Below are 70,880 nucleotides of genomic sequence, written 5' to 3'. Positions count from 1 at the left end.
CAGCTAAAGGCCTTTAGTGACTCTGACTGGGCGACATGTCCCAACACCAGAAGATCCACAATAGGGTTCTGTATCTTCCTTGGATCTTCGCTCATCTCTTGGAAATCTAAGAAGCAGAGGACTGTCTCCAGATCCTCTACTGAAGCTGAGTATAGAGCTCTTGCAGCCACTGTATGTGAGATACAGTGGCTCAGTTATCTACTTCAAGACCTTCAAATAGAAGAGTCAGGAACGCCTCCCTTGTATTGCGACAATAAGTCTACAAGGCATATAGCTCACAACCAAAACTTTCATGAACGGACCAAGCATATCGAACTCGACTGCCATGTCGTCCGTGAGAAAGTTCAGGAACGCCTACTCAATCTTCTTCCCGTACGCTCCGACCAGCAGTTGGCTGATGATGTGTGAGTAAATGTAATTGCATTCATGTCTTAGTTTAGGTCATTTGCATGCATAATTGCATTCATTGAAGGATTTAGTCATGGATTATCTTTGTTTCGGATCATACATTGGCATTTTGTGTTTTTATTGTAGATTGATGATTCTAAGTGCCAAAATCACAATTTGGGAAGAATTGATGTACAAGATACCAAGATGAAACCAGAGAGTTCAACAACCAAGCTGTGAAATGTCTCACAACCTGTGGAGTTACATGTGGACGTTGCTTCTAAATGGAGTTGCAAAACAGAAAGTTCAACAACTGTGTTGTGAAAGTTCCCACAACCTGCGGAGTAATCTGTGGATTCACGTAAGAAAACAGAATTAAAGCAGAGAAGAACACAGGCAGAGTGGGGAGTTTTCCATGGGCTGTGAAAGTTTCCAGGAGCAGTTATTGAGCAGTTAGTGATCTCTTTTATGACTGATTTAAAGAGATTAAATTAAAGGAAAATTGGAGGAAGTTAGGGAAAAGGAAAACCACTCTCCTAAAAAGGAGGAAATTGTGGAAATGATGGGAGAGGAATGAAAACACGTGGAAGGGGGAGACAAAAAGGGTATTCACGCACAACAAAGGGACTTCTTCTTCGTCTTCTTCTGGGAGCTTTTGGCTGCAACTTTTTGCGGAACTTTTGCTTTTTGATTTTCCTTTTTCCATTATGCAGAACTAAATTTTCTTTTGTTAGTGGATTGATGTAGTACTTTGGATTATATTTTCTGAATCTTTTTCAATTGATGTTAAGTTCATTTTAATTATCCCAGTGTTCTATTTATGTTTTAATGTCTATTCTATGAGCAGTTTCACAGTTGGGAGATTGGGAATTGCTTGCGTTTATAAATAGAACATATTAGATGCTGTCACAATTGGGAAATTGGGCAGGACTAGTTAGTTTGAATTGAGATATGACTGTTCTTCATGATCTTGTTGAATTTGTAATTGGCCTAAGGGATTGGGGATTCAAATTCAAGGGATATGTTTGCCTACTAAGGGATTAGGGGTAAACAAGCTCTAAATAAACTCAAGTGGATAATTATAATTTACACATCGATTGAAAAGGGGAGGAAATTATATGAAAAGGTATGAAATCAATTCTCTAACATTGTTTATACTATTTGAATTTCCATCACTGGTTTATGTTCATCATTCTACTTGACAATCTTTGTTGCTCAAAATTAAGTAAATTAGTAAAACTAGTACTCAACTCATTCAATCCTTGAGGACGATATTTTGTTACTACAATTACGATTGGTACACTTGCCAAACGTACATCAGCTGACATCTTCACAAAGTTCCCTCATCGTGTCAGATTTAGGTCAATTGTTCCCAAGCTTGGACTGACGACCATCCATCGTCCAGCTTGAGGGGAGGCTATTAGGAATCAAGATTGATTCCTTACTGTCAAAGAAGACAGTAATTTAATGTTTTCTGTTATGATTTACGATTATTAGTTTTTAGGCTTTTAATAGTTTGTTAACAGAGCTCTATAAATAGAGCTCTCCTTCTTTGTTCAAAGCAAGAATGAAAATACATTTTTCCAGTATCAATATTCTACAAGATTATGAAATAAGAAAAGAGAATGTTTTTCTTACCTCTCAAGTTGTGCTCTTCATTTTTCTCTCCTTCGTCATCGTCGACCACCGTCATCATCGACCACCGTCTCCTCCACTGCTGATCTGCCAACTTAATTAATATCTTTTTTTATACGCCTTTATAACTTTTAATATAATTAAGATTGATAGATTTGATTTTAGTACATGTGAATTTGAATTTTTATTGATTAAACATTATCCTCTCTTTATATTTAGTCAGTGAGTGATATATTTTTACTTTATGCTTTGTTGGGAAAGTCACGTAGTCCCACCTTGTACAACTTATATAATAAGAATCCAAAATTGAATTCTTTGGGACCTTTTGCCAAAGCTGCCAAAGCTTCCAAGGAGATATTATGTCTTTTTATAATTTTTTAAAGGGTTAAATACGTTTTTCATCCCTTAAGTATCACACGAATTTGGTTTTAGTCCATATTCAAAATTTTGATAGTTTTTAGTCATTATAGTTTTGAAACTTTTTGTCCATAGATTGCTGGTATGTGGCCCTCGTGTTCTTCAAACCAAATGGCATCACATCGTAACAATAATTAGACCGTTCAGTTATAAATGTTGTCTTCTCACGATCCGGATGATACATGGGAATTTGGTTATATCCCGAATACGCATCCAAAAATCTAAGCACTTAATACCCCGAGGCTCCATCAACCAGACCATCAATGTTGGGGAGCGGGTATGCATCCTTTGGGCCCGCTTTATTCAAATCTGTGAAATCGGTGCACATTTTCCATTTTTCGTTGGATTTCTTCACCATCACCACATTGGCCAGCCAAGTTGTGTACTTTACCTCATGAATAAAGCCTGACTCCATTAGCTTCCGGGCCTCCTCGTCCACCGCTCTTCTTTTTTCTAATCCCAACCTCTTCCTCTTCTGGGCGACCGGCCGTGCATTTGTAAACAAAGATAGCTTGTGAGAAATTATACTAGGATGAATCCCTGGCATGTCAGTTGTCGTCCATGCGAATAGATCCTTATTCGCCCTCAAAACTCGACCAACCTCTCGACTCTGTTCCTCAGTAAGACTTCTACCAATGGTAGTAGTCTGGTCCCTCGCTGTCCCCAGAATGAAAGGTTGCACCTCCCCCAACGGTTCCATCCGATCTTCTATATTCACCCTCGAGTCTAGCTCCGCCATAGCCACTTCCGACCTTTCTACCTTCTTAGTTGAAATCTAGGGTTTAACTTTTAACCCCACCACATAGCATTCTCGAGCCACCCTTTGATCCGCCCTAACAACCCAAACTTTCCCATCGTCAGATGGATACTTCAACGTCAAATTTGGAGTAGACACAATGGCCCTGAAGGCATTCAAACACGGTCGGCCCAGCAAAACATTATATGATGTGTTAGCTTCCACCATCAAGAATCGAACTCTCAACTCCTTGGCGTTATTCTCCGTCCCCAAACACATTATCAGATCAACATAACCTCTCGTATCTACTCTTTCCCTTACAAATCCTTATATTTGTTCATGGAATGGCATGATCATGTCCTCCGAAATGTCCATCTGTTGAAAAGTTTTCCAGTACAATATATTGGCCGAACTTCCTTGGTCAACCAAAACTTTACCCACACTATACCGAGCAATCACCGCCGTTATAACCATCGGGTCATCCTGATTAGGGTCAGGAGCATGAAAATCCTCGTCCGAAAAGGTTATCCTTGGCATTGACCTTTTTGTCACCTCCAAGAAGTGAACACTATGCAGGCTTCTCAAGTGTCGTTTCCGCGTCGATGCCGAAGGTCCCCCACTAGCGAATCCTCCCAAAATAGTGTTGATTACGTCCCGTAAGGGTCGTTCTCTCCTCCTACTTCGGCTTCTCCGATTCTTCTTTGACCGATCATCCTTCCTAGGATGATTACTCCTCTTAGATGGACGTTCAGCTCCTCCCGAGGATCTTTGTCCCTTATCTTGTACATATTTTCGTACTAAACTTTCCAATTTATCTTTCAGTGTGATACAGTCTTCCATGGTGTGTCCCAAGTTCTGATGATATTGACAATGCTTCCGCCCATCAGCCTCCTAGGAGTGAGGGATTGCGCCAAGGCTAGCAAATCAGCCCTTAACGCTTCTTCCATTACCCTCGCCCTTGGTGCATTCAAAGGCGTATAATGAACATACTGAGGCACCCTAGGAAGGTCTCTGTGCCTTTGCTCACTTGCTCCCTCTTTTCTCCCCAACATTCGTCCTCCATCCTTCCTCCCACGGTTTGATCTGGCCTGCAGAAGCACCTCTTCTCTTTGTGCTTGTTGGAAAGCACGCCCCTCCTCAATTCAAATAAACATTGTTGCCTTATTCTGCAGCTCGGCCAATGTCTGGGGTTCCTCTGCATAAAGAAAGTCCACGAAAGGTCTCGGTCTTAGCGTCGTTGTCGGGGCACCTATGATTAACTTCTAATCCACATTTCTTATTTGACGCACTATTTGATTAAAGCGGTCCATAAACGCCTTAAGCGTTTCTTCTTTCCCTTGCCTCATCCGGACTAAAGCAAGGTACGTTAATCCCTGTGTTCTGTTGGATGCATATTGTTGATTGAATAAATATCTTAGCGTTGCGAACCTGTCGACCGTCTCAGGTTGCAATGAATGAAACCAATCCAACGCATCATCCTTCAAAGACAACAAGAATACTCTGCACCAAACCGAATCATCTAAAGAATAAATCGCGATAGCATCAACAAAAGACCTATGATGCTTTTCAGGATCAGTTATCGCTTCATACTTTTCAATTATTGGGAGCAATTTATTTTCAGGCACGGGCGCCCTCATCACTGCTGCGGTAAAAGGATGAAGCCCCTCGGCTTGATCAAGACGTTCTACAAGCGCTAAATAGTCTTCACGGATCGCGTTATTCATGGGTATTGGATTCTCCACATTGTATCCCGGCCGGTTTCCCACATTTCGCCCCTGGTGATTCTCCACATTGTGCGCTGCCTGATTCCCCGTGTTCTGCCCCGCTTGATTCTCCATGTTTCGTCCTCCACCCTGCGTATTACGTCTTGAGCATTAGTTACCTCCCGCGTCCCATTTTCACGTGTGGGACGATTACTCTCCCCTCCATTCTCTGGATTAGCGACCTCATTATTCACCGACTGCACTGACTGTCTCGTCGCCCCGTTACCCCGATCCGCCCTTATTGTTGCCATCTTCGCCCTCAACTCCTGCATCTGCTTTTGCATTTCTTGTAGCACCTATAACTGAAGCTCATTTGCCATTGCGGTCTCACTTGGGTTTCTGTAAGTAGGTCCGAGGCTACGCTTCCTTCTTCCCGCTGCGATGCCACCACGATCCCCTTTAAGATATCAACTCCACTATATCGATCGGTCGTCTCCTGCAGGAAAACACTCCGACGCTCAAGTTAGTTTTTTAGTTTGAAAAGTCTCAACGCTGTAATTATTTAGATCAAAAAGTACCTTTACCTAAGCACCCATCAGATATTTATAAAGTTGATTCCTAACGACAACCGGTAGCTGCTAATTAATGCCATATTCATTTTGTATATTTTATTTCCTATTGTTCGTTCTCTGACCATTAACACCCCATGTTTCGTTTTTCACTGCATTGATTGACCTTTAATGTTCTTTATTCGTCTATTATTTGCCTCCACCCACTCTCAGCTTTAACCAATTAACCACCCTCCTTATCTAACCAATCGGCCAACCTTCCTTACCGGACTAGGCCTCTTTCGGTGCCCACGGGTACACTACATACACCATTGATTACATTAGTGGAGACAACATATGTACTCTGTGTGCATGTATCAAATATTTTATACAAGGATTATAATACCTTGACACTCAGTAAATTTTTACAATCACTTCATATTTATTATTTTATTTTTCAATTTTTTTTATAAATTAAAAAATTTCCTTTTTTTTATAAGTATATATTACCTTATTGTGGTGATGGTACTGTCAAAGAATCACTTTCTTTTATATAAATGAGATGTTATCTTGACAAGACAAAGTTGATATCATTCAGCATATGCCTTACACTTTGCTGCAAGTGTCGTATTTTCTTACATTTCTACGAGCAAATGTATGTTCAATTAATTATAGATCAAATATCATCAATTCGTCCTCTACATTATCACAATCTGACAGTGATTATTACATATCATCATTGGCTCCAGCCGTCAATCTATGTAACTTTGGGTAACAAACATGAAAATGAATTCCGACATGCCTATCTTATAATGTGACTAAGCGTGCATTGATTTTACACACGTGATTGAACACATGCATCACTCACAATTTGAAAAATTATTTATTGGATACTTATTTATGATTTCGGCCTATACTTTTAAGTTGTGCAAGTAAAGATTTCCTCAGCCTTTACTTTTTCATTTCTAAAGCTAAGGCTGCTCACAGACAATCTTGTACCATCACGTAGTTAATTTGTCACCGATTATTACTTATCAGGAATATTCGAGCATTCAAGGTTATTTATTTGTCTTGTATATAAAAGAGATGGATTACTAATAGCCATAACCTGCTTTTGCTGGTGCTTTTTCTCAGTTAAAGTGGTTGTCACTGGGGAATAAGGGAGTAGAGATGATTTTACGTGGAGAATTTAAGAGAAACTTCTTAGCCAACTTAAAAGTTCTTACTATCTTGTTTTCGGATGCATTTGGGTATGAAATTCTAGAAGAGGTTCCCAATATAGAGAAGCTTGCGGTATGTGGTGGTTCCTTGAAGAAGATGTTCTGCTGTCAAAGTCCTAATAATGTAGATTATAGTGGACTTCTATTACAGCTGAAAATATTACACTTGGAGTCCCTTGAAAAGTTGGTTTCCATTGGGTTAGAGAACTCTTTAACTCAGCCCTTTGTCAGAAATCTAGAAAACTTGGTAACATGCAGAGTGTCTTTCTCGAATCTGATATATTTAAAAGTTGAAAATTGCGATAGCTTGTCATATTTGTTCACATCTTCAACAGCCAAAAGTTTGGCTAAACTCCAAAGAATGGCGATAGAAGAGTGTGAATCAATTGAAGAAATAGTGTCTAAAGAAGGGGAGGAATCAGATGATGAGGATGAAATAATATTTCCGAAGCTCAATTGTTTAAATCTTAAATATCTGAACAATCTCCTATGGCTTTACAAAGGGAGTTTAAGTTTTCCATTGTTGGAGGACTTGTCAATAACACAGTGCGACGAGATGGCAACTTTATGTCCAGGAACTCTGAAGACAATTAAGTTGGCTGAAGTTATTCCATTGGAAATTCATCTTAGCTCTACTCTGTTTAAGGAATTTATGAGCAAGGTACGTGTTTATTTATTCAACATTCTGGTACAAAAAAGGGAACATTTTCTATGATAACAAACAAAAAAAATATAGAATAATCATGCATAAAATTTATAATAAAGGTTTAACCAAGTGTATCTACTTTTTTTCAAACCTTTTATTTGAAAAAGAAATGCAAAATGAGTCTTGCAAAACATTCAACTCACAAATCAAAATTATCTAATGTTGTGGTTGCAAAATATATACGTATAAAATATATTTTCTTATCTAAGAATTCTCTCTCACCAGTTATAATTTTATGTTGTTGGAATGATTAGTAGTAATTACATCGTGTTAATGTCTATACCTAAATATAAATTATTTAAACCTCGCGTTTTCTTTAGATATTTAACATTCCTATTATTTATTGTATGTAATCTTTCATATATATAAAAGAATATTCCTTATCAAAACTCCTTTGGATGACCAAGTCCGATGGTTACTTATGATGGAAATTATGTATAGTACTCGCTAACAGTCATCAGCAAAAGAAAAAAAAAACTTTTTAATTAGGATAGGTCAATATTGATATTATAAATTTATGACTTTACCTATAGTGCCTTGTCGTCAAACTTGTCACAAAGAGATAAAAATAATATATGTTTCATGTTAAAAATTTTGCAAAGTGTATGCAGACAAATTCTAATAACTCAAATTGAGACTAATTCTATGTTTAATAATTTTTGTTTTCTTAAATAAGGGAAAAAATCACTAATAAGGTTTTGACTATTGTGATGTTATTAAAATGTTTTAGAGAAATTATACTTATACCACTCTTAAAGTTATACAAATGTTTTAAAGGAATTAGTCTAGTAACTAGTTTAAAGATCAATTTAGTAGAAAGTCAAAATTTTAGTAACTAATGATAATGATCAATTTACCAATTTCGAAACTATTTTAATTATCAATAATTATTTTGTTTATTAACTATTTTAGTTATTATAATAACTAATTATTTGTAGTCATTAAGATGGGTTATTATTTAGAGATTTTTTTGTAGTATATTATATAAAAGATAAAAAATATAAAAGTTATATAATAAAGCTGCATTTATTTTGTCTTAAAATCTTGTTAAATAAACGTTTGTTTTATTTAATTTTAAATTGTGTTATATTTTTATTCTAAAGAGGAAATGAGAAGTTTTTCGATATAATATAGCTATTTCATTTCTAAAATACAAAGGTTTAACAACAATTACTTGTTATTATGGCCACTATATCTTATTTAGGTAAATATTTAAAACGATTATTCTGTCAATTACATACATTGGAAGTTCGAAACTGTTATTCTGTCAAAACCATATTTGATGTTCAATGTGCACAAGAAACAATCACTTTTCCTCTCAATAAATTAGTTTTACTGAAGCTGCCAAATCTTGACACTGTTTGGAATGAAGATCCTGCTGAAATTGTTACAGAGCCTAATCCAACTGATCCAGAACAAACAAATCCTAAGGTTACATTTCTCAGTGTAACGTCATTGATACCGTCATTTGCCGAAGTTGAATCATAGTAGTATACATAGATTCTTCTACATCCATTGAAATTATCATGCATCAAATATTGCTTAAATCTTGATAACAATCTCCTATCAACCATCGAAAGTTTTTTACATTATTTTCTTCACGGAGGAACCACCTTTCTCTCATTTATAAAATTTTTCATCTAAAATTTTAAACTCGAAATTGTTGTAAGTGCATACGGTATACCTGGCCTGGTTAATTCATCTTTTTTACATTTTTGTAAATAAACGTTTTTTCTTTCAAATTGACTTGTTCACACCTATTTTTATTTTATATTGATTTGTTTAATTTTTCACTAATTATCAGACTTATTTTAGCATGAAAGTTCACGAGTTCAATTTTATATAAAGAGACCAATATATATGACTCTGCTAACTGCTTCCACTTCGTTATTTGTTTCTCTTTGTAGCTAATTACACCGAACTTAGTGTTGGGAACAAGGGCAATAAAGGAGAGAAGAGAGATTTAAACAACACTAAGAAGTATTTGTTTTGGTGCATTTGTAAACCTTACATAAGCTTTCTTATATAACAAAGTGAAGAACACCATCTCACAATACTAAGCAATGTGGGACTAAAACACATTACAAAAACTTAATCAAACTATACAAAAGACTAACAATTATCTCACTTGGAGTTTGATTAACACATAGTGTAATTGCCTTCATCATCAGTTATTCTTGAAGGCCAATTGAGGTACTGCAAAGCCTCAATTTTTCTGTTGTGACAACCTTTGTCAACATATTCGCTGGGTTCTTACTTCCCAATATCTTCCTCAACATTAGTACTTCATCCTCAAGCAGAGACCTGATGAAGTGATAACGGAGATCAATATGCTTCGTTCTGGAGTGAAAAGTTGAATTTTTAGCCAGATGTATTGCACTTTGACTATCACTGTGTAAAACAGTCCTTTCCTGGATGAATCCCAACTCTGTCAACAATCCTTGAAGCCATATTAATTCTTTGCTAGCTTCTGTTACTGCTACATATTCAGCCTCTGTAGTGGATAAAACAACGATCTTTTGTATTTGTGACATCCAACTAACAGCTGTAGTTCCAACAGTAAATATGTAGCCAGTGGTATTTCTTCGATAATCAATTTCTCCAGCAAAGTCTGCATCTACGTAACCTTGTACTTTTAGTTCACCTTTACTAAAGCACAAACACTTCTCCTTAGTTTTTCGTAGATATCACAAAATCCATTTCACAGCTTCCCAGTGAGCTTTAACTGGATTTGACATAAACCTGCTTACAACTCCTACTGCATAGCCAATGTCTGGCCTTGTGCATACCATCGCGTACATCAGACTTCCAATGGCTGAAGCATACGGAATCTTAGCCATAATCTCTTCTTCTTCTTTTGTCTGAGGAGACTAATCCTTGGATAGACGAAAATGACTGGCCAAAGGAGTACTGACTGGTTTGGCCTTGTCCATGTTAAATCTCTACAAAACACGGTTGATGTACTCTACCTGAGATAATTGTAAAACTCCTTTTTGCTTATCTCTCGTGATTTGCATTCCAAGAATCTTCTTTGCTGGGCCTAGTCCTTCATGTCAAATTCTTTTGACAATTGCATCTTCAAATTTCTGATGTTTGTTATATCTGATCCTGCTACTAACATGTCATCAACATAAAGTAGCAAAATGACATAGCTGGACTTGTACCTCTTGAAGAAACAACAATGATCAGCATTGCACTTCTGGAAACCTTCCTTGTGCATGAAGCTTTCAAACTTTCTATACCACTGTCTTGGAGCTTGTTTCAGGCCATACAGGCTCTTCTTCAATTTGCACACCATGTTTTTCTTCTTTCCTTCTGAAAATCCTTCAGGCTGGTGCATGTAAATCTCCTCATCTAGATCTCCATGAAGAAATGCAATCTTCACATCTAATTGCTCTAGGTAGAGCTCCTCACTAGCCACAATACTTAGCACAGTCTATGTATCTCCTGTTAGGCACATGGGGCCGAGAGGATCTTCTCAATACAGGAGTTGGAGTAGGAGGTTCTGATTGCTCATTATTTTCTTCATTTGATTCCTCTGGCTGAGGACTCCTCAATATAGGACTTTCTGGGATATCTTCCACCTCTGCATAAACTGGTCTACTCGTTTCTGAGTTTCTGGTGTCACTATTATGCATGTCCTTGTACATCACTTTTTCATTGAAGATTACATCTCTGCTGCGGATCATCTTTTTGTTTTCATCATCCCATATGCGGTAGCCAAACTCATCTTCACCATAACCAAGAAAAGTACACTTCTTTGATTTTGGATCAAGTTTGTTTCTAACTTGATCGCTGATATGCACATATGCTACACAGCCGAAAACTCTAAGATGTGAGAGTTTTACCTCTTTTCCGCTCCATACCTCTTCCGGTATCTTGTGCTCCAATGGTACCGATGGACTTCGGTTGATCAAGTAAGCTGTTGTGTTGACTGCTTCTGCCCAAAACTGTTTTGGTAGGCCTGACTATACACGCATGCTTCTGGCTCTTTCAGTCAACGTTCGATTCATTACGCTCTGCTACACCATTATGTTGAGGCGTACCTGACACGGTTCTCTCCATTCTGATTCTGTGATCACAGCAAAACTTCTTGAATCTGGTGTCTACATACTCACCACCATTGTCGGATCTGAGCTTCTTAATCTTCAATCCTGTCTCATTCTCCACCATAGCTTTCCAAATCTTGAAAGCTTCAAATACTTCAAACTTGTGTTTTAGAAAGTAAAGCCATACCTTTCTGGAGTGATCATCGATAAAAGTCACGAAGTATTGCTTCCCACCAACGGATGGGACAATCGTTGGTCCCCAAACATCGGAGTGGATGAGCTCAAGCCTTTCTTTCTTTGGGGTTCTTCTACTTGTCTGAAAGCTCACTCTCTTCTGCTTTCCAAGTATACAGTCTTCACACATGTCAATTTTTACTGACTGAAGACTTGGTAGTTTTCCTTTTGAGTGCATGACCTTCATCCCCTTCTCACTCATATGCCCAAGTCTTTGGTGCCATAGATTGGGACTTTCATTTGTTGCAACTGCAATCAAATGACATGCTCCTGCTGTCTTGTAAAGAGTACCACTCTTTTTGCCTCGAGCAATTGTCATCGCACCTTTTGAAATCTTCCAATCATCACCGTGGAAGATTGTCGTGTAGCCTTCACTGGCTAGCTGGCCCACTGAGATTAAGTTCTTCGTCAGGTCGGGAATATGTCTGACATTTTTTAATTCCCATACAGACCCATTTAACTTAATCTTTACTACACCTTTACCTACAATCTCACATGACTGCTCATTACCAAGGTAAACCTTACCAAGATTTCCAGGAACATAGTTCTCGAATAGTTCTTTCTGTGAGGTTGCATGGAAGGATGCTCCAGAGTCTAACACCCAAGACTCTTCCTTGTTTTCCAACGAACATATCAGCGCATCACCTCCTCCTGAGGTCGTAGCAAGGTTTGCTTCATCTTTCACCTCTTGTTTCTTTGAGGCACTTCTGCATTGATTTTTGTAGTGACCAGTCTTCCCACAATTCCAACATTCGATAGTTTTCGATTTGTTTGAGCTTTGATGATTTCTGGATTTGGACTGCCTCTCCTTTGATTTGCCGCGTCCAGTTCCTCTGGTTGAACTTCTACCTCTTGACTCTGTATGCAATACTGAAGAGGTTGTTGATTCACCTGTCTCTATCCGGCGGACTTCTTCACTGAGGACTAAGTCACGAACATCATCAAACTTTAACTTATTACTTCCTGAGGAGCTACTCACAGCTGTGACAGTAGCATTCCAACTTTCTGGTAGGGAAGAAAGAAGTATTAGAGCTCGTACTTCTTCATCGAAATTGATTCCAACTGAATTCAACTGGATTGTAATTGTGTTGAGTTCGTTTATATGTTGCGCTGTTGATGCGCCTTCTGTCATCCGTAGGTTGAACAACCGCCTCATCAAGTGAACTTTGTTTGCGGCCGACGGCTTTTCGTACATGTTGGAAAGGGCCGCCATAAGACCAACTGTAGTCTTTTCTTTTGCAATGTTGAAAGCAACATTACGAGATAACGTCAAACGGATGGCTCCGAGAGCTTTTCTGTCTAGAAAGCTCCACTCATCTTCGTTCATAGCTTCTGGTTTCCTGCCTGTGAGAGGTTCTTGCATGCCTTTCTGATATAGGTAGTCCTCTATTTGCATCTTCCAAAAGCCGAAGTCTGCACCATTGAACTTTTCAATCTTCATCTTGCCTTCGTCCATTGCCATTGCTCCTACTGCTTTTGAAAAAAAGCCCCCATTAGTTCTCTAAACTGAGATCCCAAGAACAAGAGAAAAAATCTTTTCTGATGTGGAAGATCAGACATAGCTGCAGCCACAGAGCATACTAAGAAAATTTACTCTGACCAAATCTTTTCTGGTGTGGAAGATCAAACGCTGTTGCAACCACAGAGCATACTAAGAAATGGGCTCTTGATACCAATTGTTGGGAACAAGGGCAATAAAGGAGAGAAGAGAGATTTAAACAACACTAAGAAGTATTTGTTTTGGTGCATTTGTAAACCTTACATAAACTTTCTTATATAACAAAGTGAAGAACACCATCTCACACTAGTAAGCAACGTGGGACTAAAACACATTACAAAAACTTAATCAAACTACACAAAAGACTAAGACTTAGAACATCTGAAAGTGGGTGAAAATGAATTGAAGATGATTGTGGATGGGAAATTTCAGAGAAACCTTTTACACAAGTTAAAAGTTCTTACTTTGTGCTTTGATATTAAGTGTGATGTATTTCCGGAGTATGGATTTCTACAACAATTGCCAAATGTAGGGAAGCTTGAGGTGTGTGACAGTTCCTTCAAGGTGATTTTCTTCCTTCAAAGACCTAATAATAGTGAAATTCTTCTGCAGTTGAAAGAATTACGCTTGGAGTCCCTTAAAGAGCTAGTTTCCATTGGGTTAGAAAACTTATGGACTAGGCTCTTTGTCAGAAATCTAGAAACCTTTGAAGTGATTAGCTGTTCCAGTTTAAAAACCTTGGTAACATGCAGAGTGTCTTTCTCGAATCTGATATCACTAGTGCAGCGAGGGGCTTTTACCGCGGTTCATTTTCACTATACGTCGCGGTTTCAGAACCGCGGCATATGCAGCCGCGGTAGTAAGTCAGAGACTTTATGCCGCGGTTATGCCCGCGGTATATAGGTTGCGGAATATGCTGCGGTTGTCGAGGGAACCGCTGCCTAAATCCATTTTTTTAAAAAAAATAAATAAAATTTCCACTATATGCCGCGGTTCAACCGCGGCATAAGACTCCAATATATGTCGCGGTTCTAGCACTAACCGCGGCCATATGTCTCGTTTTAAAAAAAAACGAAGCACTATATGCCGCGGTTGTGGTTAGAACCGCGGCATATTCCCCTGCAGTTTTTTAAAATTGCAGGTCTGTTTTTGTGATATCCACTACCACAAAAACAGACATGCATATAAAAACATGTACACAAATTCAATTTGAACATAACAAACACATGTTCAAATGTAGTTCAACATCAAATAAAGTACAAAGTCTAAGAAAATTCTATCTAATCAAATGCATTGTTTAAATCTAAGAGCTATTGTATAATCTAACTATATACTTCGCAGCAGCGTTCCTAATGAATAATAGTGACTTCTCAGGAACTGGTGTAGTAGTCTTGAATCTCTGCAAAATACAATTCATTTTATTTAGTGTATATGAATTCAACATTTGTTAAAAAATCTAAATTTGTTAAAGTTAAATATTACCGTTTCCCAGCGACTTGTGATGTGAGAACGAACAATATGGGTCATCCAATACATTACATAGTATCCACACTCATATGACCCATTTTGTCTGTTACACTACAATATATCATCACAGTTGATAATAGTTAGTTAATAACATTTGTTATAAAACAATTATAACAAAGTATGACTTTAGCATATGTCAAACCTTGAGAGAAATCCAAGCAATCTTTCTACTGTTAACAATTGATCTCCCACCCATCATCATCTGCATGCCATCTAAGATTTTTAGCATCTTTGGGATTCGCAAACAAACGCTTAAGTCTGGGCACTATTGGAAGGTACCAAACTACTTTCAAAGCAGATCCATTTTTTTCTATCTGACCATTATCTTCACTATTGTTTTTTGACTTGTATCGTGATAAGCCACATTTTGGACACTTTGTCAAAAATTCAAACTCTTTCCTATACAAAATGCAGTCATTGGGACAAGCATGTATCCTTTTATACTCCATACCCATTGGACAAAGAATTTTCTTCGCATCATAATTACGAGTGGGCAGTGTATTTCCATCTGGCAACATTTCATTCAACAACGTCAACAGTTCTGTAAAACTCTTATCAGTCCATCCATTGCTCGCCTTCAAATTCATGAGCCTTAACACCGCTGATAAACGTGTGAACTTAGTTGAACCGACATACAAAGGTGTTTCCGCATCAGTCGACATCGTCTCATACACATGAGCTTTGGCAAAATTTTCTGCTCCAACATCACGGATCATGTCCTCCAATTTGTCTTCATCCGGTCGATCTTCTTCCATGGTGGAATCAGTAACATTTACACTTTGAGAGTCAGTGGGAAAATCCATTTCTTCGCCGTGCCAGATCCATGTTGTATAGCATCTTAGAAAACCATCACATATAAGATGTTCTCTAATTTGAGTTGCGTTCAACTTTCTCCCATTCAAACAGTTCACACAAGGACATCTAAACTTCACTTCATCATCAGTTCTCCCCTCATTACGTTGCGCAAATTGTATAAATTCCTCTACACCTCTCTCGTACTCAGCACTAATACGTGGTAAATTAATCCAATTTCGATCCATATTCCTAAATATTACATAAATAATATTTTAAGGTTTATAAATAATACAAGAACAACAACACACATTACCAAAACTATAGCGAAAACCATACCATACATTACCAAAACTATAACAATTTCATGCATTATCAAAATTAAAGCAAAAATTATACCATACATTACCAAAACTATAGAAACTTCATACATTACCAAAACTATAGCATTATGCAAAAACTAATGAAGAAATCACGTTAAGAATGCAAAAGGACATAAATACCTGGAAGAGGAACCGCGGCGGAGAGGGTGAAAAACGCAACACAACGGCGGCGGAGAGGGTGAAAAACGCAACGAAATCACGATTTTGATCGGCTAAAACTCGTTTTTATCGTCAAAAATGAATAATGACCGAACAATTTTGAGTTTAAACGGTGAAAAACGCAAAATCTGAGATGATGGGTGGTTCGGAGGAAGAAGAAACGCGAAAACAGTGAGAACGCGCGAGGAAGAAGACACTGTTCAAAGTTTTATTTTTTAACTCTGAACGGGGGAATCTACTGCGGTTCACTACTTAACCGCGGTATAATAAAGGTATATGCCGCGGTTTCACGCCCAACCGCGGCATATACTAATTAAATAAATAATACTAAATGGCATTTTTGAAATTATATTCAAACTATATGCCGCGGTTCAGCGGGCAACCGCGGTATATACCTCGAAATATTTCAAATTCATATTAAATTAATTTCAGATAGGAGAATATGCCGCGGTTGTCCAGAGAACCGCGGCATATACCCCTGTAACGTGCTCAACACAACTGTCTCCCCAACTGCCTTTTGGGGAATTTGAAAAGTTACAGGGGTATATGTCGCGGTTCTCTGGACAACCGCGGCATATACCCCCTGTAACTTCTGAAATTCTCTGACTGGCAGAGAAGTTAAGACGTTACAGGGGGTATATGCCGCGGTTCTCTGGACAACCGCGGCATATACCCCTGTAACTTTTCAAATTCTCTGACCCAGTCAGCACCTGCAATAAATTGGCAGGGGTATATGCCGCGGTTGTCCAGAGAACCGCGGCATATACGCTGTTATTTAATTTTTTATTCATACGTGGCGTCAAAGGCAATGGTTGACTGGAGTATATGCCGCGGTTTGGAGCAGAACCGCGGCATATATGTTCGATTTATTTACAAAACTGCCACCGCGCACCATTATGCTGCGGTTTTCGTTGAACCGTGGCATAATGTGCGCTGTAAAAACCCAATTTTTTACTAGTGTATATTTAAAAGTTGAAAATTGCGATAGCTTGTCATATTTGTTCACTTCTTCAACAGCCAAAAGTTTGGCTAAACTCCAAAGAATGGAGATAAAAATGTGTGAATCAATTGAAGAAATAGTGTCTAAAAAATGGGAGGAATCAGACGAGGATGAAATAACATTTCCAAAGCTCAATTGTTTGAAATTTAAATATCTGAATAATCTCCTAAGGTTTTACAAAGGGAGTTTAAGTTTTCCATTGTTGGAGGAATTGTCAATAAAAGAGTGGGACGAGATGGTAAGTTTATGTGGAGGTACTCTGGAGGCAAGTAAGTTGTCTGAAGTTAAACATGAAGGATCAAACACTACATTGGAAATAGGTCTCAACTCTATTATCAACAAGGAATTTATGAGAAAGGTACGTCGTTAATATATTTTTTATTGAACATTGTTACGTTCTGGTCTATATAAAAAATACACCCTCTGAGAGCCCGTTGGTTATATATATATATATATATATATATATATATATATATATATATATATATATATATATATATATATATATATATATATATATATATATATATATATATATATATATATATATATATATATATATATATATATATAGCTCATGTTAAATATGAAAGACGGCTTAGGACAACATGCTTGAAAATTACTATAATTTGTTAAACAATTCTTCAAAGTAATAGTCATAAATGATACTTAAACTATTCACAATAGCTGCAAATCTAGCCGACATAAAATATATATAAATGTAACCTTAGGTACCACTTGGTTAACCATTCTTCAAAATAATATTCATAATATGATTATACTCTTCATATGTTTTTAGCTACTAAGAGTTGCCTACTGCAAGACTAGGTGGAAAAAAAAAAAGATAGATTGATCTAATTTTGATTATTGCAATTTTTTTCTATAACTTCTAATTCACACTATGTCTATAATTTAAACTCAAAATTATAATATTTATTTAAAAATTTAATTAATAACTCTGATGAAATTTTCGGGAAAAAAATTTAAAAGTACTATGCTAAAATATTTCAAAATAAAAAAAAATATAAATAACAAAGAGTTCGTGATATATATATATATATATATATATATATATATATATATATATATTATTTGTCACTAAAAATAATAAATATGAAGAAGAAGGAAAAAGAACATTGTTTAAAATAATTATAAATTTTATCATTCATAATAACCATTTTTATTTATTTATTTATTTACTCGTCACAAACACACTGTAACTGTTCAACAAATTTTTAATATGATAACTAAATAAAATTATAAATCTCAATTCTTAACTTGGTTTTGCAAGTGTTGAAGTCAGATAATGTGAATTAGGTATGTAAAGTGTGTTTTTTTTCGCAAAAAAAAAAAATAACCACTAATAAAAGTAATGAGTATTTCATATTTGTAGAGTACTAATTTTAAATATATGATTGACTCTTGTAAACAATTAGTTTCATATTTTTATTTATTGTTTGCACGTGCAGATTTGAAAGCTTGAAGAACTTGATCTAGAAAGTATACGTCATCAAGTGCAGCTCTATGAAAACTTTCAGTGCAGTCAACAAAATAAATTTAATCATCCCACAAAATGGTATTGTTCAGAATATGAGAGACCCCAAGAAAGAAAGTGATCTCAATTCTGCTGTGCGCAAAACTTCTGCAAAAGAGGTACCTACACTTACGTGTCTTAATCTTTCTTCATAGAAAATGATAGATGATATTGTCCAGGAATTCTAGGTTCCTGTATAACAATATTTTCAGACATTTTTTTAGTGTAATGTATTTTTGAGTTGCATCGTTCTTAAAATTAACTTGTACATATTCTTTTGTTTTAAATAGGCTCCAGATGCTTCTGGTGCCATCATTTCAGTTCTCCAAAGCTCAGATAGTGAATATGGTACATCAAATATTATCTAATGCTACTGAAATTGTTACTTTTTTTTTATGGTGAGTTATACTATCATTTGCTCTATACATATGCAGGTGATGATTAATAAGAGCAGCTTTTCACAGCATAACATGATGATTATGACTGATTATGTAAGCAATTTATTTTAGTTAGTTTAATTTAATGTCTTATTGATTTCTCTTTAAATGGATATTTCTGTGATGTTTTAGTTATGAGACTTAAGTATAGAATGATATTCTCTATAAATAATTCTACTTTTACTTCCTTTATAATTAAATTCATATTCTTTTCTTAGTAAACTTTATGAAAGTATAGTAATTATTCTTATAATTTGTATAGGTTGAATCTGAGTTGCCGACTACAATATTGCAGTAATTAAGAGGAGATTGAAGACATAATTAAAGAGTGGATGAAGATGAATTTGTCCCTATTTTACTATATCTGTGTGATTGTGTTTTTTTAAAACAAAAAATTGTGTTGTTCTACCTCGTTGAAGATTTATAATTATATTATTTATATTGTGTAATGTGTGAGATTAAAAGTGATGAAAGGTCATGAATATTGAGTAAAGGTGAAGTCATGAATTAAAGTGAAGTAGCAGAGTTGCAATAATTTTATTTCGTCATTGCTTTATATTTCTTGGTAATTACACCGAATTTAGAACATCTGACAGTGGGTAAAAATGAATTGAAGATGATTGTGAACGGAGAATATTAAGGAAACCACTTTCACAAGTTAAAAGTAGTTACTCTGTGCTTTCATATTGAGTCCGATGTATTTCTGGAATTTATGCAACTCATGCCAAATGTGGAGAAGCTTGTGGTGTGTTATGGTTTCTTGAAGGGGTCCTCCGCTGTAAAAATTACACTTGAAGTCCTTTCGAAAAGGGGCTTTAGAGAACTCTTGGATTATGTTCTTTGTTAAATTTACATAAAAAATGTAATAATGTTAAGTTTAAAAATAATATGTGAAAGTTAAATTTACATAATTTTTTTTATATAAAAAAATGTAAAGTAATGAAATGTACCAAATAAAAGAAAGAAATTAACACCAAACTTTTTTTTTTAATGTGGAAAACTTTAATATGAAGGAAAAATTGTAGGGAAGTCCAGTCAAAACTATTCCAGAAATAATAGTTAATAAGTATATCATAAATTTTTTTAGAGCTTCAAGAATCAATAGAAAATATTATCTTCACCAGTAAGACACAAGAATGTCTCAATGGGTATCTAGCTAAACAACATGATGCAAATGGTTGCATTCTTTTAAGCTAGGGTCCAATAAATTGGTCCCATCAAACAAAATCTTCATCTCATCAATTAATTGGAATCATGGTTAACAAAACTAGTTTTTTCCTTTAATGTAGCAAGTTCTTGCAAGTAAAATCTTTGTCATCATGTATGAATCATTCTAATCTGATAATTGCTTCCTTTGTAATGTACATAGTATCCAATGACATATGACCTTCATATGCTTTAACATCGAATGCAAGGTCGAGTTTTTATTGAGACGGATTGCACTTTGCCAATCAAAATAAAAAAAAACATATTTTTCTCTAGATAATTTCGACTCTTTGAGCTTATTAACAGTGTTACAAAATTGACAAGTGTATTAAATCGTACAAGTAATAAAGTGGATAAGTCCAAATATTGTTTCTCATAGAGACTTGCGTTATTATGCATAACAATTATGTTTATTCACTAATCAAGGTTAAGAAACTTTGAAATACTAAAAAGTATTGATTTTTAATTATAAAATAATTCTAAAATTGTAAAAAAAATGTTGATAGGGGAGCAATATAAGTGCTAAACCCAATCCCTGATGTGTTTGGTTTTTTATGATGATAACACATTGATTGTAACAACACATATATGTTTTCATAACAACAAAAATGTGTATTTGTGATTCATACATATGTTGGTATGTAAATATTTCTTTATGATTGACACATATGATGATATGTTGTTTGGTCTGCATACTTCTATGATCAAAATTTGGTTTATATCTATCGCATGCATACTGAATGTTTTTGTGTGATAAAACCACAAGCACAAAGCAACTCTGTATGAAATAATCGATTATAGTGATGTTGTAATCAATTAAGTTCATCAGATAACTTATGTTTTAAACTGTAGCAAAACAACAAGTTTTAATTGATTACATTAAGCGTATAATCGATTAAAATTAGTGTCTTTGCAAACATCTTTTTAAATGTGTTGTGATGAGTTTTGAAGTGAAAACGTTTTCAATTAAGTCGGTTATTATTTGAAAATTGTTTTCAAGCTAAGTCATGACAGTGATAACAGTCATATTTTTTCAAAAAATTTGACTAACATTTATTAGCAATCGATTACAATAAATGTGCATTCAATTAGAACTTTTTTAATTGTAATTTTGTTACAACTGTAAATAATGTAAATGATTACATTACTTAAGTAATCGATTGAATTGAGTTTGTTATGAGAAAACTATAAATTGACGCATTGCACACTACTCTCAAGACTTTTGATCATTCTCAACTTTCATATCTGATATTTGTGAAATGAGAAAAGAATTACAGGTGTGTTGAGATACTCCAAGAAATAAGATATACAGAAGTTGATAATCTTGAAGGTTTCTTAAAGAACTAATTTGGTTTTCATTGCTAATCAACTACTGCACTACTGAGGTGTACTTTTTACTGATCAGATTTCGTTTATTAGCAATCTTGGATTGTGTTGTTCCTTGTGTGTGCGGCCAGGAAGAAGAGCGAGGAGTTCTTTGTACTTTGAGAGGTGTCTGAAAGGGTGACTGTAGAAGAGGATTGTTCTTACTGCAGAGCTTTGTTATTGGGTATATTAGATTAATGAGTTAGAGAGGTGGTTTATATTTTGATAGATTGGTCATTGTGAAGCCTTGTTGTAAAATATAGTGCAATTGGCTTTCAATCTTAAGTTGATTGAAAGGACAGTGGATATAGGCATTGAGGCCAAACCAATATAAACCATGTGTTTGTATTTCTCTCCTTATCTCTTTTACTTTCATTGCATGCGCTTCATTGCTTGGATTTAAACATAGATTAAAAATCATTCTAAGTTTATGAAAAGATTGAAAAATAAATTGTTTTTATTGATCACCAATTCACCCCCTCCCCCCTTGGTAAGAGAAACAAGGCACTTCTTTTCTAACAAAATCGATAAAATTGCGTGAATGTGGTTTGAACATTTCTAACTGTTAAATCATTTAGTTTGAACCACTAATTTTGATGATATATCTGGTCATACATTCTGATACTTATCATTTTACATCCGCTGTTAATGAACATGTGTATTCTTAAATGTTTCACAAACATAAATACGTTGGCATTCAAGCACTAACTATTTTACTCTTATATATGCTTGATCATATATGATACATGTTTGATTACATCTGATATATTCTTAAAACTTTATCTGTAATTTATACTCTGATTGATTAAATCCATTACTGTTAGCTTTTCTACAAATTAATAGGGGAGAAATTGAAAAAAATTGAACTATTGATTATTGACAGTGGAAGCATCATTTTATTTCATACATATACATTTTGATGTATCTCTGCAAGATTTACAGTCTCTTGCATCAAATATCTACTCTGATACCTTTTTTCCTAATGTCCAAAGGGGGAGAGAGATAGTTGAATTTGTTTGTTAATCCTAATTAAATTAACAAGAGAGATAGTTGACATTATGAATGTTGGATTGATAGATAAAATATATGTGACTATGTGCCTGAATATAAATGTTTGAAAATAATTTTTGGTTGTGCATTGTACATCATGATTGTGCATAATTAAAAAAGGGAGAGATTGTTGATATGAGGAGCAATATAAGTGCTAAACCAAATCCCTAATGTGTTTGATTTTTGATGATGACAACACATTGATTGTAACAACACATATGTGTTTTCATAGCAACAACAGAATTGTGTATTTGTGATTGATACATATGTTGATATGTAAATGTTTCTTTATGATTGATACATATGATGATATGTTGTTTGGTTTGCATACTTCTATGATCAAAATTGAGTTTATATCTACTATATGCATACTGAATGTTTTTGTGTGATAAAACCACAATCCAAGTTTACCAATTCTAACTATTTTTTCCAACTTCTAACCATCCTAATTTGTATTATACACTTAATTAGACTTAACTAAACGTTCCTAAACCTTTCTAACATCAATCTAAAGTGTTTATGAATCAATTCCTACTTCAAAACCTCAAAAATCACAACTTATGGACTCAAAATCCCTTATACCACTTTTGACACAATTTTGTCCACTTTCAGAACTCAAGCAAGTCACATTTGACTTGCTAAAGCTGCTCCAACTAAACAATTGAGCATCTAACCTCTACTTCTCATTTTCACTACTCCACTTCCTCACAAATGATTTAAAACAATTATAAATCACTTCACTTTCAAACTAAACACCTTCCTAACATATTTTAAACCTTTCACACCGCCAATTACAGATTACACAACATCTAATCATGTTTAATTACATAGATCATCAATTTGCACATTACCACATTCAAGTTACACATCACATATATCTTAAAATCAAATTCAATTCAACCAACTCAATATTCACAATTTCATCATGCATATACTACAAATTTCTAATTCAAAACAAATCTAGATTCCCTTACCTCAGAGATATGCTGCCCAGTTCTAGAAAACTCCAACCAATGCTTACACCGCAAGGTAACTCTAGAAAACCCTACAAATCATCTATTGGTGATGGAAAACCAACCTTAAAACTTAAATTGAGCTACAATTTAGAAGAAAAGGTAACCCTTGATCCATGCAAACAGAACCAATTTGCATGATCAAGAACCCTAGACGCTCAAGAAAAGGTTAACCACTTACCCACTCGATTCGCCCAATTGATCAGTCAGATGTGAAGCCCTTGACGCCGTGATCGTCTAGGTACCTCTTGATCATCAAACCGACAACCAAAAAGTGAGGAATAATAGAGAGAAGTCAGAGAAACGAAAGATAATAGTGTTTTAGAGAGATAAAATGTTTTAGATAATGAACCGAGCTTTAGAAAGTTATATTTATATTATAAGGTTATTTTAAAATAAAATGTTCGTCTTATTATTTTAATACACCTATATATTATAATACTCTATTTTCTAGGTTCTTACAATCCTGAAATTAAATTGTATAATAAAAGTAGTTTGAAAAGATAAGTCATTAATACTATTAGTTAAGGTTTTCAATAAATTATAATGTTGGTGAAATATATATATATATATATATATATATATATATATATATATATATATATATATATATATATATATATATATATATATATATATATATATATATATATATATATATATGCTACCAATATACCCTATTTTTAGTGCACTGCCCTTGCCTTTTCAACTGATGTTGTATAATGGTAGATAGTCTTAATTCACCTCTAAAATAACCAACCAATACCATGCAAAGTGACAGATAGAGGCACCCTACTCAACTATGCAATGATTACAGCTATTATTATGAACATACCCATTATCTCTATCTCTTCCCAACATGGAGAGAGAGTAGTTAGCTCAAAGATTTCTAGTTGTACTAATATCACAACCTAAAATTATACTCGTACAATTATTGAACATTATAAGGACATCCATAAAACAAGAGAAATATAAATATTAAATGATCATCAAATCAATTAAACACAACTATTTCTTACACCAAAATATATTGCAGCATTGTTCTATGTCACCTTAATCACTTAACACCCTAAAGTTTAGGCTTTGACTTCTTCCTTTGTCTTCTGCACTGGATTATCGTTAATCTCTTCCTTCTTCTTTTTAGTTTCTACCGCACTTATTTCTTGTTTCTTTTTCTCTTTCTTTTCATTTAACTTGATATATTTCTCAGTTTTTCGTCTTTTTCTTTTCTCGCGCTTTTTGTTTCTCTTGTTTCTCCACCAACCCCACAATGGAATGAGTCTTTGAAGTCTCCACTTCCACAATAGGCAGGATAGGCTCCGAGTAAAAGCACCTTTGTCAGAGGTCAAAGAAGCCCTGAACAGGTTTATTGCCTGACCAAATTTATATAATTAGACAAATGTTAAATAAAACCATAGTATCAATCAGATTTTCTTAAACCAATATCGAAAGAACAATCGTCAAGAGTGGATTGTGAACCTTACCTTTGACTTCTTGATTTTCAGCAGATGTTCCTCCAAATCAGTAGACAGGAGATTATCCGAATCACGAAATGAAATTGGAAGACTGATAGATGTCAACGGTGACAATTGCAGATTATCCCACACAACAAATAGACAAGGCCTCTTCATAAATCCCACACCATCTTTTTTTTTTCTATCTGAAGATCTTGGATCCAACATTTTGATATCTTTGGGCTGTTGTAGCATATCATGTTTCTTTGAAATCATTCTCTTTTCACAGATGATACGACCCTTCTCATTTTTCATTTCTCCAAGGCCATACCAATATTTGGCGGTGTCATCTTGACTTGAATTTGATAGTGGATTTCTCTCACAACCAAAATAAGGAGCCACCTTGGGATTCAGCAAGGATTTGTTCGATGACTCTATGAACCACGACGGATCCAGATTCTTCACACTTTTGTACAAGTTACGAATGCTTCCTAAGGACAATTTGCCATTCCTAAGCTTCAGAATAGATGCAAGAAGTGGTATGGGCCAGCAGGACAGTTTGTTATTCTTAAGGTTCAGAACAGATCCAAGAGGTGTTGTGAGGAAGCTGGCCAGAAAATCGACAAAATCCCCATCTGCTTCAACAAATTCAATCTTGTTTTTTGATTTACTCACCATTACCTTGATTTCTAAATAATCTTTGGAATGAGTTGAGCCAATAACTCGTGAGAAAGAGACCGATCGCTTGGATGTTGTGTTTCCCAATAATACATCACTAAGAGGGGTTTTGGAGGTTAATGCTTGCTTCAGTATCTTAAGTATCTGAAAGAAGATAAGTAAAAGATTACCATAAACTTGAAACTCCTACTATCTAGTATTGGACTATCATTCTTGAAACATAAAAAATTCGTGCAAGCGCTTCCTCATAAATATTACCTTTTCTCTGTCAAGAAAGTCTTCTTTATAGTCTTCTAGTTTTTTCTGTCCAGGTTTAATGAATTCACTTGGAGAGCTTCGGCGCACTGTCAAGTTATCATAGATGAAGAACATGGCCTTTCCTTTAACAAAAACGCCATCGTCACCAGTAGCCTCTTCCAGCAGTTCTATTTCTTTCCTCATCAATGCGTCGCAGTCGCACTTTACACCACAATACGAGCTCACCAACAAATTACTTCCTTTTTTTGCACAGTTATGACACATGAAATACTTTGTGGGTTCTGAATCATCCACTTTCACTTTTAGCCTCTGGCAAGAGCTCTCTAAGGGGTTGCGCGGAGAATGTAACATTTTCTGGCATATCGTGTTCCTAAAAACATCAGTCTTCAAATTATTAATACTCTTGTACAGCTCGTTGATGCAACCAAGTCGTACTTGTTGTTCAGATCTGTTGCGAAGCCCCAACATATCCTTAAAACTCTGGCACAAATTATTGATGCAACCAGTTCCTTCTTGTTTAGAGGTGTTGTCACGCCTTTGTTGTTGTACAGAGGTGTTCTGAGGTCCTTCTTGTTGTTCAGAGCCGTTGTCGCGCCCTTCTTGTTGTTCAGAACCGTTGTTGCGCCCTTCTTGTTGTTCAGAGCCGTTGTCACGCCCCTGTTCTTCAGAGGTGTTCACACGCTCTACATGGTCCAAGGTGTCCAAAAGGCGGATGATAGTTCCCAATGGAAGGGTAAGGAAACTGAAGAGAACATCTACGAATTCCCCACTTGCTTCCGCTACAATCACACGATTTCTTTTATCGTCCACCCAATATTTCAAAGGGATTGTTACCTCTTTGTTGGAAGACATTACTGAAACATAAAACTAAACAACATTAACCCATTAATCTAACAAAACATGTACGATTTTGGTGAAATTTCTTATACTTCAACTCAATCTTTGCTTGGGTTGCGTTCCCTACGCGATATTTTTAACAATTATACTTGTGGGTCTATTTTTAAGGGATAAGTAAACGTGATGAGAGGGTTATGTATGCTCTTAGTATTAAGGAAGCTGCGAAGAGAAAGGTATATTTTGGTTCTTCTAAAGATGCTTTTCAATCTGAAGTTCTAAAATTTGTTAAAGCAAGTTCCGTTTTCAGATCCAATTTCTTTTGGATTATAATTACATTCTTAAAAGTTTTTCTAAAATAGAAGGAGATAAATTGAGTCAACTCCTTCAACCCACACTCCCATGAACTCACTCACCATTGAAGAAATATAAATACTTAACATTACAACTAAATAACTCCAGAAAAAAGAAAAAAAAATTGAGTGCCAACAGCACAACCGATCCGGAGAGACTTTGATTAGGGGGCAAGAATAAAACCCCCCGTGTTTAAGTAATCATAAAAAATACATTGCTTTTACAGAGAGGAAGAGACAGAAAAACTTGAAAAGTAATGGAGAGATGATCAACCCAGATTGAGAAATGTAGAGAATAAGTTTATGATAGATGAAAGAATCATTCTAAATATATACAAACTCATATAGAACCACTGGATTTAAGCTGTAAATGAGAGAATTCATCAGAAGAGGGAAATCAACCAAAAAGCATTTGTTTCCTGTAACTCCAAAATTCATCTAATACGAATCAGATAAAACATTCCACTATGTGTTTTACGGAATAAGGAAAGTTTGGTATGAAATGTTGAACTGTAAACATAAGTATGTTAAAGTCGTCGGAGAACCTGTTTCCTCCGAAGGCCACGGAAAGAGTTCAGCACATATCTGCCAGAGTTTAGAACCTTGAAACGTACGTTGACCTAAAGCCCCATAGAGATGACTAAAACTTCGAAAGTAAACTGTAAAATGCTTTACAATTATATACATTCCACATCCCGATAGATATTTAATTAATCTTTAAGGACAACATGTTTTATTATAACCCAAAATTCAAATTTTAATTTCGAAATGGTGTCATAATATTTTATATAATGTACACAAGTAAATAAAAATATCTTTTTAATCTTAGAAAAGGCCTGCATAGGAACTAATTAATAGACATGTAAGAAAAATACATTTAGTTTTGATTTTCATGTCTCTAGTGACACCTTAAAAATAGAAATAAATAGTCATCATTGTTGAATTACAAAGTTTTATAATCTTATATACACAAAAAAAATATTTTATAAATTTTGTCTACCGTTTCTCTTGTACCAATTATATTTTGTACTATGAAAAGGGCAATGTGCTTACAACCATTGGTTACTTTATTGAGTGGGTGGAGGGTAACCTCAATGATTAATTACCAATTCAACACATTATCTTTGGCTTGGCTGTCACCAGACCCACCATCTGAACATCAAAAGTGGAAAATATGAGACATTTGGCCCAATATCTTGTCTTTTTCTTTTTCTTTTTCTTTCTTTTTCTTCTCTTGTCTCATTCTTTCTCTATCTCAAAGTACGAGTAAGTATTTAGTAAGAAAAACTAACTTGAGCTGTAATTCTGTTTTTATATGAGTATAAAAGTAATTATTGGTGAAATTTTGGTCGGGTGATATTGATTGAATTTAGGATTTCAATTATTTTGAGCTTCATTGGAATTAGAGGAGTAATGTATTAATTGTGGTACACTAAATTTGTAAAGTTGTATTAATAGTTAAATAATATCACAGCAGCTACATTAAGAAAAGATCGTTTAGTAACTTTTATCTATTAAAATAAACCATCTAGAATAAACATGCTAAACGTTTTATATATATAAATAAATGTTATTCTAAAAGCTAATGGTTACTTCAAACAACTACCATGTATAAACCTTAATGAATGTCTAATGTATTAAATGCATACATGAATAGTATTCGTTTGTATGTTGGGTTCTTTTTACCTGTACAGATAAGAATGACAACGAGTCGAGTAAAAAATTCGCGGATTTTTTTCAACCCGTGGATACCCGTTGGATCCCATTTTTAACTCGCGAATATTTTAAAAAAATTACTTTATAAGTTTTCAAATTAAATTGCAAAAAAAATAATAATTAAAACATATATCCAAGTAAATGATAATTAAAAAAGAAGTTAAAACATATATTCAAATTAGTAGTAAAACATATATCCAAATATAAGTAATTTTAAAATAATTCTTCTAAAAATAACACTCCAAGATTTATGTTTTTTCTCCCATATTTTCAATTTGACCACTTAATTCTTGAAACAAATAAATACAAATAAACTCATCAATCAATGACAAAGTGACATTATTAATAGAATTAGATTAAAATATTATAGACAAAATTACTAACATCTGTTGGGTATCAGTCATACAGCACAAGCACACACAACTTAAATAGAGAAGAGAAAATACTGACAATAGACAAAAATAGAAATTTTATATTGGTGGAAGAAATTTACAGCACCTTTCTCTTTCAATACAAAACTTCTCAAAATTATGAGAATACAAGAAATGAGAGAATAGGAGAGAATGAGATGAGTAACAAATGGGACAAGGGATTTCTTTTATAGCCACCAAGCCATAACCTTTTAGAAGTTCCCACCAATGTGGGACTTCATTCCTCACAATCTCCCACTTGAAGATTTTGATGAAACTAATCAAATCTTCACACCATTTTTGCCTTCGTGTTGCTTGTTCTTTCGATAAACTTCAGTAGAATTGAATTTACATAAATCTGCCAATAACCTTTGACACCAAATTCTGATTCTTCGAAACGCAATGCAACACCTGATCAATATTTCACTGCTCTCCACCTAAACCTACCACGAACCTACTAATCATTCCCACTGCTTGTTCAATATTTGGTCTTGTGCACATCATAGCAATTATAAGGTTGTCCACCACCGATGCATACGGTACTCAAGACTTTTCCATCCTCTCCACTTCACTGCTAGGACTCATACTTGAGGATAATTGATAGGAGATGGGGTAAAATTGGCTTGCACTCTCGCATGTTGAAGCGCCGCAAGACTTTCAGTAAGTTTTACTTCTGAGAAAGCCAAATCTTCCTATCTTTTTCTATCTCGGTGAATTTGCATCCCTAAAATCTTGTTTGTCGGTTCTAAGTCCTTCATATCAAACTCCCTAGCCAATTATGCCTTCAGTTCTTGGATTGGAGCTTTGTTGGGGCCTATCACCAACATGTCATCCACATATAACAACAAAATGATAAATCATTTTCATTAAACCTATTGTAATAAGTACAATGGTCTGAACTTAGTCTGTTGTATCCGAGGCTAATGATGAAGGAATCAAATCTCTTACACCAACACATTGGCGCCTGCTTTAGACCGTACAGAGATTTGTTCAACCTGCAAACCAAGTTTTGTTGCTCTTCAAAGCCTTTTGGTTGGAGCATCATTTCATTCTTGCTTAACAATAACCTTGTGAGCGGTGGAACTCACAAGCAATACCCCTTCACATTGTTAGCATAGCCCAAGCACTTCATTCTTTCCCACTTTCAAGCCCTACTCGTGCTTTTGTTTTCTTGAACTAGTAATAACAACACATTTTACTTCATCTTGATGTAATACACCCACAAACTCTTGGAATACACTCATAAACTCCTGGAGTACACCCACAAACTCCTAGAATAAACTTTGCTCCTCCTAGGAATAACTCCGGTGATTCCCTTACATCAGAATGAACCAAGTCTTCTTGTGTTTTCTTTTCTGGTAGTCAAACTTGCAAACTTCGATCTATGTTGTTGGCTTATCACACAGTGCTCGCATTAAGGTAAAACAACCTTCTCAAGCCCGAGTACAGATTACGTTCTGTCCTGCAAACTTCACTTTGACATGTGTCCAAGTACGATGTCACGTCAACACCGTTTCTTCTTGACTTGTCAATGCAACCATTGCATTAGCTTTCTACAATGTATCTCCCATAAGCACATGTCATGATCTTCTGAGCTTTTATGACTTACCAAATCTCCCCTCTTTCTCACAGAATATCTTCATCCTTTGATGTATTTGCCATACAACCTTGTGAGGTTGATGCATCAGAGTTCTTTCTTCCACTCTTCTCGTGTCAACATTCTTTCTTGACATGCCCCCTTTTGCCACCATTGTAGCATTTGAGATGTTTCTTACTTTGCTTTTCTTTCTGCCTCCACCAATTATTATCAAACACAGCAAAAAACACAATCAACCAACCTCAATGCAGGCAGCAAGATTGAAACAGCGGTGGAGGTAGTATAGTCGTAGAGGCAGCAACCGCGGAGGCAGTAGTGGCAGAGGCAGCAGCGGCGAGTGGAGTCGTTGGAGGAAGCACCGCAGGCAGCAACGACGAGGCACCAATGGTGCGACGACATAAGGAAGAGGCAGGCACGAGCACTGGCAAGAAGGAGGCAGGCGCGAGCACTGGCAGCATAGGGGGCGACGCAACGAGGCAAGGAGTGGTAGTGGTGGACGAAACTGCAGAGGAAGAAAGGGAGAGCACGAGGAAGAAGAAGTTGTTAGGCCACGCAAATCAAAGGTGAGTAGGTTAAGTTTAGAAATTAAGAAGAGCTACTACCTCGGTTATCCAAAAACTCGAGGTAATACCACAATATGGAATCGGTTAGAAGAGAACACCGAGGTATAAAGTGTTGGAAAAAAAGTATAGAACGTTCTGAAATCATAAATGTCAGGAGATACATGACCAACAACCTCGGCTCCTATGTGAACCGATGTCTTAGGTCGACCAACGACCTCGATTCCTAGGCCAACCAATGCCTTAGGTCGACCAACGACCTCGATTCCTAGGCCAACCGATGTAGGCGTAGCAGCGGCATAGCAGGTGCAGTAGGTGTTTGCAGAGAGGATGAGCAGGTATTTCTGTCTCGGTTCGATGAACAACCGAGGTAATATCTCCCTTTAATGATGTGACAGCCAAAAAGCTTCTACTGCTGGTGGACAGGTGTACATTTTAGGCTTCGAGTGTCTTATTAACCGAGGTCATAGCCCCTTTATGCCTCGGGTTAAAGGGAATCGATGCCTATAAGTTCGGATTAATTACAACAATGTCATCGCGTTTTGATAGGCTTCGATTTTCCTTAAACTGAAGCTTATTAGGCGAGTTAAAAAACATATTTTTTACTAATGATTATTCATAACATGTTTATTTTAATTTTTAGGAAACATTATTTGTATTTCTAATGTTTACCATTTATATAATAATACTTTGGTTTATATTTAATGTTTACATTTAATTTTGGTTTACTTATGATAATCAAATCCTTTGAATAATAAAATAAATAAATTAGTTACATTTTTGGCGGTTTTGGAAACCCTAACTATGTAAACTCAACAATTACTAGCAGTTTTGCTTAACCCCGATTAGTTCCGTCGGTTTGGACAAAACCTCCACTAATACTGGCGATTTTGGGTAAAACTCTCATTAATACCGGCAGTTTTGGGCAAAATCCCTGCTAATACCGAGGGTTTTGGACAAAAACCCCCACTAAAACCGACGATTTTGGCAAAACCCCTGCTAATACCGGTGGTTTTTTGATAAACCTCCGGTAATTATTTAGCGACACAGATTAAAACCGTCGGAAATGAAAAATTAAACCCCGAAAAAATTGTATATTTTTGTAGTGAATGTATGTTAATTTTTATTTGTATTAAAAATTATATTTACTGAACTAAAACCTATTTTCCATAAATTATAATTTTCTTGAGTAGAAAGAGAGTGATTAGTTATTTTATTCTCTTATAATTAATTTTTATTTTTATTTATTTCTTTCATCTTTATGACTTCTCATGTAGAGTTTTTCTTTTTTTTTGGATTTTGGTAGAATTCACTTCTTTAATCTCATTTTGTTTGTGTTTACTAATTTTTTTTATTCTTATTTCTGTTGCATATGTTTTTTTATCTCTGTTTTTATTATTTTTATTCTATTTATTGAATTTGCATTAGAATTAGAAATGTGTTTGTTTTGTTCGATTTTGTTTTTCAGTACTTTTTAATTCATGAATTTGGAGACTTTTTCTTTTTGCATATATCTTAAGAAAAAACTAAATTTTTTGCTTATGATAAATAATGAAGATAAAATCTCTAATAAAATAAACAATAAATACAAATTATACTTAAAAAATTATGTGAAAGTTAAATAAAATTAATTACCACTATTTAACAGATAATTTTACATTAAAAAAACTCCAAAAACAAAAAGGCTTTATTCTTAAGTTTGTTTTCAGTTCCCAAACAGTTATATCGCCCCTAAATTGGAACATAATATAACATATGTTAGAGAATTGTTAATAACACATAATACCTATATATATAAATTTATTTTAAAAAAATATATTAAACAACGAGTTTTGGTAGTTTAAACATTGTCTATTAACATTTCATGATGCGAGTGTAATCATTCTTTTTTAAGAAACCAGGTCACGATCCTCCCCTCCCAAACATTTTTATATTCATCTTTAAGTAATATTTTCTTTACTATAATATTTCATATTCAACACCTCTTAATGAACTATAATTATCGATAATAACTATCATGAACATCAACCTGAAAATATAATTCAATAGTATTTGTATTACCAATTATTATAGTTATGCACATGATGCAAGTTGAGGAAAAACAGTAAATTGGATATTTCATTGTTATAAATAGTATTATTGTTAACCACACATTATCTATTATTAAATTGTAGATTAATTTCAAAATTATATTTTAATGATGATTGGATATGATTCTCCTTTTATATTTTAAAGGATTTGAACCAAAAACAGTGAAAACGATTTCTTCCGTGGCATGACAAAATGGAAGAGAATGATAAAGACATATATTTCACACTAAGGTAGGATAAAGCTGCCATGGATCACTGCCCCACCACCCCTTATCTCGGCCACTCTCCCCCATCTTTATCTACAATTTTTAGAAAAACAGAACTTCATATATATGTCTAACAGCGAATTTGAAATTACTAGCAGTTAAAGAGTACGCAGCATTTTCAGTGTGTGCTCTACAAACTACTAAGAAAAATCTTGGAACTGACTACACTGACAAACTAATATGAATAAGAAAAATTGCAATACTCACTTCTGCAGTGTTTAAATTAAAATCACATCACTATAAATAAAATATAAACAAAAGGTTAGGTTTCGTTTAACCTTGCAATTCCAGTCAAGTATCAAACTCAACGATTAAGTAATTTAAGACTCGTTAAATGTTAAAGGGTAAGACATGAGATGAAAGATAACATTGACAGAAATAGTTTTCCATGGTTATATGCTGATGACGTAAGTGAAAAAAGGAGAATTACCAGCTCATCATTCTTGCTCACTAAATCCATCTACCGTCAACCTTTATGCCACGGACATGGCAGATTTTAGGCCAAATTTGACGGTCCTTTCTGTGGCATCGTTTTTGCAGCAAGGGACATTCTCTTATGCTTAATTGTATTAGAGAGACAGGCAGCCTTTCTCCCGCAATATTCTCCAGCTTTTCACAATTTACAAGGTGCAATTCTTGTAATGATGTGAGATGGAGAAGTCCTTTGCACTCCAACGTATTAAGACCTGAGAAATCACTTAGATACAGAGACGTAATGGAGGGAGGCAACAATCCCTCCATTGGGAAGGCGTTGATGCCATCACATGGGCCATAAACTTGGAGAGAGGTAACCATATCAATGGGTATCCATCCTAAGCTGATCAGTAGTTTCTCACAATTCCTGATCGTAACTGTTGTCAAGTTAGGTGGCATACCCCCTTCAGGAAAACACTCAATTTGTTGGCAGTTGGATATGCTAAGATATTCCATCTTTGGGAGAAGAGTTCCCATCTGATGCGGCAATGACTTCAACTTGGCACAACCATAAACATTGAAACGAGTCAAATTGGGTGCAGAAAATCCTTCTCCTGGGAATGATACAAAGTTGGGGCAGTCCCTAATCACAAAAGAATTCAGACTCTTCAACGACTCTGACCCTAAGAGCAGAAGAGATTCTAGATTTTCACAGTTTTTTATTATAAGACTGGTGAGATTTGGAAAGATAGCAGGTGGGAAAGACTTTAGTGAATCACAACTATTATTTATTGACAGGAATTCCAGTAATTTATGTTTATGTAGCACCGGGAAGCTCAGTTTGTTTAAGCCCCTGATATCCAGAGTTTTCAGTGATGAAGGAAGACGATCACCTGGAAAAGATATGGCTGACGAACAATCAATTAATGACAACTCTTTCAGGCAAGTAGGTGGAATGTCAGTGATCGCCTCCATCATGAACTCCACCATTGGCCTTCCCGATATTTTTATAGATTTCACCGATTGAGGAAACGCATGTAACTCCACTTTGTTGCTTTCACATATCTTTAATGTTCGAAGGGCGGGAGCCATTGGGAATGAAGAGACAAGAAGCTGGCAACTTTTAATCTTGAGTGTTTGCAGACTAGGAAGGTGATTTGGAAAATCTCCCTTTAGTTTGGGGCAATTTTTTAGATAAAGTTCCTCAAGAACAGGAAAAGCTTTTGAATCCACGGAACTCCACATCTCCCAACAAGGCATATTAAAAATGTATAGAGATTCAAGGGAGGGAAAGGGTGCCATAGATGAACAATCTTCCTTCTTACAAAAGCCAGAATCAATAGTCTTCACCGAATTCATATCTGAAATAAGGATGTGCTTCAGAGACGGTAGTTGCCCAAGTGAAGGAAGCATACAACAATTATTACAATTTTGTAAATACAGAGATTTCATGTAGCGGTAAGAAAAATTGTCCATCCATTTGGGAAAACTTTTTCCTTTATAACCCATTATTGAAAGGGATTTCAGGTCTTGGTGAGGTTGTAACTTGCCAAGTACATCTAATTCAATTTGAAAGTCGATGCTACTATCGTCACATAAAGACCATTGCAACTCTAAAGAATTAATGTACTTCTTATCCATTATCCTGGCTTCAAATGCTTCTTCACCATTAGTAACATTCTCTAATTTCTCAATAGAAACCCTGCCATGGAGATTTGGGAATCCTCCCAGTTCTTTGATGCTATTCTCTTTATGCTTGCCCACAATGTATAAATCCAAGGTCAATAATTGATTTAGTTTCCCCATTCTTTTAGGCATCTCTTTTATGGAACTATCACGAATATCAAGATGACGCAAGTTTTCGAGATTTTGCATGGCACTAGGCAACTTAGTCAGCCTACGGCAACAAAACAACTTCAAAGTTTGTAGATTATACAAATTGCACAATGACTCTGGCAGAGTTTCTATACCTGTAAAACTGAGATCTAGATAACGCAAATGGATCAATTCACCTATTGAATCAGGCAGAACAAGCTGACATTGTAAGTTATAGAATGATAAAACTCTCAAGTACTTGAGCATCGACACTATAATGCATGGTGTATTTCTGTTTTTAAAGGGAGAATAATCATCATAGGTCGTCAAGAAAGTTCTCGAAAATTTTATCCTGTCAAGAACTTCACTATCGGAGACCGAATCACCGAATCTTGTAAAAGACAAATGGCGAGTCTTTCTATCAATTTTGGTTTCTTTTCCATGTTCATCTGCTCTGAAATAGAATTCCCCGCCAAGGAATGTTGCTAGATCATGCATCAGGTCATGCATCACAAAAAAATCACCCCAATCCCGAGAACTTGAACGTTGAAAAAACGATCTCGAAACCAAATCGTCAAAATAATCTTGACCAACCTCTTCTAAAGTCTTTCCTTTTTTTGATGCTTTTACAAGATCTTCAGCCATCCAGAGCAGGATCAGATCATGTTTTTGAAATTCATAATCCTTGGGGTACAATGAGCAATAAACAAAGCACCGTTTTAATTGTGGAGGGAGATAATTATAACTAATTCTGAGTGCTGGAATAATCTTACACTGACTTTCGGGAAGTTCCCAAATGTCACTTTCAAGTACATCATTCCAATCCTTGATTTCGTGCTTTCTTCTCAACATTCCTCCCAGAGACTGTGCAGCTAAAGGCAAGCCATTACACTTTTTAACAATTTCCTTTCCAATCTTTTCTAGAGTCTCTCTATTCTCACTGTCTTCTGAGAGGGGTAATGCATGGCTTGCGAACACCAACCAACAATCTTCATTTGACAATTTGTTTAGATGATATACTTTAACATAATGAAAAGGGACTACAGCCGCTACCCTTTCATTGCGGGTTGTCACAATAACTTTGCTTCCACTAATTCCACTTAAAAATGGTTTTGTAAGACTACTCCAGCTATCACAATCCTCGATCCAAACATCATCCAAGACAATCAAGAATTTTTTACCTTTCAGTTTTTCCAACAAGTCAAGTTGAATTAAGTTTAGATCACTCAATTTACAAGGCTTTTGAGTAATTTCCTCCAGCATAGTTTTTGTGACTTTCACAATATCAAATATATCAGAAACACAAATCCATGCCTTCAATTTGAATATCTCGTTCAACTTGCCATCGTTATACACAGATCGGGTCAAAGTTGTTTTCCCAACCCCACCCATGCCTACAATAGGGATTACAGACACTTCTTCACCATCACTACTATCCTCTAACAACAACTTCATTATGGCCTCCTTGTCTTCATCCCTACCGTACATACCATATCTATCTTCCAGAGATGTTGTCTGAGCATTCCATGGTTGATTGTTCTCCACCGCAATCTCCTTCAAATCGAGACTCTCCTTTTGTTTTAAAATATCATCTAATCTTTCAACAATGTCTTCCAACTTACTAACATTAACAACCTTGTTCCTTTTGAAAAGGTGAGAAAAGGAACTGCTTACCTCCTTTTGAGTAGCAGCTTTAGTATAAACTTCGTCAAGTAAGTCATCAGCCCGGTAGACAACATCATTGAGAAGATCGAGCCATTCTTTGACATTGGAGTCGGTGATTTGTCTCTTCTCAGCATCAGCAAGCACAACTTTAACCACAAGCAGCTGGCTCTTCATCTTTTGAAGCAATTTGTCAGGCTTTTTTCCACGGATGAAGTTGACAAACTCAGGGGAAGCTAGCCGGTCAAAAAGAACATCAATGAAAGCAGAAAGGAGTGCACCACCTACAACAGCTAATGCCATGATCTCAACAACAAACAAGTGATTATTTCTCAGAAAGGAAAGGAATCGGTTGCAGTAATTTGGATGGGTTCTTGACGGATGAGATCAGAAAGCAAAGGAATTTTAGTCAACCCTCTTCACTTTAAGTTGCGTAGATATGTGAAATACCTACCCTCAAAATTAACCGTCAGATATATATTAGTTCAAAATTGGATGGTAGAGATCGATGGTGCCTAATGTTGGTGGTGTCGCTAATTCAAAGATAAGGTTCAAGTTTCGATGCTTTTTTAACGTGGAATCACAGGGAATGTACCCACCATCTAAATCCACCATGGATGTATTAATTAAAAAATGAATGGTTGAGATTGAATAAGTTGATTTGAATTAATTAAAGATATTCAGTATATCTACTTTTTCATTCTTTTAGTGTTTATGAAAAAATTTATGGAACAGAGTAATATTGTTTGTAACGACCAACTATTGTTGATGACACAATGTATGTAGCCATTATTGACTAACGATGTAAAAGATATAGCAAATTAAATACGATATGCAAAAGACAAAACTTTGGAAGATGGAGAACTTGCTTGGCATGTTTTGTTTGGGAGACTGGGGACTGAGGTGACTCTATAGTCTCTTTAGGCAAAAAAAAAAAAATCCGTATGCAGCCAATTTAGGTAGCCATACTCTGTTTATACTTGGATCTTCTTCTGCAGCAAAAAGTCGAACTTCTAGATTGATGATTCTGAAACCTCCACCTGAATTTTTATAAAACTCACTTGACTTATGGTAGATATGAGGAACGTCTAATTATACCTGCTTGGTTATAGTTGTAACAGTGCTACCACTGACGAAATCCATGAATGCCAACGTTCTCAGTTAGCATGGTGTTTTTGTGGGTGTATCCATGACTGTTTACATATTGGTGTTTGTAGAACTTTTTGTTGTCATTGTTGCTTAAAGTTCCAGGGTAGACTGTCATGTATGTTACATACCATCATAATAGTCACAATTTTCCAAGACAAGTTGATTTGCGTGTTTAACACAACAGCCAAGAGAGATTGTTCATCTTCAGTTATATATAGAAAAGTCAAATTCTCGTGTCACTGAGAATGCTTGTAGGCTTTCCCAGGCACGAAGGCTGAGATAACTCAGAGCTTGGTCAGCATTCTAAACTTTTCAAAGCTAATTAAAATATTATAACCATTAGTGCAAAATTTGCCTTTCATGTCACCTAACAGACGTCCGTCCACGAAAACATCAACGTAAATAATTGACCGATAGCCACTTAAACGTCCGTTAGGGGGGTCCCGACGTCTATAATATTATACACGTCGGGGTCCCTCCACAACGGACGTTTAAGCGGCTGACAGGATAGTTGAAGAGTTAACTTTTTTAGGCACTTAAACGTCCGTTAGGGGGCCTTGACGTGTATAATATTATACACGTCGGGGTCCCTCCACAACAAACGTTTAAACGACTAACATGGTAGTTGAAGAGTTAATTGTTTCAGCCTCTTAAACGTCCGTTGTAGAGGAGCCCCGACGTCTATAATATTATACACGTCGGGGCCCCTCCAACGGACGTCTAAACCCCCCGCGAATATCAATATTTAAATCCAAAACACGTCATATTAGTTATGGCCCCAACGTCTATAATATTATAAACGTCGGGGCCCTCCAGTACCGGATGTCTAGTTCCATTTATACTAAAATGGCGAACCCGCGAGGAGTTACGCTCACTATTCATCGTCTTCCCCGCGATTTCACTCTACGACATTGCATTTCAAGGTGCATTTTCTCTCTTTTGGACTGTTTAAATTTACTTTTAATCTGATTAAATTGTTCTGTGATGAAATATCTTTGATTTGAACCGATTAAAAATCGTTTTCGGTGCGTTTTGGTGTAGTTTCTTGCGTGTTCTTGGGCGATGTTTTTGACTATTTTTGGCCTACGTTTTAGGTCGTGCACTCCTCGATTTTCCTCCATTTCATTTGGAATCTGCTTTTCAGGTTAGCTTCTTCGTTCATATTTTTTTTGTATGCATGTTATTGGGTTTTGTGTATGCATGTTTTTGACTTTAAGGTCTGCATGTGTTATTGGCTTTTGAATATGCATGTATTAGTTGTGTTATTATAATTGTCATGTTAGATTATAAGTATCAAATCATTCAATGACACTTAGTTCCCGTTTGAAATTTAACACAAACGATTAATCTTTTAATCGTTTGTGTTAAATTTTGAATTGTCTGATTGGACAGTTTGAGAAAATTAATTTTCATAATTTGCAATAACATGTAAGTTGGATTTTATGGATAAGATTGATAAAATTTTGATTTAGTGTTTGTGTTATTCTCCATATGCATATTTAATTGTGGTCATCGTTGACTACTCGCATTTCGTGTATTTCGGAGACCAATGCGAAATGCTGCCGAAATCTTATCAAATTTATGATGTAGACTTCTTTGCACGTGTCTTAGCAAATTATGAAAAATAATTTTTTTGAATGGGTAGGGCCTAACCTTGTGAGAGTTAAAGACTTAAACTGATGATTTTACGAACATAGAATGGATCGAAGCTTGATGAATGAACGTAGCATTAGTGAAGAATATGATAAGGGTGTTTCGGAGTTCTTGCAATACGTTGAACAAAATGCTAAGTCTGTGAATAGGACATATTTTTGTCCTTGTGTGCGTTGTCTTAATCAAATACGGCAAGACTTAGGCAATGTGCGTGACCATCTATTCATGTTCGGCATCATGAGGACTTATACCGTTTGGAGTTGGCATGGAGAAGTATTGGACTAGCCTACCACGTCACGAGGAACGAATTATGTGGAAGAATGGATGAGTGATCATTTAGAGGACATGATACGTGATGTCGGTGAAGATAATTTTGGAAGAGTTAATTTGTATGATTCTCTTATAAATGATTCAGAGCAACTATTGTTCCCCGGATGCTCGAACTTTACACGTCTTGTTACCAATAAGGAGTATTGGTAAATCTTGAAGAAAATTGTTTTGATGATGCTACAAGAAGTTTTAGTTGAAGAAGATATTAGAATTATTTAAAAGCAATTTGTATATATTAAATATAGTAGGAAAGTCTTGTAAACTTTGTAAAACTTGCATTTTTAACTGCAATAATCGATTATGGAATGGCAATAATCGATTATCACAAAGTCATCCAAGAATAATCGATTATTACCTCATATAATCGATTATCGCATTTTTGAAAAACATGTAATGAACTTGAATAATCGATTATCACTTACAATAATCGATTATTCGTGGCAGTTGAGACTTAACCTTAGATATTCAGAACAACTGGCTATATATTGGGTTTCTGTGAAGGTCAAAAGAAAAAGTTGTTGAACATAAGCTCTTGCAAAATACTGTTTTTCAAAGGAAGTTCTCAGAAGCTATAGTTCAAGTTCCCTTGCTTGGTCTCGTGAATAGGAGGGGCTCGCATTTCGTGTGTCGATAATCGGAGCAAGCTCTCTTCGAGTTAACAAGGTGTTCTGCCTGGTCTCATGAATAGGAGAAGCTCGCGTTTTGTTTATCGATAGTCGGAGCGGTTCTCTTTGAGTTGGCAGAGTGTTCTTCTTTCGGTTCATTCGTCGAAGGAAGGTTTATTTATCTGCTTTATTCACTATTTGTTGTAATTTGTGAAACATCTTTTTAGTGGAACTGTTAATCACTTTTTATAGTGATTAACGACTAGATGTAGATTCTGTTGAATCGAACCAGTATAAAAATTACTCGTGTGATTTTCTATTCTCTACATTTTTTATATTTTACGCATATCAACTATTCGATAAATTTTCTGAAAGAAAATTGATTTTCTAAAAACAAACCAATTTGTTTTAAAAAGGTGACCGAACACACTTTCTGCAACCCTAGTTTTATTCCGCTGCGTTACACTCTGTCTGGTACCAATCTACACGTCTCTCTACAACTTTAAAGTTGTTTAGTTTAAAAGCAAGGAATGGATGGACCAATAAAAGTTTCACCGAGTTGTTGGAGTTGTTGAAGGAGATGCTTCCAGAAAATAATACTCTACCTATTCGTAATTACGAGGCAAAAAATTTTTTATGTCCAATGTGTCTTGAATATCAAAAGATACATGTTTGTCCTAATGATTGTGTTTTGTACACAAAGGAGTTTGCTTCGCTAAAGTATTGTCCAACATGTGGTTTATCCCATTTTAAAAAGAAATCTGACAGAAACATTGCTGATGAAGGTAATGATGGTGCACCTGCTAAGGTGATGTGGTATTTGCCTATAATACCTAGGTTCAAATGTATGTTTTCTGTTAAAGAAGATGCAAAGAACTTTAAATGGCACTTTGATGAAAGAAAGTGCGATAATCTTCTTCGACACCCTACTGATTCACCACAATGGAAAAAGATTGATGAAAAATTTTCAGAATTTGGTGCAGATACAAGAAACTTAAGACTTGCACTTGCAACTGATGGTATGAATCCTTATGAAAACTTAAGTAGCAAACACAGTTCATAACTAGTTATGTTGATTATTTACAATCTTTCTCCTATGTTGTGCATGAAGAGAAAATATGTGATGTTGTCCATGATGATATCGGGTCCTAGACAACCTGGAAATGACATTGATGTTTACTTAAAGCCTCTAATTGATGATTTGAAATTATTGTGCGAAGAAGGGGTCGACATGTTTGATTCACATGTTCAGGAATAGTTCCGTTTGCGTGCAATGTTGTTTTGCACTATAGTTAGGAACTGTTTTATTTGTTGTTGAACATTGCTTAGTTTTAGTTTTAGTTTAAGTTTATATCTCGATAGTTTTGGTATTGGATTATTTTGTACATTAAGTAGAACTTTCTTTATATCAAACGCATATATACTATACTATATTGTTCTGGGACAATTTTCTACTTTTCAGGTGTGGTTTTAATGCAAAAATTAATTAATTTTAAAAAAAAACACCAGTAGACGTCGGTTAGTGCACTGACGAACGTCTATAGACGTCGGTTAGTGCACTGACGGACGTCTATAGACGTCTGGCAGTGCACAAACAGACGTCCAAACCTGTAATCCATGAACAACCCGTTTCAGGTATATAGACGTCTGGGGTGGCTTCATCCGATGTTTATATAGACATCGGGGTGTGCCTCGGACGTCTATATGGACGTCGGGGGTGCCTCGGACGTCTATATAGACGTTGGGCCTGACCAAAACTAACGTCTATAAAGACGTCTGTGGCACACCCCCGACGTCTGACTAACGTCACCCACAAAGACGTCGGTTACAGGTCGGACGTCAAAAAGCCAAAAGAACATACGTCTAAAGCCTTTTCTGCACTAGTGAACAATAATAAAAATAAATCTTCAATAATCATAACATAACAAATAGTTTCTCAAAAATATTCACTTATCTTTTCATATAGTTTTCCTGCTAAATACAATTCCTCTCCATGAATTTTGGGAATGGAGGAAATCAAACCACTTGGAAGGATGATATGAGATAAATGAGGAAGACTCACCACTTTTTAAAGATAAGGATGAAAGTTCTAATGAAGAACCTAGAGAGAACTCTCACTTCAGATAAAACCTCAATATTCAATTATAAAAAATCTGGAGTCTATCAAAATAATTTATATACTATAGGCCTTTGTACTCATAAATCCAACACGACTAAGGTCGAATAAAGTCCAAAACACAAAAATATAAAAATTCATATTCTACACTCCAAAGCTACTCTTTGATTATGTGAAGATCCTAACCATGCTTTCACCATTGTCTCCGTATTGTGGAAAATTCAACCTAGAACTTTATTACCTACGTACAAAAACATAAGTTCAAAAGACAAACAAAACTAAAATAATCCAAAAACGAAATGCTATCTAAATTAAGATTTGAATCTTCAAAGAGTTCAATCTCTAATTATCAAGGTGTTTATATTAAATATTGTATTAGTAACCAAAAATTTGATGGTCCTTAAATATGTTTAATATGATAATTAGTGACTAAAAATGTTGTATTTGCGACTAAAAATGCTTTAGACACAAAATAAGTAACTGAATTAAATGTTGTATTTGCGACTGAAAACTTGTTAGTCGCAAAGTGTGATGGTAATTAGTAAAAAAAAATTGGTTGCTAAATAATTTACTTTTACAATTTATTGCTGTTGATTCTTTTTCATTTAAAATAAAAATTAATAGTTAATTAGATTAAACTAACAAATGATAAACTTTAAATAATATTCAATATAAATTTAAGGCTTAATAGTCTCTTTTGTCCCTAGTTGTGCTCGGTTGTGTCAATTTGGTCATTGGTTTTAAAAAAGTGTCTACTTGGTCCTGACTTAGTAAATTTTGTGTCAACGTTATCCCTTCCGTTAAAAAACACAAACAGTGTTAATGAATTGATGATATGACAATATAAATTGGTAACATGTCAATTTTAAATTGTTTGCGTGATGACGTGGTAAGCAATGAAAGGTCGATGTGGATTTTATAGATTGAGTTTTAGAATTTGGGGAAGAATTGAGTTTGGACACAGGGCGTCGAGGTTCGTTGGTGCTCCTGCAAGCTCTTCTCCACACAGGACCATGCCGCTGTTGCCATCGCCTGCGACAACACCTTGATTGGGGCCCCGACGGGGGTCCTGACCTCATCATCGACGACGGTGGTGACGCCACCCTCCTCATCCACGAGGGTGTCAAGGCCGAGGAGCTCTATGAGAAAATTGACGCGTTCCCCGACCCCACTTCCACTGGCAATGCCGAGTTCCAAATCGTGCTTACCATCATCAGAGATGGGTTGAAGACCGACCCCACCAAGTACCACAAGATGAAGGAGCGTATTGTTGGGGTTTCTGAATAGACTACCACTGGTGTGAAGAGGTTGTATCAGATGTAGGCCAGTGGGACTCTTTTGTTCTTTGCTGTTAATGTCAATGACTCTGTCACCAAGAGCAAGGTACTATTTTTTTTGTTTTTTTTTTCAGATCTGTTACTTTTCTAGTGTTTAGACGTTGAGCTCGATGTAGATCTGTCTGTTTTAATGGATTTGTGGCATGGTAACGTGTTGTGAGGTCATGGTGGTGCTAGGAAAAGCTTCTGGGTCTCGCAATGGTGGCGGTGCGAATTGGGATGGTGTGATGTTGTTTGATCTGCACGAATTCGGAGTTTGAAAATTGGGAATTTTTCTGGATTTTTCTGGGTCTTAATCACGATGAAGAAGATGATGTTGTTGTTAATGATGGAGGGTAGGTTCGAACCTGGTTGTGCGATTTTCGACATGGTGGTGACAATGCGGCATGATGGTGACGACGCGACATGGCTAATGGTGGTGGATGGGTTTTACGGTGTGGGTGGTTGAAGCATTGATGGTGAAAGACGATGTGGTGGTTGTAGGTTCTTTGCGGCATTGACGGTATGGGTGGTGGTGGCACAGTTGGATAGGGTTTGGACTTCACTGTTGCGACACGACAAGGTGGTGGTGGCAGATAAGGTTTGGCTGACAGTGGAGGAAGTAGGGTTTCTGCTGTTTGGGGAAGGCAAAGCTGATGTGGCAAGAGGGAAGAGGTGGCCCAAAGATTAAAAATAAAATTAAAAAGAAACTGCCATATCATCAATTCCTTAACATAGTAAGTGTTTTTTTAACAGAAGGGATAAGGTTGACACAAAATTTACTAAGTCAAGACTAAGTAGACACTTTTTTAAAACCAAAGACCAAATTGACACAACAGAACACAACTGGGGACAAAAGAGACTATTAAGCCTAAATTTAATTAATTAAATTATTTACTTTTGCAATTTGTTGTTGTTTAAAGAAAAATAAGTTTCTACTTAAAGACAACTTAAACTTTCATTGTCTACATCAGTTCCCATTATGTCAATTTGAGCGGAAGATTGAAAATCCCCAAACTTGCTCCTATCGAAAATAGGATTGACTATGGATTCGAGAAATAGCACATGATTTTATGAAATCATATGATTTTCCCGATCTAAATAAAGCAGGTTTTCCATGAAGAAGATTTGTCTAAGCATGTTCTATTCGATACGGGTAGGAGAAGAACCGGACTCTATTTTCTTAAAAAATAGATAAATCATAACCAAGTCAAGATGATACGGATCAACCCCTCCTCTTGCATTCTTGTGCCAAAGATCTTACCATTTTCGAAGTACCTGGAGTTCTATCTATTTTTCCATTTCAATTCAAGAGTTCTTAGAAAACACTAAGATCGTTTCTCCCAATGTCACTTAAAACCCCACACATTGTTGATGCATGCATTGTCACAGGGAAGGAAACATGAGCAAAGATTGAAATATGTTGACAATTAGGAGAAATAAATATTTAAGATTTAAATTTTATAAAACAAATGTAATCAACTCAATTTAATTGTGTTAAGATAAATTTAATATATCTAATTTGTCTCTGTCCAAGCAATCTATTTAACACTCCAAATTAATAAAAATTATCTACTAATTAAAGCATTTTATAACTTAATATTGAACTTATGCTTGGGTTCTTGGGTTAGTTGTATGTTACTTTCGTTTTCTATATTCTATGTGTATAAGTTTGTGATTTTGTGCATTTGTATAGACTTGAAGATGAGGGTTTTCAAGGAAAACGTGAGTGGGGGAAGTTTTGGTGAGTTTGGAGTGTTGGGTTTCCTTGAAAGAGAAGTGAGTGAGGGAGTGGTAGAAGTTTCACTTTTGGGATTTCTTGTGAAAGTGGAATTGGTTAGTGGTTACTAGGAAGGAGAGAACTTTTACTATTGGAGTTGGGGTTGTTAAAGTTTGAGGTGTAGGGGTTGTTTGAGTGACTGTGGGTTCATGTGAGTTGTGGATATAGTGTTTTTACATGAGAGTGAGAAGAAAGAGTATGGGTGTTGGTGTTTGATCCTAGAAATGGAAGAGAGTGGAGTTGGGACTTTATGTTTAAGTTGGGGTACTTTGAATGTGGGGTTGAAATTAAAAAAAAATGGCTTTTGCATGGTAAGGTTAGTTTGCATGAGAGTGTTGAACCATGGAGGAAGAAAGTTTGGTTTGGTTCTTTGTGGTTGTACCTATTGGTGAGTGAAAGAAGAAAAAGGTTGTTAGAAATGGTAAGAAAATGAGAAGGGAAAGAAGATGGGTTGTAGTCCGTAAATGTGAGATGTTTCAGTGGTAAGAGAAACCTTTCTAAATTTGCCTTTGGTTTGCTAAAGTGTGGGTACATGGTTTCAGAGATTAGGAAATAGCGGGGGTTCAGTTTGTCTTTTTTTCTTGCATAGCAAATGAGAAAAGAGACAAGCTTATATTGAATGTGGAGTGGGACACATGGCATTAAATGAGAGAAAGTGTGGTAAGAGATATTTGTGAATTGTGCATGGTTTTAGTACTCTATGTAGACACTTACGTCAGAAGTGTTTTGGGTGGAAAATGGGTAGTCCCATGTGGGATCCACTTGGGATACAGTTGAAAAGTGGTGAACTTAGCAAACTGGTGAGAGTGTGCTAACAGTGTTGGAGGTGTGAACTTAGTAAATTAGTGGAGGTGTGCTAGTAGTGTTGGGGTGTGAACTCAATAAATCAGTGGAGGTGCGTTAGCAGTGTTGGGATGTGAGCTTCGTAAACCTAGGGGTGCACTAGCAGTGTTGAAGGTGTAAACTTAGTAAATCAGTGGAGGTGCGCTAGTAATGGTCTAAGTGGGGTGTAAACTTAGTCAACCAGTGGGTGTATGCTAACAGTGTTAGGGTTGTGAAATTAGTAAACCAGTCGGGGTGCGCTAGCAGTGTTGGGGATGTGAACTTGTAAACAATGGGGTGTGCTAGCAGTGTTCTCTAAGTGGGGGTTGTGAACTTAGCAAACCAAAGGAGTGTTCCAGAAATGTTGTTTTGGTGGGAAAACTTAGTAATTTAGAAGGGGTACTCGAGTAAAATGATTCTTTTCATGTGTTTTATTTTAAGACAAAATCGTTTATGCGCCTAACGTTCTCATGTTTTGAAGTTTAACTAAATAACATTAAAATGAGATAATAATCTGAAAACAACTTAGGGTGAAAACACAGAGACTTAGAACCCAAATTCCCAACATAGAAAATATACACAAGACTTAGAAATTGAATCTCCAACACAAAAAGCCTTAGGAAAACACTTAGGTTCTAAGGTAATAGAAAAACATTTAGGTCAAATCATCCAGATGCAGGACTAAACGTTATTGTGCCTAAAGCATCTAAGAGAGTTAGATTTAAACGCTTGATGCTTATCATACTTGAAAGAGGTATTCAGCTTAGTTCTCGAAAACAAAACAGGTCAAGACGATGACTTTGGCAAAACAAACTAAAAGACATAAAAATTAAAATATAAAAGAAATCTAAAATAAGTTAAACCTTATTTGTCTAAGAAGAGAAAAAAATGAAAGAAACGTTTACTTCAGTAAACGATGCCATGAGCTTAAACAATACTTTGTCCAATGATGAAGTCTTTATACAACACTTGGTATCTTTAGAGAAGAGCTTAATTCTTAAAAGCTACCTAACGATAGGAAATCAAAAAGCACTTTTTTTGCTCTGAGTAAACATTAAATGACATTAAATGCCTAATGTTCAAAAACAACAAAGGTGGTAAGAAAAAACGTATCTACTACATGCACATTTTACTCTACTCTTTCCAAATAAGTTATTCTTCACATATTCATAGAGCTTCAGATAAAATATCATAAAGTCGACGTTGGAGACAAAAGAGATATTCACATAATGTTCTTCACTTGAAGTTGTTCCTAAAAGGACGAACTACCTACTTCAAGTAAAGTACTAAAAAAAATTTTTTCTTTGACAAGTTGACCTATCCAACGACTGTTGTACATGAAGAAAGAGAAAGCACAAGAATCAAGGCGAACGCTAAGTCTAACGAACAATAATAAAAGAGAAAGCAAGAGGATAGCCAAGAGAATAATAAAAGCTCACAACGAGATATATATCCTAAGAAACGTACAAAAGAGAAGAAAAGAAAGAGCTCAAGAGAAAGATCATATCTAAGGAGAAAAAGAGAAGAAGAGAAAAGAGAGGAGAAGAAAAGAAATACTCTCAAGCTCCATTGTTGTATTGCTTACTAATTGTAAGAGAGAAAGAGAAAAGAGAAAAACATTTGTGAGTGTTTAGACCGATTCGTATTGTATTCAAATTCTCTCTACAAGAGTAATAGTATAAACGACTTGTAAGCAATATATGATTGAAGTTTTGGAGAAAATTAAAACACTTGCAACTGAACTTTTTTTAGTTGAGTAAATCTAGGTGTGATAGTTTATTATCAAGAGTGGTGCGAATACTCAAAGAAAATCTAGGCGTAGTAGTCTAGTACTCGGAGTGGTGTGAATACTCAAAGGAAATTTAGGCGCAGTAGTCTAGTACCAGGAGTGGTGCAAATACTGAAGGAAAATCTAGGCATTGTAGTCTAGTACCAGGAGTGGTGCAAATACTCAGACCAGGAGTGGTGCAAATACTCAGAGCAGGAGTGGTGAGAATACTCATTTGTAATCTTGTGAAGATTATAGTGGAACCCTCTAAAGGAGACTGAACGTAGCTCAGTTGGAGTGAATTAGTATAAAAATACGGCTTAATACCTCTTTTTGTCCCTCTTTATAAGGGAAATGTTCAAGTTCGTCCTATCTTTTTTAAAAAGTTCAATGTGGTCCCAAGTTGTGAAAAAAGTGTCCAATTAAATCCTTTTTGGTCACGGCGTTAAATATTTAATGATCCAGCTGACAGCGTGGAGTGATTTGTGCAACGTGGCTGTTTACCTTCATAACGTGGCAGTGACAGTGTTTTTCATTAAAGTTGACGTGACAGTGGCAGTGATTAAAAAATTCTGAGTTAGGGTTTCGAAGAACTGGAAATACAAATTGGGTGATGAAATCTACAGAGCAAATTGTGCGTTTACCCTTTTTGAGAGAGAAAACGGAAGCCCCACACTACTCTATTCTACATTTAATTGTCAAGTTCTTGTAATTCTTACACCTAACAAAAATATACCTGTTTTCAATGTTTAGAAAGGAAAAACAGAGCCAGCAAAAAATGGTCGTGGGAGGATTCTCCGTTGATCCTTCTTCAACCAGGGGCTTCGACAGTAAAATCACACTCCCCATTCTCATCACTTGCTCTTCAAACAGTTCCAGTTTTCCTTGCCACCCACTCTTTGTCACACCCTCCAAGTACCAAACCCCTATATCCCTAATTTTATCCTCGCTAGCCACACACACAATAATCTTGCAACACCCAAGTCCATCCAAGCTTGGTGCCCCAGGAGCGAAGGTGTTGACCATGGGGTTATCAATGCACCCGGCGCAGAAGGGTACACAAAGTCCCAAACTAAACAAAACAAACGTTGTTTGTGCCCTGTAACAGCTTCGGATCCAATCGGCTCCGAACTGCAAAAGTAAGGATGGGAGAAAATAGCTCCTATATTTTAACATCACAAGGTAAGGGTTCAGTCCCAGCACGCATGGCAATGTTGTGAACTATGTTCCCACCTGCACTGTCCCCCCAATGAAAACTCTTTAGAAATTACCGTGGGAAATCAGCCAAGGATCTTCATTGGTGGTGTTGTTTTGATCGGAATGAGACGCAACCGATCAAAATGTTTATCCCCAAATCGCGATTTCAAATACCCAAACCCTAACTCAGAATTTTTTAATCACTGCTACTGCCACGTTAGGAAGGTAAACAGCCATGTTGCACAGATCACTTCATGCTGTCAGCTAGATCGTTAAATATTTAACGCCGTGACCAAAAAGGATTTAATTGGACTTTTTTTCACAACTTAGGGCAACATTGAACTTTTTAAAAAAGGTAGGACGAAGTTGAACATTTCCCTTATAAAGAGGGACAAAAAGAGGTATTAAGCCTAAAAATAATTGTGCATTTATCTCTTCTCTTACCTAAACGGTTCTCTTATAAAAACCTGCAACTGTGTTTTTATTTGCAAATACAAAAACTCTTCAAGCTAAACGATTACTCTTCAACTAAGGAAATTCTTATAAAACTCTACAGTGTGCATTTAGAATAACACGTTAAAAGCAATTATCGTTTAAATTTTAGACTAAGTTGAGTGTCTAAGCTTCCATAAGATACACTAAGAGCTTAGCTACGTACTATATTAGAAGGGTTGCGAAAATATTTTACCAAAAACACTATTCAACCCCCCCCCCCCTTCTAGTCTTTTTCAGGTACTTCATTTATTTTATTGTTATATTGTGGTTGAGTTGTGTTTTGGTTGGTTGTTATTGCCTATTATTGAGTGATAAGAATGGCTTTGTTGTGATATATGGTGTGCTTAGTAATAATGTGTGTTGACTACTCTATGTATAATTTATGGTGGACTATTTTATGTGTTTTTGGTTAGCTTGTCATTATTATGTTGTTTCATTAATTATTGTCTTGAGAACGTTTGTCATATAAGGGTTGCTGCTTGATTGTGTGAGTATGATGATCTTTATTACTTGTGGAGTTGAGTTATGCTCCTATATTTGTCTTGTGGTTAGCGATGTTTCTGGGTATGTTGGTTGAGTGGTTGTGGTTGGTGGCTATGTTGTTCTCTTGAACTGTATGGATGATAAGCCTTTATGATATTGTAATGTTGTGTGGTTGAGGTGTTATTTCCTTGTACTCTTGTCGGAGGTTGAAGTTGAGGCTCTTCGTATTGCGATGCGATAGAGATGTGAGTCTCGAGTAGAGGAAGAGATTCAAGTGTCACCCTTCCTCTTGTGAGGGGATAGAAAGGGTTGGATGTTTCACCCAATAGCTTCGACTTGTGCTGAGTATAGTGCTTTAGTGTGTACGTAGTAACGATGTTTTTACTCGTTAGTCCTTGAGGATTCAGGGAGATAGGTTTGAAGTTGTGATGGAAGACGACTTGAATCGTCCTGTTTTGCGAAACAGGTTTGTACGACAAAGTTCATGGAAACGACAAAGGATGTGATTTAGCTTAGTTGTGGCATTGTTTGACTTGACATGACTTTAGTTGTATACATACGTGTGATATGGATTTTTGATAGTTCTTAGTGTTAATATATGTGTTGTTATCTGATCATACATGATGTTGTGTGATGTCATAGGAAGGCATGTAAAAATGTGTGAATCTGTTGTTGATCTTATTCTAAGTTGATGTTTACTGCTTTATTGTATGTTTTGTGATGATTATTATAGTTGCCCACCCTTGCATGTTGTGGTTGTGCTTTTCACATGCGATGATCGTACTTGTACAAGAGCATATGTTGTTACAGGTATAGCTAAAGCGAAGTTGAATGGCGAGATACATGGGAGAATTACGAGGTTTTATTTTCAATACAAATAGTTATGTAATGAGATTCTATGAATGTTGTATAATTACACCTAATTATGAAGTTTTCTTAAAGTCAGATATAGTAAATTAAAATTTGTATTTTATCTGCTGTTTGCAATGGTATCAGAGTTAAGTTTTCAAATATTTTGTATAACACGTGGCATTTCAGAATTAAGGTGTTACACCTACGAGATGGGGAAATAGAAATTTCGAGGGGATTTTCCATTGTGTATTTCATTATGTAATTTAAAGAAACTACATTGGGTTTTAAGGGAATTATATTTTGTTTCTAAAAAGAGTTTCAAGGTGTCGCAACCGGGATCACGATGGGTAGATGGCGAGACCATTAAAAAAATAATAAAAGTTTGAAAATCAGAGTTTAGAGTCGTCACCATAGTTTATTCTGGAAAATAATAGAAAAATCATAAAATAAAGCATGATCTACGAAAATAAGAGTTTTTGAGTTCGGGAGTCGGTTACGCGTAGGGAAGGTATTAGCACCCTACAACGCCTGCCTAAAGGCAATACCTTTAATTAAACGTGATAAATTGATGTGGTTTTCAAAATGGTTATTTTCCTCGAAAATAACAATATAAGAAAATACAAATGAAATAATATTTTTTATTTTTTAGGAAATCCCGAAAAGGATTAATCTTTCTCCTACATATTCTCATGTGAGAAATGAGGGGTACGTAGTTCTTTTGAAAATTCTGTTTGGAAGATTTGTTTGGAAAATTGATTTGGGAAATTGTTTGGAAATATGGATGATTTTGAATTTTTGGAAAGTGAACCTGACAATGGTCATAAGGCAGACAAAAGGAGCACGACTAGGTATATTTTCTTCGTGGGAGGAGCTCCTATTTCCTGGAGTTCTAGAAAGGAACAGTGGTTGTTTTGTCATCATGCGAGGCAAAATACATAGCTGCCTGTGAAGCTACTTCTCAAGCAACTTGACTGGGATTCTTGTTAGAGGGGTTGAAAGTTGAGCTAGCTGGGAGAGTTAGGCTACTTGTTGACAACAAGTCAATCATAGATCTTGCTAAGAACCCTACATCTCATGGTAGGAGCAAATACATTGAGACCAGGTTCCACTATATCAGGGAACAGGTCAGTAGCAGGAGACTGTAGGTGGTACACTACAGATCCGAAGACCAACTAGCAGATATACTCACCAAAGCCCTTAAAGATGAACGCTTTATGTCACTCAGAAAGCATATTGGCATGGTGCGAGCTGAGATCAGTAAAGATTGCACCAGGAGGAGGACAAAACCTAGGGTTTTCGCCGGAGAAAAGAAGATCTGCCTAGGAGGAGTTTTCTCCGATTTTAATCGGTGAAAAGTACGTGTGTGCTCGAAAGGAGGTGTATTTACTGATTTTAATCGGTTTAAAAGGCTCAGAATCACAGGAGAAGAACTTTTCGCCGATTCAATCGGTGAAAAGAGGGGTTTTCTTTAGAACATTGTGTTTTTGTTCGAATAAAGTTTTTGTTTAAGAGGAGTGTTAGAATAAACAAAAACAGAACATATTTTCAGTGTATTCAGTTCATATAAAAGTTCATATTTTTAGTACCTTGTGATATTGTGCTCTTCCCTTTTCTCTCTTTACTTCAATCATTATCTTCTTCACTGATTATGCGTGTGAGGGTTACAAACCCTAGCAGAAGCTTTTCGATTTCTCTCCGCCTTCTCTCTAGACGCTCAGGGGTGTGGATAAGGCTTTCTCTTACTTGCCATCTCGTGCATTCCAAATATAGCACTTAATACATAGTGTTTGTTTTCCCTTTTTGCCCTCACATCTAATATAGGGGAGGGGAATTGGTTCTTTGTTAAAAAAATATGTTATTTTAAAAACCTTTGAGAAATCCATTGGAATTTTCCCTTTGGAACACCAACCTTTTTGTAGTAACAAGATTTGGAAATGTTTCCAATAGTATTGCAGTAAAAAAAAGTAATAGAAGAAGGTTTAGTTTTAACTCATTGACAAGTGTACAAAATCGTATCAAGTAATATAAAATGGTAAGACCAAGTATCGTATCTCAAAAGACTCACGGGACTAGAAAATTGTGTAATTACTTAACTAATTAAGACTGAAAAGATATTTTGTTGGTTTTTAAATGCAAATGCAACAAAAGTAAATATGGATGCAAATTGATCAATTGAGGCTAAAACACAAGAGTGAATGGATGATGTTAATAATATGAGATGATAATGTTGTTGGGGTTTAGATTTCACCATCCTTACTTTCATACATATAAGAATTCATCTTCTTCATTAAATTGTTAACGTCACTCTCTAAATTACTTAAACCCGATCCCTTGGCGAAGAAAGCCTGTCCTTAAATATTATACCACAATCCCTTAGATCCCTAATAATTAATTATGCATTACGAATAGAAGCTTAAGCAACCAAACCTTCGATCCTCATCCCTGGGCAATATTGCTTTTGGGAGAAATTCTCCAGATCATGGTTTCTAGGTATTTCCTAATAACAAAGAAGACCATAAAATCATGCCATGAATATTTCAAACATAACAAGCATAGAGAAAAGAAGAAAATCCCTAACAATTAATGAAAGAAGCATATAACAATTCAAAACAAATTCAAATACATGAGAGTTTAGAGGTTACATCTTCCCCAACAACAAATAAAGTTTAGTTCTCCATTGTCATGGAGAAACTAGGTGTACAATGAAATGAAAGAGATATAAAAACCCTAGAAAATGAAGAGCAGAGCTCCCACATCCCCAAATCTGCCTCCAAATAGGCCAAACGTGTGTTTTTGTGCTCAAGCCATCAAGTGTTACCAACCCTAGGGCATGCAAGTTCTTAAATAGAGCAAAAATGAAGTCCAAGCCCAATAACACTGGTGCTCAACGCCCCTACTTAGGGCAAACGGGTGAGGTTGCGAGAGGAGTGGTACTCAGGGCCCCTTAGAGAGTGCCCAGCCGGTGTGCGACACAAAGAAGTTGGCGCTCAACGCCCTTAATGGGGCGCCCAACCGGTGACGTGTGACATCCTGTGCTGAGGGCCCTTTAAAGGGGCAACCACACACCCTGTGAGCTTCTTCAGCCTTCTTCTCTAGTACTTTATTTGTCCCTCTTGAGTTCCAACTCCTTAATACTTTTGCTCTTCTTCCAAATCATACCAATAACCTACAAAATTAAGGGAATTTAGTGATAAAATCATTAATTATACCCTCTACTCACTTATTCATAAAACTAAACTAAAAACATGAGTTCAAGCAAGCTTCTAAGTCAAAAAGGATTGATTTAATATAAAAATTGCATCATAGATAACAATATTTTCAATCATTATCATTTACTAAGATAAGAAAACTTCTTAGCATCAAATGGATTGCTTTTATTGATATATCCTATGCCTTCTTTGTTTATAACTCTTCTTTGAGAGCCTAGAACAGCTTCTAAATTTTATCTACCAAGAGTAAATTTGGACAGTGTGCTTGTTTAGTAGTCAATCTTCTTCAAATGAGTAGGGCGATCTTTACCGTCTTTGACAATAGTTTTAGCTTCCATTTTAGCAGTTTCAACAGATTGTAAAGCTACTAAGAAATCATTTTCAGTTTAGTATTTTCTTCAACAAGATTATCGAATTTAAATTCATAATCCTTTCTTTCACTTTTTAATCGATTAACCTTGTACTACAACTTCATTTCCTTTGTATGGAGTTCTTAAAAAGCATCCAGAAGTTGATAGTATCTATCTTCAATCGGTTCATCATTAAAGTTGTTACCACTGCTTTCAGAATCAACTGATCCAACCATGAGACACAAATTTGTCTCCTCCTCTAGGCTTTGATTGTCTTCATCACTTGAAGAACATCCAGAGTCACAATCTTCCCATGCAATATATGCTTTTCTTTGTGTTCTTCTCCTCTTGTCTTGATTGAATCTATCATCAGTTTTATGCTTCTTCTTTAGGGTAGGGCAATCAGGTTTGATGTGGCCTTCTTTACCACACTCATAGTAGATATGAGTAGGATCTTTGCCTCTTTTTTTGCTTCCCTTGGCATTTCCTGCAAAATTAGATGCATTGTTTCTAGATTTCATAAAATTTGTAAATTTCTTTACCATCATATTGAGCACTTCTTTTTCTGATTTATCAACATCTATATCCGCATCTGTATCATTTCTTCTTGGAGTGTTCTTACTGGAAATCTTGAGTGCAATCGAGTGCTTTTGTTCAGATTCTTCTTCTTCCCTCAATCTTTCAAGTTCCAATTCATGTTCCCTGAGTTTTCCAAAAAGCATTGCCATGTTCATAGATGTCAAATCCATTGATACAGAAATGGCAGTCACCTTTGGTTGCCAGCTCCTATTCAAACTCTTTAAGATTTTGATATTAATCTCCTTTTCAAAAGACTTTCCAAGCACTATGAAGTGATTAACAATATGTGTGAACCTCTTTTGGAAATCATAAATGCTTTCACCAGGTTTCATCCGGAACATCTCATATTCTTGGATAAGAGAGTTCTTCCTGACCCTCTTAACTTCATTAGTCCTTTCAAGAGTAACTTCAAGGACATCCCACATCTCCTTTGCACTTTTGCATGTAGATATCCTGAAAAACTCATCAATAGTTAGAGCAGAGGAAATAATATTTTTAGCTCTGACATCATAATGTGCCCTTTTACTTTCTTCCAGATTTCACTCAGAAAAGTTCGTTGGTACAGTCCTACCATCAACAACCTTTGTAGGTTCATAGGGTCCCTTTATAAAGACCACTAGTACAAAAATCGCGTACAACATCGAATATTTTGGGCTTTTAATGGCGAATTTGCGAACGACGTCATATTAGGAGATATTAAATTGACGTCAAATTTATAAAATTCGACGTTAAGTTAACGTCGAATTTTTTTAATATACGACGTTAACTTAACATTTAATTTTTTTAATATACGACATTAATCACCTTTTTTTAATTAATTATGATACTTTTTTACAACTCTACAACACCTGAAAAGCAAAAAAACAACAAATTTCAGTTTTTGGTATTTTATAAAGCAAGAACTATGAACATAGTATCAAGAACAAAAAACAATAACCAACAAGAAACAAGTTCAATCACATAACAACAACAACAATAAACAAGTTCAACCAAACAATAACAAACAAGTTCAACAAATAAGTTCTTCAAAATGAAAACGAAAACTAATCTTCAAAAGGTGGGTTCATTGGAATAAAGTGTCGTCCCCGGTGACAGACACTACAAGAAATGTCTTATTTACCGAAGGACTAATACCGAAGGTCACTTGAGCCGCCGGTAAAGATGTATTACCGAAGGATTTACCGAAGGTCAATGAAAATGGTTATTATGGACGGCCTATGCCCGTCGATAATGGACAACTAATTTACCGAAGATGTTTGGCCATCGGTACAGGCATGGACATATTGAAATCAGGAATTGGGATTTCCCTCTTCCATTTTCCCAAAATCCGTATTCGCGAAAGCAACCTGCCCTCCATTTGAGTTCACTCCCCTCTCCCCCATGTAATCTCTGTCTCCTTCTCTCGTTCAGAGTTTGAAAGCACCATTGAACCCCACTTGTGTATTACGGTTCCGCCATCGCCATTGGACGTTCTCGAGCTCCTCCCCTTTCTCGCCTTGGCTTTCCCTTGGAACCCCACCCTCCCTCGCGCGCTTCTCTTAGAGATTGGGAGACCATCAAATCCAATGATTCCTTGCTTGGACTCATGTGCAGACAGTTGGAATGGTAGTGGCGAGGAATGCGAAGGAAGGAGAGGAATCCGATGGTCTGAGAGGCATTCTACTTTTTCGAGGAACAGATCCTCCAAGACACGAAAAGCGCCATAGAAGAAAACGGAGGCGATGCCAAAGTTGTTCTGATTTAGGGTTTATCTTCTCGCACAATCCAACGTTGCGCTCACCACCACTGGTTTAAAAAGCCTGCCAAGATAAAAGAGAGTAAGCTTTCTTAAGAGCATGGTGACAGTAATTTCTGGTCCATGAAACATTTCCCATAACTAAAATATTGATGGAAGCTGTTCTGGACTTTTTTTAATTCAAGTAAAATTGTCTTGCTATTTGGGAAACTTAGAAACTAGGCATGTTGCTATATAGTAGAACAATGGTTGAAATTTATGAGAACTTGTCACATACAGGGGCTTTTTCTTATCTCTAGATTTTACTTCATTGCTGAAATTGTTGGAAACTGTAACTAAATGACGTTGTATAGGTGGCAAGTCTTCTGTCCTACTCGATGTCAAGCCTTGGGATGATGAGACCGACATGAAGAAGCTGGGAGAGGTTGTCCGCAATATTGAGATGCCTGGTTTATTGTGGAGCACTTATGTTCAAAGTTTCATAAACTTTTCTCCCTCAAAGTTTCATAAACTTTTCTCTCATTCATTCTCAAAATTAACTATCCTTTTGCTACTTTCTTTACTTTTTTCCTATAAATTTGTCAAACTCTGCATAACCAGAAGAAGGTCAGAACATAGAACTTCACCAATTTTCTGGTTTAATATGTACTGCATTTGGATTTGCCTTCAAAGTTTTCATTTTCCAACAAAGTGTTGTCATGCCTTTTATACTTTGAGAATGTGTATTCAGAATTTTCAAACATGTCAAGTTCTAACTTATATTTTAGTGTAACTGTTACTCAGACACAAGACTATTCAACTTTTATATAAACTTTATGCTGATTTTACTGTTTTTGAGCTCACAAGAAATTAGTTTTGTGTGGTTTTCCATGTGCTAATACAAGTTCAATTTGCTATTCGCAAGTTGATGTTGGTCTTTCCTTGATTAGGAATTGCAAGTTAGGAAGTATGTTGAGAAGATTGGTTTATGTTTACATGACAGAGAAAAGAGGATTCTGCAGTGCAAAGAGAAGCATTGGGCGGATGCAAACAATCTTTTATTATTATTATTGTTGTTTTGTTACTATTATTATTATTTTTGGTTGAGTGTAGGGTATCATTTAGCGAAGAGTGAACAACTAATTTTTTGAGGTACTAAGATTTATTTAAGAGCCGACAACCGACATCTCCCATCAGTAGTATTCCTTACATCCATTTATTATTTTTATGTTATCTATGATAAAAATTTTGATAAACATTATGCTTATCTGTTCTTATTCAAATTACATCAGGAAAGGCCTATGGTTTTGGGATTTTGATTATCAACAAGAATATCCTATTCAAATTACATTATGATAAACATTATGCTTATTTGTTTTTGTTTGACCATTCTAATATCTGACATGAGTAAAACTTGTAGCAAATCTTGACTGAATATCCTATTCATTTAGTTCTTTTGTTGGACCAGATTTGCTGAGATTTCGTCCAATGATGATTCTGGTGAAAACAGCCCTGACATTTCTGATCACGAAGAGAAAGTGGAAGAAGTTGATACTGTTGTAAATGATCATAATAGCTCAAATATCCTTATTGAGTCAGGTATACCCTTAAAATTGTGGGTGAAAAATCTTATGTGTTTTTTCAAGCAATTATATAAACCTCGTCCCTGTATTTTGCATATCATTTCTAAGGCTATACCAAACTAGCCCAGATGCTTTAATAGTTGGTTGGTTGGATGGTTGTGTTCAACTTTAGTTTTCCTTTTGATCACCTGGCCACCTGGAATTGATAAGTTGCTTGCTCTTATATATTTTTATATTATCATTGAGTTTGTATTTTATATTTCTTAATTCACAGATACAGAAAGAAACTATAGTTTTTGACCTTGATAAGGAGGATGATGCACCGGGACATCCACTCAACCAGGAAAATAATGAGTATGTGTTTCAATCTATTAGTCCCCCAGTTAATAAAATGGAAGAAAGTTAGGGCGTGGAAAAGGATAAAATGGAAGAACATTAGAAATTTTAGTCATTTCTTCTGGGTTGTATTGTTACCTGTGTTTTTTTGTATATACCAGTGCACACATTTTCTCTGCATTGTTTGGCATGTTTTACATGATTCATCCTAGGTCTTTTCTAAGGATGCTATATACTCTTGCAGTAAAAGTTGTTTTTAGAGGCTTTAACGTGATCTTGTTTTTATATAAATCTTTGAAAGCTAATGCATATAACAGGTTTATAGTGTAATAGTAATTGGTTATCAGTTGGGTTATTTGGATGCTACTGATAAATATATGTGAATGATTAGTTTTTTTATATGATATTTTATTATTTATGAATGATATTATATCAAGTACGTTATATTATATTAGGTAGGTTTTATATACGTATTATATTAAAGAGATTTAAGAATGATATTTTATTATTTATTGTTAAAGATATTATATTATGTAGGTTATAAACGTATTATATTAGATATATACGTTTGATATTTTATAGTTATGAAAGAGATTTTATTAGGTGACTTTACAGAGAGTCTCACATTCTGTAGCAGCCCAGCGTCCTGTTTTTTTTTTCGCCCTTCGGAAATTACCGAAGGCTTTTGTCCTTCGGTAATTACCGAGGGCCAAAAGCCTTTGGTAACCCTCGGTAATTACCCAAGGGCGAAAGCCCTCGGTAAATGTTAGCGACAAGAGATTTACCGAGGGCTCTTTGGCCGTTGATAAGCCTTCGGTAATTACCTTTTACCGACGGTTTTGGGCTGTTTCCGAGGGCTTCTGGCCTTCAGTAATGCCTTTCTTTTTTGTAGTGAGAGAAAGCAGAATGTGCCTATGAAGGACAAAAAAATGAAAATAATTGGTCAAAACAAACGAAAATCATACATAAAATAATTTGTATCAAATGAAAGAAAGATTACATGTGATGATCGCCAAACTTCGTTCGAGAAAAGTTTGAGAAGAGAAGAGGGTCTCGTACGCTAAGATAAAGTGAATAAATTTTCAATCTCCCGCTCAAATTTTTATTGAATTCACTAATCTTTTGACGTGTACCGCTGGGGCATTCGACGTTTTATATCATTTTACGTCGAATTACAATTCTAAACAACGTCTAATAATTGTATTTATTTACAAAAATTTCACTGGTCATTTTTAACGTATGTTATTCAGTGGTTAGACGTTAAACGTGTGACGTTATACGTTCTTTTTGTACTAGTGAACATCCCAAACACTTTTATCTACTCATTCCAAGAAAATTCTCATTCTAATTTTCCAAAAACAATAGTTTTCTCTTGCAAACAGAGGGGTCTGTTTGTGGAAGCACCTTCACCAAAATTTTGAGAAACAAAGGTCATCAGGATCAAAATAATCGATTACACAAAAAAACTAATCGATTAGTTTTCAAGTAACTTTCGAAAAATCAGCTCTAATTGTAGAAATAGGTAGGCCTTATTTTTCAACCAAGAGGGGGGGGGGGGGGGGTTTATTAGTTCTTTGTTAAAAAATACGTTCTTTTAAAAACCTTTGAGAATTTTTTTCCCTTTTCTTGAAATGCAAGTAAAAAAAGAATATAATAAAATGAAATAGATAAAGGATAGAAATACAAACACCAAGTTTTTATACTAGTTCGGCCTTAATGCCTACATCTAGTATCCTTTCAATCAACCTAAGATTGAAAGTCAATGCACTATAAAGATTGATTTTTACAACAAGTAATACAAAGACACCCTCTCAATGTATCATTCTCTCTAACCTCCAAATCTACTATAGTCAAATACACAAAAATAACAATCACCTTTTTGCAACCCCCTTGAGATACCCGTCTCAAAGTAACTAGAACTTCAATGTTCTCTTCTTGGCAAGTGATAACTCTCCAAATTTACATATTTTTCTGTGTTTAAGAATCTTTCTTAGCTTCTATTAGTTTCTTATTGCTTATAATTATGATAGTTTTAGGATTTTTATTTAATTCTTTAGTTTTATAGAATTTTAGTTAAAAATAGATTTTTAAGTGTATTTTTAATATTTTTTGTAAATAAGTAAGAAAATAATATTTTTTTTAGAAAATCTTTTAATAAAAAAATATTGTTTTTCTTAATTAGGTTTACTTTTTCTTTAATTGTAAAATTTCCTTTTCTTTTTCTTTAATTGTGGATTGATTTTTTGCAGATTGGGCCATTTGATGATTGGCCCGCTGTCTACAATAATAGGCGGGTGTTGCTCCCTCCACCTCCTCGTTTGCTCCCTCCACCTCTCCTCTTCCTCTTTTACCCTTAAATCTATTTTTCTATTCCTATTTTATCCAAGTTTATTTTTAAGGTTCAAATTTTATAAAGAAACCTTCCTTAAGCGGATATGAGGATCCATGGACGGATATCAACATCCGTTTAAGGTAAAAACAGATGTCGATATCCGTTTTATCTTAAACGGATTTTGACATTTGTTTTACCTTAAACAGATTTCGACATCCGTTAAGGAATGTTTTCACGTTATTACTTCTTTCAGAGATCCTTTCTGTTATCGTCTTCACTCATTCTCTTCTACTCTCGTTTTGCTTGCACATATCAAAATCAATTTCTGATCCCAAAATGAACGATCTAATGATCAAGTCCTTCACGTGGATCTAAAGAAAACTGCGATGAAAGACGTTGATTTGGAAGCGGGTATGTGGAACTCACTTCTTCCATAACCCACTTAGACACTAACATGGGAATCTTCATGGAAGAGGTTGAGAAGGTGAAGACTGAAATGGGGTCCCTCAGAGACATCCTCGGTAGCTTGCAACAGGCCAACGAGGAGAGCAAGACAACCAAGCCCCCCGCTCTCCGTCGAACTCTCCCCACCTACATTGCGTCGCCGCCATCGTCGAGCCAGCCGCACCAAGCTCGTGCATCTTCTTTGCACCATTGAATCATCACGCCATCATCAAACGATCCAGAAGCAGAAGCATAGCGTTGCCACCATCATCGCGTGCCCTCATCATCTTCATCACAAATTCGACGCGCATTTCCTTCGCGCAGCACCATCACCACCCTCACAGAATCACCACGACCACCAGCAAGCCGCCATCGCGAGCCTACACCTCATCACCTTCGCATGTCACCCGACCTGCATCAGAAAAACAACAAACATAAAACCCAATTCCAGGTCCACGCATCCAATTTCAAAAACCCCAAACCAGAGACACACAGTTCGGTCATCTTCATCGCAACGCACAGAGAAACGCAGCCTGCACACAAAATCGCATAAGCCAAACCCAAGAATCGCAAATCGCTCTCTGGTCTCAAGTACGGCACGCTGACCATCTACCGGACTCGGATCGCTGTCACCAATGGGCTGAGGAAGAAGTTGAAGGAGCTGATGATAGAGTTTCAGGAACTTAACCACGTCGACTTGCTCTCCGCCGCCTTCATTTCACCTCGTAATTATGCTATTCTCCTCAGCCACCGCGTTTTGTCCGTGCACCTCCATTCCGACCTTGCCCCCAATTGGTGCTTCTGCGATGAAAACATGTTACCCGTCGAAGTCATCGACAACGGACTCGCCACCCTCGCCACCGGCTGTCCAACTTGCGCCGCCTTCAGGTCATTGACCACAGCCAGATGGGGCTACTGAGCGTCGCGGGGGATTGTCTCTCGAACTACAGTGCTGATTTAAAAGCTTGGGAGAGGTGGGGCTGGGGCAGGTGGGCTGTGAGCATAGAGTAAAGTAAGGTCGAGGGTTAAAAGTTAAAAAGGATAAAAAAGGTAAAGAAAGAGGTTATTTTTGTAAGAAAATAAATTGAAGAAAGTTGAAGAGGTAAAGGAAGAAAATGGGGAGATGAAGGGAGCAACACCCGTGATAGGCTTAAGTGAAACACACGTTTTGGACCATCAGCGTTTATTGAAGTGCACCGTTTTGAGGTTGGCAGCAGCTTCCTTATGGTTCCTTACCTCCCAACACATTTGGAGAAAAAGATCCCTTGTGTTAGGGCTTCGAGGAAGACAAAAAGGGCGTAAAGAAGAGCACCCTCGAGTTAGGGCTTGGAGTGATCCTGATCGGAGCTGATTGCTGGAGATGATCGGATGGTTAGAGACGAAGATAGAAGAAGATGAAGTGTCGATCGTTGGATCATGAAGCGCGAAGCGTCGAAGAGGACTTCTTCCCCTTATACTTCTCCCTCTATTTTTCACCCTATAAAAGAGATGTTTGTAAATAAATTTTAGAGTATCGAGTGGAGGGTGACAGACTCCGCTCTAGAGTGTGATGGTGGAGGGTGACAGACTCCACCCGTGAGAGGCGATTGTGAGAGGCTCCGCGCATGTGTTGAGTAACGATGGGTGACAGACACCGTGAACAGGTTATAGGGTTCGATTTAGTAGTTTAGGTTTATTGCTTTTCATAGAATATGTTTTCAATGTTCTCTAGAATTTTGATCAGGAAATTCTATTGGTGTAAATTTTCATTTTCCTTTTAATAAATTTCATTTCTATTGCTCTGTTCTAGTTACGATTTTGTTTCTACTTTTAGATTTGATGCAATTTTCATGTTTCTATTGATTTAATTGTGATTTGAATTCGTCACTTGCTTTGGATAGTTTAGTTGAAGTTTATTTCAATTTCTAATGCTTTGGAGATTTGAATTTATGATGTTTTAGTGTTGTTGTTATGATAATATTAGAGTAGTCTCTTTGAATTCAATTTTGCTTTAGATTAGATTTCCTGTTTCCTTCTAAATAATTTTGTTCATTGAGATTTCTCTTTCTTGCATTGAAGTGTAAATTTCCAGATTATGTACAGATGTGTTGTTCATTCATTCATCATTGGTTTTTATTCATTCAGCCTTTAATCTCTTAGTATTTGGGTTTCACAATTGTAGTATACATGTATAGTATCTTTGTACACCTGTAGATCATATTAGTTATAGAAATTAGGTTATGTTTTTGTTTTAAGTAGTTTAAAATACTAATTTCTTTTATTTCATTTCATTTTAATTTTCTTTCTATCTTTTAAACATATTTTCTTTTTAGTTTCATTTCTTTGTCCCCGCCTAGTTAGTAGTTTAGATAGTAAATAAATAACATAAGATACGACTCTACATTTTAAAAATGAGCAAACTGAGTCCTTGGATCGATATTTTGGTCATCCCTATACTATATTAGTGGACACCCGTTTTGTTATGCTTTTAGGTGACAAAGAGCAGTTTAACAGCCGCAGTACCAATCACATATGATTGTAGACTTAATTGATCTGGAACAAAACACCTTAGTGTGCAGATGGTGATCAACAAACATAGGTACACACCAATTTCTTCAAGAATCCTCTTGATCTTCCAAATGAAATGTTCTTGATTCTTGGAGAATAATCGCTCTGTAAAATCAAATTTCAACTAACTTTTATTAGATATGAAAGATATTATTCCTTGAAACTCTTTAATTCATAGAGCTATGTGTTAATATATAATTTTCTCGAGTCTGACATAGTTTAATCGATTACAAAATTATTGTAATCCGTTAAGCAAATAACACTTGCTTAACTGAATTACACTTCAACATGTTTAATAGGTTACACATTTAATGTAATCGATTTCACAATGAATGGAAGTCAAAACAATTTAAAATATTATCGTTATGACAATTAAGACTTATCATGAAAACAATTTTTAGTATGCACGAGTTTTAATCGATTAGGAAAACAGTTCAATCAATGAAGTATGACACTTAAGCAAATTTAAAAACTTTTCATTTGAAATACATAACAGTATGCAACAATTATATAAAAGCAAAGACACGAGTTTTAATCGATTAAACATATAATGTAATCGGTTAAAAACTTGCAATTTGCTACAATTAAGCATTTGTTGATATCTGATGAATCTAATTGATTACTTAAACACTGTAATCGATTACTTCATACATATATGCATTGTGCAAAGTGTTCACCATTCAAAACTATGATTATTCATACCATAGATATAAACTCATTTTTATGACCATAGTATGCAAATCAAATTGGTTCAAGCACAAACAAGCATAAACAAGCATATAAACACAAATAACTTGTGCAAGAAACTATTGAAACATTTTTGTTGTTGTCGTCATAAAAAACACACAAGAGTTTGGGTTTAGCTTTTACTTAGCTCCCCCTATCAACATGTTTCTTAAGGATCTCAACACTATATAAATTATGTTTTTGGACCACCTATAAAAAAAAAGTTAAGATTTCCATTTTATTAACCATTAGATCAAACTGAAAAATTTACCATAGATTCTATATATACTGTTATTTACTTTACCCGTTCAGATCTTCAATGTGATGTATGTATTAAGAGCAGACTTGTATGTAACGTCATAATAATTTAGATTGTTGATCCATTACCTTCGATTTGGAAAATTATGTTGAGGTTGTACTTGTTATGAGTAAAGATTTTAAGAAGAGTATGATATTTATCATTTCAATAGGTATATGGATATCATTGATCTATTTATTATAAATTTTCTTGAGGGATGAAAATGGATTAGTACCAATTCATGATTAATGAATGGATATGATTCAGTTAGATGGATGAGGTGATATGATTCGTTGATTTTGTGATGATGAATGAATATGATTGTTATCTATTAAATGAGGTATAAGTCTTTATTATTGTAATGGTAAATCTGGTAGTAGTGTATTTGGTTTCCATCATAAGACTTTAAGCATAAGCAGAGTAACTCAGGAAGCTTATGGAAGCAAGTAGAGACGATCTGACCATAAGGCTTTGACATAAGCAGAGTAGTCTAACGATAAGGCTTCAAAGAGTAAGCATAATATACTTGTAAGACTTTTGGAAGTAGGCAGAAAGCGGTTTGACAATAAGGCTTCGGGAGTAAGCATAGTATATTGGTAAGGTTTATGGAAACAAGAAGGATGATTTTAAGAGTAGTCAGGGGACGATATGTTAGGGGAGATAAAAGATATAATCAAGTAAATTAATGACATCGGAATGACTGTGTGTAAAAATTATAATGATATATTATTGAATTATGTAGGGTGAGTGTGTTTAATGATTTTATGTTATGGTTAGCTCACTCTTATCTATTTGTATAATGATCATATAACACATGTTGTTATAGTGAGCAAATGATGTTGTAGATGCAATTGGACATGCATAGAGATGAGAGACATACTGGAAAAACTTTCAGTGGCTTTTTGATAAAAAATAATTTTGTATATGAAAACTATATTGTTTAAGATTTGTAAGTTTAAATTTGTAGTTATGCTAAATCGTGAAGACTATGTTGTTTAAGATTTGTAAGTTTAAAGTTGTACTCATGATAAATTGAACTGAAGTTTTAAGTATTAATATCAGATGTTAAATTTAAAATTTTTGTTTTACTACTTGTAATACCCTAAAAATTATTTAGGGTGTTACAATTGTCTTCATCCATGTGCATGTGTTAATGATCTTCCTACACAAACTACAATGTTCAAATATGAGCCCATGAAATGAAGACCAGACATGCCGAAACAATAGAAACATACAAAACCAAGATCTCTCCATCAGATTTAATGCTCTTGAAGCCAAATATTCCAATTTCGTGAAAAAGTATTAGCAACAACAAGCTTAGTAGATCCAACTAAGAAGAGCAATTCTGGTTGCACAAAAAGTAGATCCGACAACACCAACAACAAACTAAATGGATCCTGAAGTATCAGCGACCCTATACTCTGTTCGTGGTTGCGCACCTCCTTGCCTAGACAATGTTTGTTGTCGATGACCGATGGAGTTGAGCCGCAAGCAAAGGAGACCCAAGCGGGCTCATGACAACAAGCGCGAAGGAGAATGACAAGCAGTTAAGCCTTGTCGTGAGAAGAAGAAGAACTCGTGCCGATAGAGACAATCATCGACGTCGGTGTTATCTTATTACAGTTTATATATCAATTATAACTACAACAGATATAAAAAAGTGTTATCTTATTTACAGTTATGTCACGTGCTACTTTTTATACTTAATGAATTATAATTGGTACAAATAATTGTTATAAAAATGATATTTACACTATTTATCTAAAATAATTTTTATTATTAATAAAAATTATAATATAATTAGAGACTATATTTGTATAATTAATGACCATACAAAATATTTATTTAGTTAGATGTATAATCCAAATCAAAATTATTTATATTCAACTAATATTCTAATCTAACTTTAAACTTAACCATATTTAAGTAATTTACTAAATTAAACTAAATACTTCAATAAAATTTGTTAATGTAATGAATTATTTTTCAAGCATGCAAATTTGATCTATAGTGAAAAAGTTTTTTACTTAGGTTTTACTTAACTTTTCAAATTTAATGTGAAATTTTATAATATTGATATATTATTTTAATAATAATTTTGAAATGTAATGTAACTGTGACTTTATTTGTTTAAGAGATTTAAGGTGAATATACTTTACTTCCTCCCATCTAAGATATAAATCTAAACACTCCAATATTGTAAATTTAAGTTATTTTGTCTAAACACTCTAATTTGATTTTCTCTAAAATCTTCATTTCTATAACTTCAACTGCAATTATTGATATCTAAAAAGGTATTATTATTACGAACTTATAATTTGATTAGAGATTATATTTTTACTGATTAAAAATCATAACAAATATTTATTTATTTTGAAAAAAATTTGTTATTACTTGATTATATAATTAGAATATCTTTTTTAGTCACTATTACTCTATTGACTAAAATTTGGTCAATTGAAAGAATGACATTAGAAACTATTTTTTTTTAGTTTTTGATTATCATATTATTAGAAACATAATTTTTTTCCGTCACTATTTTCTAAATTTAATGAGTAAATTTGGAGTAACTAAATGTTATAAAATTATAAACCAATATTCTGGTCTCTATTATTATAAAATAATTTAAGTGACCATTTATACGCAGAAACTATTTTAATGATCAAATATATAAATAATAAAAATTAATCACTAATATCTAAATAATGAAAATCTATTACTAAAATATTATTTATTTCTTTATTTACCTATTTAGTATTTTATATTTAAATTTAATTAACAAAATTTCAAATTTAATATAATTTTCATGTAAAGATTTTTTTTTCTATTATTATTATAATTATATTCTTATAATAATAATGTGGTAACAATCATAATTATAATTTAAAAATATTTATGAACAGAATTTAATTTCAGTACCATTTTATTTTTATTTTAATCTAAAAAATATTATTATTATTTGTCCTTCTTTTTTATCATCATTTAATATCTTATATGAATATTTCATTTTTCCACTTCTTTACATTAAATATATTTATGTGTGTTTCCTCGTGGAATATAAAAATTTGGTAAAAAAATTCCCAAACATAATTTTCTTTTATTATTATGATTGATTTTTTTTTTCAATGTTTACTAGGATATTTTTATTTTAGATTTTATTATTTGAAAAATGACATAAAATAAACTTACATTATTTTTTATTTTAAAAGTGAAAATTAGTGTTTAATTAGATTAAATTAATCAAAAGTGAATTTTATATTAATATATTGTAATTAATTAAATTGTTTAGTTTTAGAATTTCAAATTTCCGCTTAAAATCTCTGACTAAGCTCACATTCCTCCCTGTTTAGTGTTTGCTCCAAATTTCGTAATTCGCTCCAAATCTCTGGCTAAAGCTCATATTCCTCCATTTTCTATTTCATATTCCACTCATTCATAATACGCTCATTTCAGTCTTCAGCGATTTCTCCGCCTGCAGCAGCGATATCTCGGGAGAGCTCGAGAGGCTCGCCACCGTCTTCCCCTCCGAACCCGCTGTTGACGGGGACCGCGAGCGTTGCCTGGGGTTTCTCTAGTGGGAGAGTTTCTCCACGGAAATAACCGAGATTATCTCGCTGGAGAATCTTCAGCCGCGGGGGCAGTGAAGCCGCTGGTGGAACTGGTGGCGGAGGAAGGGAGCGGGATAGGAGACAAGGCGATGGTGCTGCTGAACAGTTGGCGGGGTTCCTTAAAGTACAGAGGGTACATAGCAGAAACCTTTCGATTTACATACTAAGATCTTTATTTTGATAGATGCATATCCAACAGTAACCTAATTTTTATTAAATAATTCTAGCTTTTTAATAATAGTTATCGTTCTTATCAATAATTATTATTTATTTATTTATTGTTTGTAGTCACAAATATACCCTCTGATTGTAATTCGGAGCATGTTTGATAGTCATTTTGTAGTATCATCAAAGTTATCAAAATTTAGTTGGTGAGAAACTTTTTAATTCTATTCATTGATAGGGAAATTAGTGATTGAATTTGTATTGTTTCAGTAACGCATAAATTTAGTTCATTTATCTAAAGTGAACAAATTTATTTAAAATACGTCTTAGAAATAAACGCATGCACAAATAAAATGACCCGATGGAAGTTTATTTTTTAGTACTGAAAAATCTTATGCTATTCTACTACAAGTGGAAATGATATAACAGATCATTCTAATGACAAAATTAGTTTAAAATTTGTATATTTATTTAGAATTATTTTTATTCTTACTTTATGTTAGATCATGTAATATTTATACTTTTTATTTTTAAACTATTTACTGCATTATGCATTGAAATTGATAGTTGTTTATCTTAAATTTTTAACATTTATAAGTAGGTTACAAAATTATCTGCAAGTAGGACAAAATATTGTTTTTAAGTCGGTCAAAATTTTTCTACATTAAATTAGTCATTAATATTTTTTTTATAAAATATTCAAATTTCTTATTTAGT

At 35.2% G+C, this 70,880-nt stretch overlaps 3 protein-coding genes across 3 annotated transcripts in view; 1 reads left to right on the top strand and 2 right to left on the bottom strand.

The window, feature by feature from the left end:
- The window catches only part of LOC128193911 (uncharacterized mitochondrial protein AtMg00810-like), a 1,086-nt gene extending 678 nt beyond the window's left edge, over window positions 1-408 (top strand). Inside the window, exon 1 of the mRNA XM_052868104.1 lies at window positions 1-408. This exon is cut by the window's left edge and continues 678 nt beyond it. Within this exon, the coding sequence (XP_052724064.1) occupies window positions 1-408 (408 nt within the window).
- A 24,163-nt stretch (window positions 409-24,571) lies between these two features.
- LOC108346221 (uncharacterized) lies at window positions 24,572-27,851 on the bottom strand. The gene is made up of 4 exons (XM_017585238.2): window positions 27,722-27,851; window positions 25,990-26,843; window positions 25,084-25,875; window positions 24,572-24,972 (listed from the first exon to the last, which is right to left on the bottom strand). The coding sequence occupies exons 2-4, from the start codon at window positions 26,839-26,841 to the stop codon at window positions 24,676-24,678; spliced, it is 1,941 nt and encodes a 646-aa protein (XP_017440727.2). The 5' UTR covers window positions 26,842-26,843; window positions 27,722-27,851; the 3' UTR covers window positions 24,572-24,675.
- A 6,158-nt stretch (window positions 27,852-34,009) lies between these two features.
- On the bottom strand, window positions 34,010-38,145 carry LOC108346199 (putative disease resistance RPP13-like protein 1). Its single transcript, XM_052868602.1, has one exon. The coding sequence runs from the start codon at window positions 38,007-38,009 to the stop codon at window positions 34,266-34,268; it is 3,744 nt and encodes a 1,247-aa protein (XP_052724562.1). The 5' UTR covers window positions 38,010-38,145; the 3' UTR covers window positions 34,010-34,265.
- Window positions 38,146-70,880: the final 32,735 nt, after the last annotated feature.

This window comes from Vigna angularis, chromosome 9, assembly GCF_016808095.1.
Source record: "Vigna angularis cultivar LongXiaoDou No.4 chromosome 9, ASM1680809v1, whole genome shotgun sequence".
In the NCBI taxonomy this organism is placed as follows: Eukaryota; Viridiplantae; Streptophyta; class Magnoliopsida; order Fabales; family Fabaceae; genus Vigna; species Vigna angularis.
The sequence above is the reverse complement of the archived record's forward strand: the minus strand, read 5'-3'. Positions and strand labels throughout refer to the sequence as shown.

Excerpts from the sequence above, each read along its gene's own strand:
- LOC108346221 (XM_017585238.2), bottom strand. The coding sequence starts at position 26,841 with ATGTCTTCCAACAAAGAGGTAACAATCCCTTTGAAATATTGGGTGGAC. Across the intron at positions 25,876-25,989 it reads ACTTTCTTGACAGAGAAAAG|ATACTTAAGATACTGAAGCA; the intron begins GTAATATTTATG and ends ATCTTCTTTCAG. Across the intron at positions 24,973-25,083 it reads TGAAAATCAAGAAGTCAAAG|GCAATAAACCTGTTCAGGGC; the intron begins GTAAGGTTCACA and ends AAATTTGGTCAG.
- LOC108346199 (XM_052868602.1), bottom strand. The coding sequence starts at position 38,009 with ATGGCATTAGCTGTTGTAGGTGGTGCACTCCTTTCTGCTTTCATTGAT.